Source organism: Psittacula echo (genome assembly GCF_963264785.1).
Source record: "Psittacula echo genome assembly, chromosome: 1".
NCBI classification, from domain to species: domain Eukaryota; kingdom Metazoa; phylum Chordata; class Aves; order Psittaciformes; family Psittacidae; genus Psittacula; species Psittacula echo.
The window spans coordinates 85,909,288-85,979,955 of NC_137735.1; the positions used below are offsets into that span (position 1 = coordinate 85,909,288).

At 42.5% G+C, this 70,668-nt stretch overlaps 4 protein-coding genes across 6 annotated transcripts in view; 2 read left to right on the plus strand and 2 right to left on the minus strand.

Annotated features, from left to right (window-relative positions):
- Positions 1–438: 438 nt before the first annotated feature.
- LOC308231570 (putative RNA-binding protein Luc7-like 2) lies at positions 439–37,911 on the plus strand. 3 transcript variants are annotated; one of them, XM_080637162.1, is made up of 12 exons: positions 4,106–4,469; positions 12,679–12,749; positions 13,915–14,020; positions 14,447–14,541; positions 22,813–22,911; positions 23,767–23,877; positions 24,528–24,671; positions 26,048–26,224; positions 28,848–28,939; positions 29,803–29,832; positions 30,689–30,883; positions 36,973–37,911. In XM_080637162.1, exons 5-12 carry the CDS (start codon positions 22,816–22,818, stop codon positions 37,163–37,165), a joined length of 1,038 nt encoding a protein of 345 aa, XP_080493288.1. In that variant the 5' UTR covers positions 4,106–4,469; positions 12,679–12,749; positions 13,915–14,020; positions 14,447–14,541; positions 22,813–22,815; the 3' UTR covers positions 37,166–37,911. The 3 variants fall into 3 exon arrangements, with proteins under 3 accessions (XP_080493289.1, XP_080493288.1, XP_080493287.1); XM_080637163.1 differs by lacking the exons at positions 4,106–4,469; positions 12,679–12,749; positions 13,915–14,020 and adding exons at positions 439–699; positions 815–935; XM_080637161.1 differs by lacking the exons at positions 12,679–12,749; positions 13,915–14,020.
- Positions 37,912–46,335: 8,424 nt separating this feature from the next.
- Positions 46,336–50,332, minus strand: LOC308231466 (cytoglobin-1-like; the record flags this gene model as incomplete). The annotated part of the gene is made up of 3 exons (XM_080636940.1): positions 46,336–46,789; positions 48,018–48,249; positions 50,238–50,332. The coding sequence occupies 3 exons, from the start codon at positions 50,330–50,332 to the stop codon at positions 46,661–46,663; spliced, it is 456 nt and encodes a 151-aa protein (XP_080493066.1). The 3' UTR covers positions 46,336–46,660.
- A 5,356-nt stretch (positions 50,333–55,688) lies between these two features.
- On the minus strand, positions 55,689–61,241 carry LOC308230188 (heat shock 70 kDa protein 12B-like; the record flags this gene model as incomplete). Its single annotated transcript, XM_080634761.1, has 4 exons — positions 55,689–57,035; positions 57,999–58,170; positions 58,529–58,753; positions 60,960–61,241. 4 exons carry the CDS (start codon positions 61,239–61,241, stop codon positions 55,990–55,992), a joined length of 1,725 nt encoding a protein of 574 aa, XP_080490887.1. The 3' UTR covers positions 55,689–55,989.
- A 256-nt stretch (positions 61,242–61,497) lies between these two features.
- Positions 61,498–70,668, plus strand: part of LOC308233055 (uncharacterized protein) — a gene marked incomplete at its 3' end in the record, with an annotated part of 12,050 nt that continues 2,879 nt past the window's right edge. The window contains exons 1-8 of the mRNA XM_080639608.1: positions 61,498–61,675; positions 65,996–66,109; positions 66,546–66,608; positions 67,638–67,724; positions 68,643–68,726; positions 69,199–69,376; positions 70,013–70,117; positions 70,656–70,668. The exon at positions 70,656–70,668 is cut by the window's right edge and continues 68 nt beyond it. Of these exons, the coding sequence (XP_080495734.1) occupies positions 61,581–61,675; positions 65,996–66,109; positions 66,546–66,608; positions 67,638–67,724; positions 68,643–68,726; positions 69,199–69,376; positions 70,013–70,117; positions 70,656–70,668 (739 nt within the window). The 5' untranslated portion in view covers positions 61,498–61,580. The remainder of the gene's footprint in view (positions 61,676–65,995; positions 66,110–66,545; positions 66,609–67,637; positions 67,725–68,642; positions 68,727–69,198; positions 69,377–70,012; positions 70,118–70,655) is intronic.

Consider the following 70,668-nt stretch of genomic DNA (forward strand, 5'->3'; position numbering starts at 1 on the left):
GGGGTGGACTGTTTTTTTTTCTTGCACCCAGGGGACAGCAGAGCCCGGCGGCCGTTCTGGAGCGTTACAGCCGCGTTCACTTTCCAGAGACCCAGAGGGTCTGCGTTTTCTGGGATCACTGAGCGCCCCCCTTGGGCTGTATCGCGCTGTACCGAGAGACCTGGGACACACACGTGGGCTGCGCGGGGGAGGGAGGAGGCCGGAGCCAACTCACTCTCCCGCAGCGGGACGGGCCCCTCCGCTGGTCCCACTGACCCCGCTCGGGACCGGCAAGCGGCCCGAAGGCGCCGCTCCCAAACCAACGGCCCGGCGCGAGAGAGAAGGACCGAGCGCACGAGCCTTGGCGCGGCCTCGCCTCGACACTCGACCTTCGCCACTTGACCTCCGCCGAGCGCAGAGGGCTGGAGGAGGCGATCGCCCGCCTCGGCACTCGACAGCCCGCCCTGGCCGCAGGCGCGAGCGTGGAGTCCGCGCGCCCGCGCGCCTTCGGCCGCTTTCCTTATTGGCTGCCGCACGGAGGCGGCGGCGCTCGATTGGCCGTCGGGGGGAGAGGTGCGCAAGATGGCGGCGCTGGGCTCTCCGCTGCGGACCTTGCGCGGGCTCCTTCGCGAGCTCCGCCACGCCAGCGGAAGGGCGGGCCGCCCCTATCGCGACACACCCGCCTACCAGCATATCGTTGCGGCCTTCCGCGCCAACCTGGTACTCACGGGGGGGGGGTTGTTCCCCTCACCCATCCCTTCCTGTCTCTCTCTCCCGGGGAGATGAGACGGGGCGGGGTGTGAAGTCCCCGGGGCTTCATGGCTCCTCTCTGCAGGTGACCAGCGAGAAGCTGTGCCGGGCCCAGCAGGAGCTGCACTTCCAGGCTGCCACCTACCTCTGTCTGCTCCGCAGCGTCCGGGAGCACGAGGCCCTCCACCAGGAGTACCACGGCCGGGGCGAGCGCTCGCCTGAGGAGGTCGCCGGCCTGGTGGGCTTCAGGTTGCCTCAGCAGCCGGGAGGGAAAGGCTGAGGTGACTCTGTTGAGTTACCTGTTTATTCCCGAATAAAGGTCTTATCATCATCGAAACTGGCTGGGGTTTTCTGGCTTGTGCTTTCTGTCAGTTCTGGGTTGCAGGTGTGGTGTGATGTGAGAGGCAGCTGTCATGGAATGAGAGAAGGACTGTGGTGAGAAAAGGTAACAGCCTTTGCTGACAAACTGCTTAAGGAGGTGCAAGGGTTGTTAGTTCCCCCTTCAAAACTGTAGGTGAGAGAACTGGCCTATTTTACTGTAGGTCTACCAGCACACTCTGTACATAGGGAATTTTCTACTCTCCCAAACCCGAAGGTGCCTTCTTGGGAACATCACTGGATCCTGGTGAGTGCAGCAGCAGCACAAACCTCTTTTTTCATCTTGAAGATTACTTTTTCCATGGTGGTGAGCTGGTGGCAACAATTCAAAAAGCCAAATACTACTTCATGCATTACAGGTTTCCCAGTGTCTCTGAGCAGTTGGCTCTGAGACTGTAGGCTTCTTATGCTGTTCTCACACACTGAATCTCACTAAAGTGAGCTGATTACTGCTAATGACACTAGATACACCAAACTGCCATTTTCTTGTCTTGCAATCTGGAACAGCAAGTTTCTTTTAGAAAGAAATACTGGCTTGCATTGTTGCTGCTTTCCTCTAAGAAAAGGGTTGGATTATATGCAAAATACATAAGAAATCTCTAATAATCATAGAAGCACAGAATGGTTTGGATTGGAAGGGACCTTAAAGATCATCCAGTTCCAACACCCTGCCATGGGCAGGAACACCTGCCACTAGAGCAGGTTGCTCAAAGCCCCATCCAGCCCAGCCTTAAACACTGCCAGGGTTGGGGCAGCCACGGCTTCTCTCCGCAACCTGTGCCAGCGCCTCACCAGTAAAGAAGTTCTTCCTCATGCCTAATGTAGAACTGCCTCTGTCAGTTTAAAGCAATTCGCCCTTGTCCTGTCCCTACCTACCCTTGTAAGAAGTCCCTCTCCAGATTTCTTGTAGGCCATTTTAGGTACTGGAAGCCGCTGTAAGGTCTCCCTGGAGCCTTCAGTTCTCTGGGCAGAACCACCACAACTCTCTCAGCCTCAGACCATTTTGTTAGCCATCATCTGGACTCACCTGAGCAGGCCCATGTCTTTACTATGTTGAGCAACTTATAATGGCTAAAAATATGAGGCTGCTTTATGTGGGGCAGGAACTATAAGCAAAGCTAACAAAAAAGTGTTTGTTTTGTTGTTTTTTACTACCTAGGAAAACAAGCTATTCTGGCAGAAAAGCACTGCAAATAAGATGACTTCATCTAAATCTATGTATTTTCCTTACTCTGTATTTAAAACTCAGAGATAGTTTAATACCAAAGTATTAGGTATTAGTATTAGGCACAACAGATACTTAAAACTGGGGAGACTCAAGTAAAGTACAGAGATGTGAACTTTAAGGTTCTCTAGATCAGGTTTGCAGTTCTTGCCATGTCTCATTGGCTAAAACTTCTGGGTGTCCTTTTGACAAGTTTTGATATCCTAGGTGGGAAAGTACCAACTGATTTGCAGCGGTAGATGAAAATCAGGGGAGGTCACTATACCCTGAGAATGGCTGCAAAGTATTTGTTGTTCCCAGTTATTTAATGCAGCTGCTTCATTCTGCAGTTTACTTTCCAGGTGGACTGAAGGTTTGCTGCATCCAAAGGCTGGCTGTGGTGTACTGTTGTGGAAGTAAAATAAATTGTCTCATTGAAACCAGTTCTGGAAGAAAAGCTGAAATTTGGACAGAAATAGATGCTCTTTAAGGAGTACCTAAAGCTAAGGTTGTACAGTGTGATTACAAATAATAGAGAAAGTTTTTAAATTTTCTTCAAACATGCTAAGGTGCTAAATAAAGAAAATTTTAACCAGTACTGGTACCTCTTCCAGTTACATCCCCTTCAATCCAAAGTAATGTAATGACTAACAAAAGTAAATTTACATGTTAAAAGAAAACCCAAAGCCGGGCCATGCTCTGAGGAGCCGAGGAGCACCGGGTAGGAAACCTTTTCCTGAACGTGCTACAGAAGATTCCTATCTGAGCGTTTCATCTTCTCTGCAAGCCCTCGTGAAACCCAGATTAAGCGCGGCGGGAGTTTTAATGGCTTTATACGTTGTGTTTTCTCAAATATACCGTCAAAGTTGAGCACGAGTCTGGTCGGGGCCGATGACAACTGATCCTTGTGACGGTCATTGAGAACTTTTGGGCGCTAGATGGCAACACGGTGGTTAAGAAAGGGAGAGCTGCAAACGCAGGTGTTAGGATAGATAAAAAAATACAGAAATAGTCATTTTGAGACTGGATCTCGGTGCTCTGTACGCCGAATTAGCTGCAACAACCATCAGTACCGTCAGTGATGAGGGAGGTTCTCTAAAAAGCGAGTGTTACAGCAGCTTTTCTCAGCAGTCCCACCATCGCTGCACTGACAGAAGGACGAAGCCGTCAAAATGGAGCTGAGTGTCAGTTCAAGAAAGGAATTGTCCTTGGGCAGCCTATTCCGTCAGCGCTAGCTCCGGCGTACGTACCCGTCCGAGCAGTCGCGGGTCTAAACTCGCTCCCGTCACCCGGTGAGCGTCCTATCGATGAGAGGGGATGAGAGATCGGGGCTGGGCTGCGAGCGACGCCCGTTACCCGACCAGACCCCCCCTCCGGCTTTGCGTTAATTTCAGCCTAGCCACCTGCTCTGGCACGTCAGAACCGACCCTCGGCAAACGTCCGGTTCGGTCTCCTCTCACAGAGGATGAAAACTCGGGTCGGGCCCACCGGTGCTGGGCAATGCCCGGCTCCCACTCCCCGGGAGCGGGAAGAGAACCCCCATTGCCCCGCCTCGCCCCACCGCCGCTGACCCGCGGACGTCACAGTGGTTACGCGGGACCTCCCTGCCAATCCACTCGCCCCAGGAATCCAGCCCGGCGAAAGGCTTGGCGGCCCAATCAGGGGCCTCGCCGCGCAGTGCGTCACGGGCCGAAAACCGCACGCCGTGGCCAATCAGCGGGCGCCAAGACCCGTCCGCGCTGACGTCGCGGAGCGGCTGAGGTGGGGGGGCTCGAGGGCGCGTGCGCGCGGGTTTCCGTTGCCGCTGGCGCGCGCGCGTGGCAGGCGTGAGGGGAAGAAGGAGGAAAGGAGGGGAGAGGGGAGGCGGCGGCACCAAGGCACGCGGGATCGGTTTCCTGCTTCGTCTCCCACCGGCAGCGAAAGGCAAAGGCAGCTGCCGCTTTCCCCCTTCCCCCGCCCGCGGCGCCGGGGGAGCGGCTCCGCCCGGGCCCGCCAGTGACGCGGGTGGGAGGGCTGAGCGCCGCGCCGGGCCTCAGGCCTTGTAGGCCGCTGTCGGCGTGACTCGGCCGGGCCGGGCCGGCCCCCCGCGCGCTCAAGATGTCGGCGCAGGCCCAGATGCGCGCCATGCTGGATCAGCTCATGGGCACGTCCCGGGACGGTAAGTGCCCCCAGGCCGGGGATGGGGCGGGGGAGAGGGAGACGGGGTGGAGCCGCCGAAGCCCCTGAGGTCACGGTGGTACCGGGCAGGTCGGCCGGCCGTTCTTTCACCGTGATTGGTAGGCCCGGGGCCCGCTCCCCGCCCGCCTTCCGCCGCGGGGCGGGGCCTGCTGAAGGCCGTAGGTCAGCGGCGGAGTGGGTGCCTTCGGTGCTGCCGCCCCCGGGGTCTGGGGGAGTCAGACGTCGCCTCCCCCGCTCCGAGCTGCCAGCGCCAGCCGGGAGGCCGCGCTGCCGTTTCGGCTGCGGTTTAAGCTCGGATCTCCTCGGTGCCCAGGCCTCGCGGTGAAAGCGCGCTGCTAAAGGTGCGCGCGCTGAGCTTTCCCGCGCAGCTTTCGCTGAGGGAGACAGCAGTTTGCTAGGTTGAGGTTATGGGGGAACAAACCAGAATCCCCCCTCCAAACCAGCACTCGCTTTAGTAGAGCAGGATTTGGGGATGGGTTTTTTTGGTGGTGGTACAGTTTTGTGTAAAGTCTGACCCAAACCATCATTTCAGTTAGCAGGTGGGTATGGCTGTCGCTTTCTGAAAGAGAGTGTAGTTAACGCAAGTGTACTAAGTCTTTTAAAAACAAACGAGACCCAAACAGCTAATTAAAAGCTTAGCGTTTAGAGGCAGTAATCCCAAGAGGGACATACTACATGCACAATCAGATTTGGGATCGCTGGGGTCACATAGTGAACTGAAGATTATCGCTGTGTAAAGCTTCTCAGAATTTTTGTCAGGGTGTGTGGCAATTGACATTAGAGTTTGAACTGGAAGTCGCCCATAAATCCGAATAGCTTGAAGGCTGCTAAAAAAGAGCGGTTCCCGTTATGCTGTGTAGTGTTTTACGTATAAACAAGGGAATACTGCACCCGAGGATAGACAGCAATTGGAGATTATTCAAATGCTCTGCACGTTGTACTCGCTCTTGCAGATGTGTTACATGTTTGTTGAGCCTTTGTGCTTAATTAATGGTTACCTGTTTTCCCATGCACCAAATAGAATGTATGAGCTACATATTGTATGGCTGTATCTTGTATGGTGCCAGTCATCTGTTGGTAGTGGGGTAATGTGATCTGACAGCTTTTTTTGTTTTTTTATAATCTAGTATTTTAAATAAATGTAACTAGTTTTCACTTACCTGGTGTATCATTAATGCCTTCTGCTGAGTGCCTGTAGTTGTTTTTAAACAAGGGCATGATAATCTCATTGGAAAACTATTGTTCTTCCAAGATTGCCTTCCCAAGCAAGGCTGGTTAGTGAGTAGTCATCCTGCAGGACCTGATTTAGGGTGTTTTAGACTTGCCCCAGAAGATTTTTGAATGCTTCCTGTTGTGGCTGCATGTGTCCAAGTGCTTGGCAAAGTAACCATACACATGAAACTCAAGTCTTCCCAGTGCTGGCACCTAGATTGCTGTTTCAGAGCTATGTAAGACAACACAGAAAGCTTGGGGGTGTGTGTGTGTGCTGTGTGACTGTTTACATTTATGAATGTGTTTTCTGTTCATTGGTATGATTTACCTGTGATAGTTGCTTAAAAATGCTGAGTGACTAAGATCTAAACCGAGAAAAGCCATTTCAGGCTATATTTCCTTTAGCTTTATGAAAAAGCAGTTATTTTATTGACAGCTGTATTCCCCCACCCCACTTGCCCTGTAATTCCCAAACCACATCTGCTGAACTGTTTAAAATCTGACTAGTTAGAGAAGCAGCATTTAAATGAAATGGGCAGAATGGGGAAGGATAAGGAGGAAAGACTGTTTGCAAAACAGGCTTCCATTATTGGATTAAGTGAGGAACTAAAGATCTCAGTGTAACACAATTCTAGGTTTTGGTTTTGTTTTAAATTCAGTGGAGTATTATTTAAACCAAAGTATGCACAGGGATTGAAAGTCATCCTTTTTCTGCAGAGCTGCTACTTACTAAATTCAAGGCCAGGCTCAAGGTCATTGAAATATTGCTAACCTTGAGAGTAGTGGGGTTTGGAATCATGTGGGGTTTTATGTTCCTGTCACCTTTGACAAATACTCTGTTTCTAGTAATATGCAAATTGCAGATTTTCATTAGAACATGCAATTTTTTCACTTCTTTGTAGAGGGTAGGTTTCACTTCACTACTGGTCCCCATTGCCTTTGGTTGATGTTTGTGGCTTATGTTGTTCAGAATTACCAAAGCGCTTTTTAATTTCTTAACCTAATTTTATGCTTTACAATTCAGGGAGTTTTGTTTTGGCTGTTGTGAGTTTTGGGGGTTGTTTTTTCCTTTTGTTTTTGTTGGTTCGTTGTTCTGTTTTGTTGAAGAGACTAAAATGCAAGTTTGAAATTCTTCCTTACATGAGAAGAGACAGATCAAATATTTAATCTATTCAGTGGGTATAGAATGAACTCAGTTCAAAGCCAATGGTAGTGGCTTGATATGTAGTCTATATTACTTTTTAGCTTATAGTATCATTTGTAGAAAAAGAGAATGTGCTCTTTGGAAAATGTTCCACAATCGGATGCTCAAACGTGGTTTTAGGAGGTGAGCTGTAGGCTGTAACTTGTGAAAGTTTGCACACTCATTGTAACTGGTGTCCCAGGGGCCAGAATGGAGAAGGTTGGAGGATGTAGCTATTAAATGTTTTTGTGGATTTGCTGTTAAGCTCTGAGAACACCTAGAAAGCACAGTTCTGTATTGGTCAAATTGATTCAGAAAATACCCACTGAGCTGTAAGAATATTTCTGAAAAATAAACGGTGCTGCTAAGGAGCCTTCTCATTTCAAACAGAGTTGTCCAATGTGTGGCTGTCTTACAACTAGGTATATTGCTCCAGGCCTGCTCCTTGCCCTTCCCCTGTTGTTGCAGGCAGGGAGATCTGAGAGCTGTGTGACTTTGGCAACCCGCTTCCTCTCTTGTCTGAATTTTGGCAGTGGGATAATGCGCTTGTCGTCACACAGCGTCACTCAATGTGTGATGAACTTCTGCCTGCTACCTGCCAGGATGGGAGGTTCAGGCAGTGCTGTGCTTGCCTTTGCTCATGTGACAGACAGCTGACAGACAAGTGAAACAGAAGGGACTTGGCAGATGCTCTTCAGGAGTTTCCAATGAGTTGTAAGTTGTTAGGCTTCACAGAATTACAGAATGGTTTGGGTTGGAAAGGACTTTAAAATCATCCAGTTCCAACCCCCTGTGATGGGCAGGGACACCTCACAAGAGACTGTGTTGCCCAAGGCTCTGTCCAACCTGGCCTTGAACACTGCCAGGGTGGAGCATTTACCACTTCTGTGATACTTGATCTGTGGTATCTAAAAAGAAATTGTATTTTTAATACAATGAAACCATTCTGTAAATGGCATGTATGGTTCTCTTACACACCTGGAAAAGCACATTATTTAAAAACAGGTGTGTTTTAAAATTCCTTATATACCTAACTTTAACTTCTCTTGCACACTTTTCTGATAAGAAGTGGAAAACTGGATTGGAGGATTGGATGTGGACCATGCCAAAACTTTTTTTTTTTTTTTTTACAGTGGCTTAGATTTTGATGTTAGTAAAATCTGGACTAATTTAATATAGTCATGACTGCAGGTTAAAACAAAATTTTCTCGGAAGTATGTCCTTCTCTACTGATGTGCTGAGAACCTGGCATACTTAACTAGAGAGGCTTAAATGTAAGCTACTAAACACATAGCGTGGGTTTCCCAAATACTGAGAAATAGAGTGCTGAAGACCAGGTGCTAATCTTATGAGGTTACATAAGAATGTGTTTGTTATATTATTTTTTTTACTGCTGGCAGTTACACTAAAGGACTTTTTGTTACTTATGTCAATAATTAAAAGGTTAGTTCAAGTTGAATTTATTCTTGATGACCAGAGCTGCAGGAACTTGTCACTCAGAAGTATTAGAGATAAGCTGATAGAAAAGTGTGGTGTGGTTTTTTTTGGTGGGTTTTTTTGTTGTGTTTGTTTGTTTTTTTTTTAGTACTATTTTTCAACTGTAAAATTAATTGAACTTTTTTTTAAATAATATTTAGGCAAACCCTTTTTTTGCAATCCATATCCTCTAGAAAACAAAAGTGACCCTTATGAATGGGATCATAATTGTTTTATATAAATCGATTAATTTACAAATGGAGTGAAATGGTAACTATATTAGTACCCCTGGAATTTTATTTCTTTCTTTTTTTCTTCCAGAATATAACTGAATTGAGCAAAGATTGCCCGGTTTTCTTTAAAAGGCCTGATTGTAGAAATCCCATTTTGTCTTAGATCAGCTTATATTGCTCAACTGGTTTTTTTTCTGCCAGGTCAGTAATCTGCTCACCTTGCAAAGTGCTAGAGTTGATGTGAGGAATTGTTTAGAAGCAGAGGGTGGAGCAGCATCATTACTTCTGACTGTAGTGCAGACACAGAGCAAATCTGAATGGCCCTGGAACCACATCTTGAAACTGCTGGACTTCACTCTTGCAAAGAAACGTGGTGGTGGTTTTGGTTTTTGTTTTTAATAATTGCCAATACATCAAAATTAGGTTATAGTCTAGAAATACAAAACAAGTTACTTAAATTATTCTTAAGAGAAAAGTAAATTTGTGCATGCTTCTGAGGCTTACAAGTGGTCATGAAAATGTTCTCCCAAGCATCCTAACAAATTCTATTTTATATAATTATCAGAAAAATTTTTAGATGTATAGAACCTATATGTATGAAGTGCCAATTAGCAACTCTTTTGCTTCATCTGCTAGGTTTTTGACTGAACTGCTCACTGTGCTTGGAGTCTTTAACTCAGTTCTAGGTCACTTTCTTCTGGCATTGAAACTTAAAATATCCTTTTTGCATCTATTCACATCTTAATCAGTTTTTTCTGTTTTACACTAGCCACTTCAGTTACCCTTAGTAATTGGTTACTAATGTGTGACTTTTCTGTCCAACTTGTTTGGGAAGAGTTGAAGTGACACCCCTGTGCTTATCTTAGCCATCCGGCATTTGGTGACACACTTTTTATGGTAACAGAGGTGCAATCTATGAGTTGTAACCCATTTTTTAATCATTTCCATATGGGAAATGTGTGTATATAAGGATGGCTGGTGTGTTGATGTTGGTATTATCAGGCTGCATAGATGTTGTTTTCCACTTTGCTTTATACTCTATAAAGGTGGAAGGTAGTATGTGCTTTTGAAGTTTCAGTATCTTCTTGTCAGTTACAGGAGGACTGATAGCCTCAGGCGGAGAGCCAGGTTAGGGAGCCAAGAGCCTTCTCTGAGAGCTCTCCTTTAAAGTAAGGATCAGGAGCAGAGGAAAGGCAGAAAAAAGTATCTTTTATACACAGATATTTCCAAAACCCACCTAAAATGTTGAATTGATATCAACTCAGAAGTCTGAAAGTAGTAGCAACACATGAACTTTGTTAAAAGTCTTCATTTGTCCGTCAAGAGTGACCAGAAGGCTTTAAGAGCAACGATCATGTTTGGTGAATTGTGTGTATTTGCTGGCTTCATTATAAAGTTCTGGAACTTTATCCTTTAAAAATTAGGGACTTGAGGAATTTTTGTGCTCTGGATATGGGACACCATACGAAATGGCATTTGTGAAGAAGCAAATGGACTACTTCACATTCATACCTCATAGAAAAAGATTCCCATGTTGGTTCCACTTGTAAGGTATTAGCTGAAAATGGTTTCATTATATTTTGAATTTGCAAATACTAATTTAGTCATAGAGTAAACCAGAAGCAATTTGCTTAGTAATAAATTATTATAAAGGTGTTACGGCGAAGATGTATCCAGGGTTAGTGACAAGAACATCACAACTAACTGCCTGTTAAGTGTGTAGCAGGAGCAGGATCTTCTGTGACCACATAAGCCTCAGTTAAATAATGATGCTAAATACTTGCTATACAGGGCTTACTTTGCTGATGAAATTTGATATGAAGTCTTTAACCTGATATTCCACCCAGTAAGTAGCTCTCTGTGAGTGAAGCTTTCAGAATCCCCTGCCAGTGTGATGGGACTCATGCCTCAAAACACCTGAGTGGAAAGCTACCCTGTTTTGGTTGATGTAGCTTAATGCAGGAGGTCAGAAGCATGAAAATGCACATCATTATCTTTGTATGGATTGCACCACTAGTTTGCGATTAGAGGTTATAGTTAGATTAAAAAGGGTAACTTTCACCAACGCATTGGGATTGTTGTTGATAGTGTGTTATTAGGATAAATCAGAATAGTAAGAGATGCTGGATAAAGTAAATCATTGTTATAAGCATGTTATAATGCTAGGGATTGTTGATACATAAGTGTTTGTTCCTCTCATTTGTCATTAAAATAATACTGAACAAGAATGACATTGTGGAGGCTGTTAATAGGTTAGACTTAAGAGTTCAAAGTGAATTGGATAGTACAAGCACACATTGTGATCTTAACCTCCGGGTGTTCCTTAATCAGCAGTCTGCATTCATCTGGAATATTGATGTTGATTTTGTAGTCAACATATTTAATACGAATGTCCTTTAGAAAGTTTATGTTACTGCCATCATCTCTTTAATATTTGTGTCTCTAGTTTGCAATTTCCTTATTGTTACAAAATATATGAGATGTGCAAGTGTAGAAATTTCCTTGATGTTTGGCTTAGTTTCTGGAATTGTTTCAATTCTTTTTCAAAGTTTTCCATTCATCTGGAAAGCAGTCTCTCACAGAAATGTGGTTTGGGGCAGGTACATAAAGTAAAACTAAAGCTGCTCCTTCTTGAAGAAAATAAAATTTATTTTTTCGGTATCATAAATTTTATCAATTATATGAATTTTTTTTTTTTTTTTTAATGGAGAAAATGTAATTGGAAACACAGGGATGGCTGCAGCAGTAGATGCTGACTCCTGTAATGCCCTGCTAAATTATTTTGATTTCTTTAATGAGCATGAGTCCTAAAGACCAAGTAGTTGAATACTCTGCTGTTCTTCAGAGGCAGGGTTAAATAGTTGCTATTCTGAGCTAATTTAATTATTTACCTATAAAAATAGGACTTGTAATAAGGTCTGAAATATCGGTGATAGTGTCCCCTTTTTAAACATTTCAGGATACTTCTAAAATTTAGATGACTGCAGCTTCTTTGTACATATGTATTATTTTCTTCTTACATAATATATAATGATTTTTTTTTTTTTTTAATATTGTTTAGCATTCACTTGACCATACAAAGAGTACATCAACCTATGTACAGTTTGACAAAGAAGTACTGTCTTGGTTATCTGACATACAGCTGAAGTCCTTGGCTTAAAACCACTTCTGTTCACATTGTTTTAATTGCTAAAAGGTATCTGCAAAAGCCTCTTTTGCTATAGGCTGAATGTCGTTTGTATAGTTGATCCATAGATTTTCGTCAGCCCTCCCTCCTCAGCAACCCATGCATACCACAGGTCGTCATCTATTCAAGATGATTCATTTGCGGGTCAGCAGCAGAATGCATCTTCTGTCTTTGCCAGCAGGTCTACACTGTTCAGGGATATTGAAGCTCACAAAATTCATGAAGAAATAAAGGCATTTTCAGACTCAGGAATGAGCTGCCAGAGGCACACAAAATTCAGTCATAATATATGACGCCTTTTAAAAATAAACCTTTTCTACTGAGACAACAAAGATTAGAAAGAAATGCAAATGTGTGAGACTGCTTTTCATAGGAAGGAAAAGGTGAATATCTCACTAAAGGCATAGTGCAGAAAGAATAGATGTTTAAAATGTAAGTGTGGAATGTGATCTTAAGGCTGTCATCGATGGTTTGCTGCTACTTCCCCTCTCCATGTTGCCTTAGTTTAGTCATTGTGATTATCATGTTAGCCACTTAGATTTATAAAGACTGTATTGCAGCAGTAGTGTCAGTTCCTAGTTGTGGTAGGGGTATGGAAAAAGCTAAGTCTAGGTGTTGAGGTAACATCTGGGAAAATACTACTTGCCAACTTTTCCTCAGGAACAAGGAGTCTTTCAGCAGTTATCTGGTCTTGGTAACTCCTTGGCTCCTGAGAGCTTAATGGTGTTGGGCCATTGGCTGTATTCTTTCAAATACTTTTCTTCATTTTGTTCATGTGTCTTTATATGGAAGAATCTTTACAGTCAACGTGTATTTCTAGATGCTGTGTTAAAATTGCTGGCAGAGTCTATTATTCTATACAAACTGAACAATCTGGCCCCTTGTTTTATTTATAAAGGTTCAATGTATCTTTGCCTGCCTACATCAATCTGCAAGGGAGTGTCAGAAAGGCCCCGCATTCGCCGAGCCGTGAGTTATCAATAACTTTTCAGATGTGTTAATGAATGTGGAACAAACGCAGTTATGTGTTTTAAAAAAAATATGGATCCACCTCCTAAAAACCAACGAGACAAAAGGCAAAACTCTACTGCAGTAGCAGGCATGATTATAAAGGGATTGGTCTGAATATTTTTGTGGTATAACTAAGCCACAACATTGCCCTCTAGAAAACCTATTGTTGAACTGCTTCGAAGCTGTCTTTAGTGTGTGTGTGTTACAGGTTTTAACTGTTGTATCCCGCAGGCAAATTATGTATGTGGTGTCCTTGGAAACTTTACTTTGCTTAATAATATGAAACTTGTCCAATCTGAAAATGGTACGTATTAGCATCCTATGCATAGAACTGATATTTAAAAATCTGATTACATAAGAAGAAAGACTTGACTAATAAGATAGGTTTTTTTTTTTTAATTCCCCTCTGTTGTAGTTACCTCAGTAATGAATTTGGCTTCTTGAATTAATAGATTCAAAATTCTCAGTATTTGAGGTCATGAAGCCATAAAAAAACCCCCAACTTTAACGCAAAATGTATCTACAGTCTTTAAAGTACTTGATGAAATGGAAAAGGCTGCTATCCGAACTCATTCTATGTCTTTGGGGTTTTTTTTCCCCAGCAGCCCTTCTTGCTTCAGTAATTCACCAGTAGGTTTTCAGTGATTAGAGATCTTAACAAGTTGTTATGTTTTTAAAAATAATAAAAAGATACATCCTGGAACAGATTAAGGTGTTCTATCATGCCTGTGTCTTAACAACAAGAGTGCTATAGCAGTGATCTCTTTTAAATCTCAAATAGTGACAATTATGCTATGACTTGAAGGAAAACATATTCCTACCCTCATCCCCAGAATACCAGCTAGTTATTGTGTTCTGAAGACTTCAGGTCTTGCTCCAAGATGGGATTATTTAAACTTGCACTTGGACCTCAGTCTGTGGACAGGTTGATGCTTCTGCTGATGCAGGAACTACAACCTGCCATTATGAAGATACAACTGAGATGTTCCCAGCCCAACAAACACCATGTAAAAAAGAAAGAAAGAAAAAAAAGAAAAAGGCTTACAATATGGAGATATGCAAACATGTGTAAAATAATTTTGCATATATAGGGTATGCTCATATGTTTGACGGTTTTTTTCAGGTTTGTAAGCATGTAAAATAATTCTTCCGCCAGCTCTTTATGCTACTCCCGTCAGAAGTAAGAGGGTGCATTGCATCCAAGAGCAAAATCATAAAATGAGTATCAGGTGGGATTTGATGAAGACTCAATGTGTATCTTGTGTTTATGAGGTTTCTTTTATATGCTAATTGTTGCATAAATATACACCGCTATTTCATGCAAAATCTGAGTTGAACGTTATATAGCTCATTTAACAAATGCTGTTATAGCGAAGTGTTTTTAAGCTAATACTGTGTGTCTGGTTTCAAGCACTTTTCACACTCCATTTTTGAAGGGGAAGTGTGAGAGGACTTTAAAACAGCATTATAGAGCATTAAAACGCACATTTGTGGTTTTGGTGTTATTTGGCAAAGAAGCATACAGTGTTTTAAGTTCAGTTTCCATAGACCTTCCATATGTGACAGGGCAGTGTTAACGCTTTGCATGTAATCTACAGAACATGTCTGGCTCCCCCAGATTTCTAACCTGGAATATGTTGATTTCTATATTGCAGGTGACACAACCCGTCAGCGAATTAAATTCAATGATGACAGAGTGTGCAAGAGCCACCTTCTCAACTGCTGCCCTCATGATGTGCTGTCTGGAACTGTATGTAGCTAAATCTTGTGGGTTTTTTAGTCAAGAATGGAGAAATTGATTTATACTTGTTCTTTGTAATATCTATTTTAATTTCATTGTTTTCAGAAAGTATGTAGTGCTCTCTGGTGGTTCAGAGGAACTTTTACAAACAACTAATTTATGGGTTATGAAGTTGATTTTTGGAAGCTTCCTGTTCTACATGTCAGTTATTATTTATGAATTCAACATTGTTTGCTATAACTAAAAAAAAATCAAAATAATGTTACCTACATGAATTTTGCAATAACTAAGTGATTTTAAGCTGGTACAGCTGCAACTGGTATAAGAAAGGAAATATAATTTATGCATAAATTCTGAATTTACTTTCTTAAAACTTGATGTTGTAGTGAGATGGTATTCTACACAAATACTTGTATAGGGAAGAGAGGTGATATTTCTTTCTTCAGAAATATTCTAGTGAAAACAGTTGAAAGTTCAGATAATTGAATTTCTAGAAGCTGAGGTATATTTAACATGACAGTGACACGTACAATATCCAGTTACTGTGCCATTTTCACAAATTCTAAGGGAACTTAAAAATCTCCATTTATGCCATATTAGTAACTTGTTTGACTTGCAGTTTTGTGTACTCTGTAGTAGAGGTTCCTGTGCCTGAGCACAGCAAACAAGGGGCTTCGACACATGCCACTAAAGTTGTCAGTATGTCTGTGCTTTACCTTGCTTATTCCTTGTGAAAGGCAGGTGAGTTACAGTGCATTGATTATGTAACCTGGTATTCTGTGATACTAGAATATCTAACTGTAGGGAGATGAATATGATTATTTGCAGAGTCTCAGGTGCCTGACAATCTTAATGCTGCACTTCGGCAGCTTTGCTTATTCATGTTGGCGTGTTTTCTTACCCTGTGGCAGTACTGGAAAACCTGTATTAAGAATTATTTGAAGCATCCTTGGTTCTCTGTGCTGTTATCATTCCAAACGGCTAAGGGGACTGGAGCCCTTAACAAAGTATGGAATTAAATTCATTTGCAAAACGGAAAACTGAAATACGTAGACATAACTGATTAACTTGTCAACTGGCATCTTAATATGTTTTCCAAGTAGCCGTGGTTTTAAATTGCCCTAGCATTCTTCATTGATCAGAGGGCTTCAAACATGCATGCACACACTAATTTTGTTCGCTTTAGTAATTTTGGTACTTGTACTGACAGATCAATAGTTACAGTCCATTCTTCCTTCTTCTTATGAGTCCCTGCAAAAGTAGGCACAACTGTAATTGCTAAGAAGTACGGGAAGAGGTGGCAAAATAGTAGAACTGAACTAGGGAACTTAGCATTTGTCATATTAAAAAAGGCAATAGCATAGAAAAGGTCCACTTGCTGAGCTTCTGCATAAGTCTTGCAGCTTCCTGAGCTTTTTTTCCTATCCTTAAAGACTCCTTTTCCTTTTTCTTTTTTATCACAAAGTTCTTTCATACCACAAAAATCAAATGTCTTGAAGTTACTGTGCATTTGGCATATACTGTTTGGGCACTGGCTCAGACGCATAAGTCAGTGGTTTTAAGAGTTTGCTCATTCATTTTAGGTTCTAAATTTTATAATGAGAAATTAATAAGACTCTGTACACCCTGGCTACTGGGACACAGTAATTTACCACTTAAAGTTAGCAATTCTCTTTTCTTTTTTTCTGTCTCAAAGGGTTAACACTCACTTTAGGGTTTTTGTTTGTTTTTTTTTTTTTTTTAAATCCTTAATAGTTGCTAATGATCAGGCCTGTGGGGTTTTTGTTGTTGGTTTGGTTTGTGGTTTTTTTGTCCTTCCCCAGACCATGGTTCTTGAGTTATTTTTTATCAGCGTTACAAAAACATTTGCTTATATTTATTTATGTTATAAGATTAGGACTGAAGCAGCATGCATAGAAGTCGAGTGACTCCTCTGTAATGGTGTCAATCTCTTCAGCAGCATTTTTTGGACGTAAGCTCTGTGCTATCTTCAGCAGGTTTTACAAGATGTATAAGAATGTGTTTTCTGTATCATTGTACGTTTCTGAATTAATAGTTGGGTACTAATGAAAATGGGAAGATTTAAAGCAAATACACTTAATAAGGTTAGAAGTAGTAATGTCTTGAATATTTATAGTATCTTTGAAGCTATGTTTGAAGAGCCCAAGCAGTTCTGTAGCAATCTGGCTTTCTTATTAGCTTGATTTTGCTTCCCTGTTGAAAAAATTTCATGAATACTGTTTGTGGTCTTGCAAACCCATGGTTGAGAAACTCCTTTCAGCTCAGTGGATTAACTTTATGTTTGTATTTATGTGTATTTGTTGAGGAGCATTGCTTCTTGCATTTTGTTTATACAGACCTCAAAGTATGGTATGCTCAGTCCTGCAGTTAAGAGTATCCTTAGGAACTCATGAACTCATTGCACTCAATTCATCAGGACTCCTGCTGACTAAAACCATATTGATTGAGACCTTGGTTTAGCAATATACTTTAATACGTGATTAACTTTAAGCTTATTAAGGGTGGAATTCAGCTCCAGATGGACATCTAAATTTAGGTTTCATCTGAAGCAGCTAGTTGTTGAAGCTTGCACTGGAGTTAGAAGGGATGTAGGCAGTGGAGCCTAGAGAAAGATTCATTTCACTTGCTGCTGGGTATCCCTCTCAAGGTGGGCTGAATCTGTTTAGGCTCACTGACTATACTGTTGAAATCTCCTTTTACTGTGAAAGAGAAGTTCAGTTAGTTCACACATTTGCAGATAGGTGTTAGCAAGGTGTTTTAATCTGGATTCGATTTCTTTGCCAGTAGTCCCATTGACTCGGGAACTATTTGTATGCTTAAACCTTAGGTGTGCCAGTGTGATCATTTGCTATAGTGTTGTAAAAAAGCATTCTTTTGGAAGTCACCAGCTTTTCAGTTCAGGACTGCTTTGATTGTGAGAACTCCCTTAGCTTTGCAAATCAAATTAAATTAGTCTTGCATAAACTACCTCAATTTGTAGCCCAGTGGTGTTGAATTGTAAAGTGCTCATGTCTGCCTCTTGAAAATGTAATCTTGATTTCTTTAGTTAGTGCCAGGAAAGTAAACTGATTGTGCCATGTTCCATCTAATGGGTTTAATTTATCTAGATTTATCAATGGTAATGGATTATATAATCAGGCTATGAGTCCAAGTACTATGTAAATACTGAAACATTTTAAAATAAGAGTGCTGCTAGCTTTGTCTTTCAGTGAAGATCTAGTCTAAGGAATTAAGTATTTCAAAGTGAGTATGGTTAAAGGGAGAAATGTCTTAATTATATTTCTGAAGATACCTGGAATTTTCAGTGATTGCTAAGGACTTCAGTAACTTAATAATTTCTGCCTCTTTTTAGCTCAGCATTTATTTCCTGCTAGTGAAGTCAAACTTAAGAAAAGTTAACCCTGCTAGTGGAGCCAGAGGACTTAAATCATGCACTATTACATCATTCTAAAGGCTCCCCTTCTGAACATGTGTTGCCTACAAGGACAAGCTTTATCACAAGTCTAGAAATCTGTTAAAGAAAATGGTTAGTGCAGATGAAAAGTGAGTTCCATAATAAGGAAGATCTCAGCAAGGAGTCTGTCTGCAGCTTCTTTTTATCAGTGGCAAGGGTGTTCCCATACAGACCCCAATAGTTGCCTTGACAATTGGATAAAGGGAGAGAGATCCAGTTCCTTCAATACAAATTTTTCAGTAATGTCAGATTTTCAAAAGCAGACAAACAAACAAACAAAATCCTTCTCTTGCTGAATATGAACTGCTTTGGTATGGATATCCTTATAGCTAGAAAGAATTTTCTGTGTAAATACTGCCCAGAATATCTTCGTTCAAGACCTGTCAAAAATGCATGCTGGTTTTAGAAGCATTGGTAATATGTGCTACTATGTCACACTTGGCTCAATGTCAGTCCTCTGTGTTTTAATTTAAGTAGCTTTGGCTTTTCCGTGCTCTTTTTGCACTCCATATAGAGTACATTCACTAATCTGATCTCTGATGTCAAAGCAATGCATAGTTGTTGCAAAAGTGCCAGAATGGGAATTTTGCTGTAGATAGCTGAAGATCTGAAAAGAAAGCTTTCTTAATTTGATGTTCCAGAAACAGCATCACATCAGAGTTTAGTCTCTGATTCAGTTATTAGTGTCAGCTACTCATAAGTGTGCATCTGTTTTTTCAGAAAACTCTTCAGATTCTCTGTTGCCCAAGTCCTTGGCCAGCTCTTCCTTGTCTGGTCATATTTAACTCATGTGATCTCTCCTCTTTTCTTTTTTTTCTTTTCTTCTTTCTTTATTTTTCTGGTACCTGATTTGATTGAAGCAGAGCTATGCATCTTTTTTTTTTTTTAACTAAATGTATGTAATCAATAGTTCTGTATTAATGCCAAAGGCATTTTATCCATTTTGTGGATGGAATGAGAAAAATGATCACTAAATCATTTCAATATGAGGTTGTTTGGCATGAAAGACCAGTTGTCTAAACTTCATCTCTGGGAAATCAAGTCACTTTAATTGCCCATCTAACACTGACAGGAAAAAAAAACATTACAGAAAATGGTTAGCAAGCTGTTAATGCATAGAGCTGAACAATAGCAAAAGGACTCCTGATACTGTGCTTTGTGTGCTAGGCAATTTTCTAGACTAATCTTCTGCAATAGCTTTCACTTGTAAGAAGGATCCTCTAAATACATAGGCTTTTTTCCTGGTTTTAATATTCGGTAAAAGTGCAGTAACTACAAAAAGCCCAAAGCATGGCTTCACATATCAATAAACTTTAGTTATGTCTAGCCTGAGGACTCGGGTGTTCTCATCTTTCTTTATTTGCTTTACTCATCAGGACTCCTGTAAATCACTTCAGAGTAAGTCTGTCTGAAAGTCAGTGTATCAACAGTGGAAGCCAGTGCATGTGCATTCTTCTTCATTAGTAGCTCAGTGTGAACATTAGCCTCCCTCATAACCATCTTCTGTTTCAAATGTGATTGATCTTTAAATGGCTGACTACACATTTGTTCTTTGCCTCTGGGGGAGTGTGTGTCTTGGGACCAAATCGCAAGGTGGACATGGAAAATTAAAATAATAATAGAATAGGTAGGGTTGGAAAGGACCGTAAAATCATCTAGGTCCAGTCCCCCTCTTCTGTCCATTTCTATCCACTCTCCCTCTACTTCGCAGCTAGCCATATGAGCCAAATTATAACGCTAACTGCTCTGTGGTTAAGGTCATTAGCAATCCTGATCTAGCATATACTTTTGACAGTAATGAATCATCCCCAGGATGAATTATCTGCCTGATATTGCGTAACTTATACCAGCAGATGTGCTTTTTACCCTGGTGTTGCATAGTACATGCAAACTGTTTTGAGAGTTTTACATTTATGGTTATTTGGTTTTTAAATGTCTCTGTACATTGGGGTTTGCTAATAGAACTTTAAGAAAGACAGTAGTAATGTAAGACTAGTACAGGCTGTGTTAAGGAGCAGTTCCAACAACAATATAATTTCTTTAGCAGCAAAGCAAATGAGAAAGAATCCTTTTCTCTTGTACTTGTTTGTGCTTGCTTCCTGTCTGTTATGCCACATATTTGTAAGGCTGCACTGTTGAAGAGCGGAAGGAGAGTCAAAATTTCCTGTCTTCTGATTGGGACATCTGACAAATCTTCCATAACACCCCTTTCATTCCCCCAAATTGCTACTAATATTACGGAAGTTAGTCAAGAGTTTCTGAAGTAGCATCTTGGTACTGGAAGAGATCCTAGCTGCTGAAGTCCACTGCTACATTTCTCCCTTACACATTATCAGCACATTGTTTGTGTGGCTATCTGACAAGTTGGACAAAGGTACACTGCTGAGAAATTGCCCCTGGTTTTGGTTTGCTAAGATAACATTTTACTTGGTCACTACCCAGCCTGTATTGAACTGCACAGGCAGATGTGCCTGCACGGGGTAGCACAGTGCAGTGAGAAAGGGAGGGCAGAAAACTTTTCAGTAGTAATGCTGGCTCAGAGTAATTACCATCCTTTCAGGCTATGGAGCTACAAATCCCAGTAAAAAGAAAAGAAATCGGAAAATTCGCTGTCTTGAGGGCAAATCCAACCCAAACAGAGGGAAAACCAGCATAATATATATGTAAAGTGGATGGTGTGCCGTGGTAGTGTCATGTGAATTCTGTTCTTTTTAAAGTATGATGGAAGATTATTTCATGCATTTATTCAAAGTATATGTAGATTGCATACTAAACTAGGGTTTTTCTGATGCTACAGTGGATGTGTTTCAGGCTTTTTGGCATTGTATTTACATCTATAAAGTATGTTGCTAGCCTTACCTATGCATTTAGAACTGGAGTGGGTCACTTAAAGCAGGATTGACCTTGAGTTTTATGGTTTAACCTTAAATATCAGTGCAAGTGATGAGCCAGCATAAAGACAAACTTTTCACAATTTTAAGAGGATTTTTAAGTGTCTAATTTTCAGATAATTTAAAAATGTTCTTTCGCATTGCTATCCTAGCTTGAAATACTTTCCTGAAGGAATGGTGCTATTTAAATAATGTCAGCATCTAATGACTTGGAAATAGACATGCGTAATACATTGCTCAGCTTCAAGGGTTTTGTGGATTTGCATTAGTTAACAAAATTGCTGAAGTCCTGTGTAGTTGCAAGAGGAAAAGCTGATTTTTTTTCTTTAGCATTGCAGTCAGATGTTCTCTATTGCAATCAAATGTTTTTTCCGGAAAACAGATTTATGGTGGCTGAAGAGTATTTAAATAACTGCAGTTTATCAAAAGCTTTCAAGTTCAAAACTCTGTATTTTATTTTTGTCTCTAACATTTGAAATAAATCAACAGCTTCCATGAAAGTTACTTTAATGGATTTGTTGGAACATCTAACTGATGATTTGAGAATTTGAAAGCAATTAATCAGATTTTTTACTGTATTCATGAGGCTTGAATTTCTATTTAAATGCATTTTTTTTCTTCTTTTTTAATGCACAAATAGGTGCCTTATTGGCTCAAATCCAAATTTCTCGCAAGAGTTTAACGCTTATTTTTTTTATTTACAAAACTCACAAAACAAGTTATTAATTATTTCAGTTGGTTCTAAAACAGTTATTAAACTACAACAGTAACAGCTTTTTCTGTCAGAGTTCAGCTCTCATTATGTGCTTTCAGTGTTAAGAAAGGATTAATTTTTCTTAATATTAAGTGAGCAGTGCCAAGAGCAGACTTAACTGAAACTGTGCTGATTTTAAGTGACTCAAATAATTATTACTTCCAGTGATTATCCATCAGCTGGTGCTTTTGCAGGGAAGGATGCATTGGTTTTGTTCAATTTCTTTTATATTTGGATTTTGTTGGTTGGGTTTTTATATGTGTATGTGTGTTCATTTTGGTTTTGGGTTTGTTTGGGTATTTTTGTCATGTGAACAGTGCTCTGTCTTGATCGCCAAACAAACTTTCAGGGAACAGTTTGCATTAGAATTACTTATGCTGAGTGGTATACAAATTTCAATTTCAAACAGTATTTCTTACCTAATGAGATTCTGGGCAATCTTCTCAGCGGCATTATATGCAAGATTAGGGATGTGGTCTACTTACTTCAAGTTCATGCTTCCTTTCTGCCCTTCCTAGAGTGGTTTTAGATTACAAATAAAATACCTGTATATCTATACTTTTTCTTCCCTCATTCTTGAACATAGTCCGACACTCAGCTCAACTTCAGTCATCTGCAAAATGTTTTGCTGGGATTTGATTTTGGCTGTCTTGTTTGAAATGCTTCAAGAATGGTTTTTAAGTAGCACTTAACAGTGGGGCTGTGGTTATAGCTATTTCAGGTGATGAATATAATTGGAACACATATTAGAGAGTGTGCAGACGGTTCAGATCAAGCATTTCACCATTTAATTGCCAGTTAATTGCAGGGAACTTGGTTCTCCTAGGCTGTTTTAATTCAGTACAGGATGTCAGTCACTGTACTTCAGTCACTGTTTTGAACTTCCAGTAAAACAATGTTTTTTGCAGGACGTTAATGGTACTTTTAATGCAGATAGCTGTCTCGATAAGCTGTTGATTCTGTCTGCTTTTATTATTTTCTGATTCATGTATGTTGTTTCAAGATCTGGTATTGTCCTAAAGCTTCATTAGCCTGTCCTTTCATTCCCGCTGGGGAGATGATTTGCTTTAGAGTATTTGACTGTTAAAGAAAATAATGTTAACTTAATTCCTTGTATAACTTTTCAGAAGTGTTGCAGCTTTCCCTCTGTCTCTTTTCAGAGAATGGACCTTGGAGAATGTCTGAAGGTGCATGATCTGGCATTAAGGGCAGACTATGAAATAGCTTCCAAAGATCAAGATTTCTTCTTTGAGCTTGATGTATGTATTTTGTCATAATGGTGAAGAGACAGTTTAACTTGTGTATCTAGGTAGATAAACTGAGCCACAAAAATTAAGTTTTGGTGCATACAAAAGTAATTAATAGAAAGGCAGAAAAACCATTGGCTCAATTACATAAAAGATACATGTCTCTTCATGATTGTATGCCAGGATTTATTAATATTGGCAGTCATCTCTGGGTAGAACTGTTAAAAGTCTTCCACAGAGCAAATAATCATAGACCTGGATGCTGACTTAGTGTTATTAAGTAGCAAATAAATGCTAAGGCTGCACATGCTTTGAAGAGAGCCTTAAATCCTAAGCTTACTGAAGAAAGTAATTTTGTTTTGGGGTTAACAAATCATATGCTGTGTCTCAGTGTACCGTAGTTTGAGTAATGTAGTTTTGAACTCCCAACTAGGAAGTTAGTCTTCATTTGGACAAAAAGGTTTGGGGTTTTTGTTTGAAGGGATGGTGTTAATATGCTTAATAGCTTAAAACCCTACTGAAGAAAAGTTACATTGCATGTATTGGTTGGGTGAGATGAACCTGAATACCCTTAGAAGAATTTTAATGTATGGTTAGAAATGCTCTTTTCTTTTTAGAGAAGGCTTAAGACAGATTCACTTCAGAATGTCTGCAAATACTTACAACTATGATTGTAGTGTAGACTAGGATCTTTAAAATGTTGCATATTTCTATATGCAATTAGTCACCATAAACTGATAGATGGTTTTACAAAGTTTCACTAATAAAAGCTTATTAAAGTTAAGTCTTAATAAATCTGAAGTGTTACGGCTAATGAAATACTCATGTTCTTGACAGCATTGACCAGTGTTCTTGTTGATGTTTTAGGCAATGGACCACCTGCAGTCATTTATTGCAGACTGTGACAGGAGAACAGAAGTGGCTAAGAAAAGACTAGCAGAAACACAAGAAGAGATCAGCGCTGAAGTTGCAGCTAAAGTAAGCATGTAAAACTAGTTACTGAAGTCTCTTTGAAGATCTGTTTTTCGAGGAGCCAACTTAAGGCTTTGTCAAGCTATCAAACCTGAGAATTCATACTGAGGAGGGGGTAAAAATAAGTTTTCTTTATCCTTCTCAAAACTGCCTTTAAAGCACAGAGAGGGTAACACAGGGAAGAGACCTCTCTGATATTTTTGTGCTTGGGAAACTTGACTATCCATTATACCATGCAATATAAATGTTAGTAATTCTTAACATTTTTTGATCAAAACATGAAGTAAACAATTTGATGGGCTTTTCTCTAGATCTGCTGGGGAAAAAAATAACTTTTATATGTTTTCTGCACATACGCACATGCTAGAGATGAATGGTAGTGCAAATACTAGTTTGTGAGACTCATACAGACAAGAGTGTGAATTACTTGGAAGTCTGAACAAAATTCTGCTCTTGAGTTGGTACCTAAACTTTAACTCAGCCTTTCTCAGTATGGTTTTACATGAGGCAACTTCTGTTTCACTTTTACCTGGAGAAGTTATCTCTGCATGCTTCTTTTAATTCTGTAATTTTTGCACATAATAACTCATAATAGTTCAGATTGTTTTCCATAATGAAAAGCATTTCCAGTGTTAAGCCTTTATGTCTCTTTCAAGGCTGAAAGAGTTCACGAATTGAATGAAGAAATTGGGAAACTGCTGGCCAGAGTAGAACAGCTTGGAGCTGATGGCAATGTGGAAGAATCTCAAAAAGTAATGGATGAAGTGGAGAAGGCTCGGGTAAAGAAGAGAGAAGCAGAAGTAAGTTGATTGTGTAAGGCTTCAGGGACGGAAAGGATAGGGTCAAGATTAAAATGGTTGGCATCTGTGTAATGCAAGATGTCTTATCTGCTTTCACTTAATTGCTTCATGTAAAAGTAAAGAATTTGCTTTGTTGGAACCCTGTAAAGTTTCTATTTTAAAAGTCACTCCTATACTATTAAAATTATACCCTCTTTGATGACTGATGCTTTTATCCTAGTTTAGCTGTATTGGCGAGTTGTATCTATGGACACTAGAATTGTGTCTGTGTTTGTTGGACTGACTTACCTCATTCAGTCTCACAGCTCTTGCTGTGGCACCCCTGTTGTACCTCATGGTATGCTGATGTGGCTCATACTAGAAAGCTTCAATGAAGTAAACTTTGGCTTTATTAAAACATAGTTAATCAATGGCTTGTGTATCAGGCAAATAAAAACGGTCCTTGTTGTAATGTTCAGGTGGCAGAACTCATCCAGAGCATTGCATATGGTGTTTCACCAAGATATTTAAGTCTGTAGAAACAAACACTTGCAGCTGTTCTAGTGATACCAGAGGGATTACAAGCAGTCTTGTTTGTTACCTTAGTATCTGTAGATAAATTTTGCTCAGATAACTTGTTTAATTAGTGTCTAAACAGGTAGATTTCTCAGGGAAACCACTACTGTTTTAAACTGGGTTCAAAATTAAAACTAATATTTTCATAATATGTTAACACAGTAATTCTACTGTTAATGTGTATTCATAGTTGCATACAAAAAAGTTGTTAATTCTTCTAAGTAATATGGTCTTAAATAAACATGATAATCGCCTCACTTTATTTAATTTGCAAAACCAATTGCTGCTTTTAAATATGTCCAGTCTTCAAAATAAGGAGCCTGCCTTGTATTATAGAATCATAGAATCGTTTGAGCTGGAAAGAGCCTTAAGAATCTAGTTCCAACCCCTTGCCATGGGCAGGGACACCTCACACTAGACCATGTCACCCAAGGCTCTCTCCAGTCTGGCCTTGAACACTGCCAGGGATAGAGCATTTACCACTTCTTTGGGCAGCCTGTTCCAATACCTCACCATCCTCACAGTAAAGAACTTCCTTACATCTAACCTGAACTTCCCTGTTTAAACCCATCACCCCTTGTCCTGTTGCTACAGTCCCTGATGAAGCATCCCTCCCCAGCACCCTTGTAGGCCCCCTTCAGATCTTAATGAGACAGTTGATTTATGAATAGTGTGAAGTAACTAAAGGGTATGCTGGTGTACATTGAATTTGGTTATCAATTTGTAGTATATCTTTGGTAAAGTGTTATCTTTGTATATCTGTGCATTGAGAATTAACTGTTAGCAAATTATTTTGTTGGTTGGTTGGTTGTTTTCTCCAGGAAGTATACAGGAATTCTATGCCTGCCTCTAGCTTTCAGCAGCAGAAGCTACGTGTTTGTGAAGTGTGTTCAGCTTATCTTGGTCTTCATGACAATGATCGGCGACTTGCTGACCACTTTGGAGGAAAACTTCATTTAGGATTTATTGAAATAAGAGAGAAGCTTGAGGAACTGAGGGTAAGTCATTCTTCCCTTTTTGTGTGTATATGTGTGTGCTACTACTTAATTATTTGCCAGGCAACCTTAATGGAGTATTTCTTTCTGGGTATTTTAATTTCTTCCCGTATTACTTTAAAATTTGGATTTCATTAGTCTACAAGACACTAAACATTCTAATTAAATATCACTTACCTGGTTAATTTGGGATGATGACCTGTTTTGTACTGAGGCATATTAAAACACACGTTCAAAGTAATGCATCTGTGGAACAGAACGTGCAATTGTACTTGTAAAATGGATTGCAGTATTTTGAATTACAGTGACACTGAAACATATTTAGCAGTCATAGGAGATAGCCAAATGAATTTTACTTTTAGCCTGTTGATTGTTTAAAAGTAATACAGAGGCTTCTGAAACTACAAGAGCATGTAGTGGGCCTGTGTGGTATTTTATTAATTAGGATAGAATATTAATAGGCGTGGTGTTGAAATCCTCATTTTTGGTGCTGCTACTACATAAGGAGGATGATAACACATGGGGAAGTTTCTAAAATAAAAAGATCTACAGAAATGCTTGAAGCTCAAACAATCTGCTGTATGGTGAAAGACTAAAACTCAATTTGTTTGTTATTCAGACAAAGATTAGGAGGTTACTTTTATTCTACAGGTACCAACCCTATAGAATGCCTCCTCCCCCCCACTCCTGGAGGGATGGGGAGGAGAATCGAAGGAATGTAACTCCCACAGGTTGAGATAAGAACAGTCCAGTAACTGAGGTACAACACAAACCACTGCTGCTACCACCAATAATAATAATGATAAGGGAAATAACAAGGGAAGAGAATACAACCGCTCACCACTCGTCAACTGATCCCCAGCCCGACCCAGGCAGTGATCTTTCTTTACCCCTGAACCATAAGGGAGAAGGAGGATTAGGGCAATAAGATACTTTATGTTTATCACTGATAGCAGTAACTGAGTAATTGACCACTGAGTGTCCATTACACTTTTATTGCTGTGGCTCATTCTTGTAAAACAACATGTCAGAAGGTACTCATAATTAAAAAAACTAAAGAAGATTTCTCTTTTTTTTTTTTTTTTTAAAGTAATTTTTGAAGGCTTTTAAGCTTAACTGACCATAGGTGAAATAAATAAGCTCCAACAACTCAAGGCAGTAGCTATCCACAGTCAGAATACAAAAATATGTATATCTTGAAGTCAGGCAATTAAAATTATTGTTATGGGGAGGTTGCATGCTCTCTATAGCTTGATGATTTGAAATCCAGTTGGAATATTATCCTAATCTTGATCTTGACCAGAAATTGTGTGCTGGAAGAAAGATTTACTGGAATTATTGTCTGGACTTTTTGGTATTCAAGGAGATGGATTTGGACACAGATGTCATTTATAATCTTACTATGAAAGTTGAATTCAAGGCTCAATTAAGCATTTAACTGTAGAAATCACTAAGGACAATAGCTACATGAATTGAAGTCCTAAAAGCAGAAAATTACGCTACTGAGTTTGAGTAAATTGGCTTGGTTTATATTTCATAATATTCCAGCTGTCTTGCATGAATACTGTGTGACTTATCCTTTGGAAAGCCCAACTCTTTCTCCTGACTACATTGGCAATTTATGCTCCTAAAAATAGCTGCTGTAACTTAAACCTTAGATGCCTGGAATAGATCGTGTGTGCTTCCTTTCATCCCTCCATGAAGTTACGCAAAGAGTCACTTAAGCAAGAAACCTTGCTTGTAGTTATATTACTGATGTTGTACAAGGAAGAATAGGTAGAATTTGACATAAAGGTTTGATACAACTGATTATTTACATCATTTGGGAAGGGAAAGTGCATGTATAATTATTTCACATTCCCAAAACATCAATAAAATAATCTTTTTAAGTACTTAACTAACAAAAAAAGAAGACAATAACTATTCCCTCCTTCCTCAGAGCTCTCCTCAGAGATCTAATCAAGATGCTGCTGGGGCAATTCCACATCTCAGAAAGAAGGTCTTTACAAAGAGTTGAATTTCTTGCATCATGTCCAGAAGGCGGCAAGACTTGGGTTTGGTCAGATCTCCAGTTGTGAGTTCCACATCTGAGGGCCCTCTACTGAGCGTGCCTTGTCCCCAGTAGTAGTGAGTTCAACCTGGGGTCTATCAGTGGAAGCATCCTGTCTCACGTACACAATATAGAAACAAATAGCCTCAAAATGATGTATTGGTCCAACCAAGTTCTTAGAGACTAAGGATTCTTTTGTCACAGCATAGCTGAAGGAATTAAAACCATTAACTCTCACAGTTCTGATTCCTTTCTGCCTTTCCCCAGTGGCCAAAATACGACGTGAGAGTTTCCATGCTAATCCTGTTAAAGGCATGATTTACTGCTCTGAATTCCCCTTTGTGGAAAACTTCGTATAACTACGTATTTCAGGTCTTTGTGTCACACCCATCTGCAATAACTTCTGGATTTTGGAGAAAAAAAAATATACTGAGGAAGAGAGGGAATAATTAAACAAGGGAAAGGGAATATACATGAGGAAAAGAACTGAGTATTAACTGTCTAGGTTGTTTTTATAGCACATTCATGTGAAAAATTTTGAATCTCAACTTAATGAATATATTCTTCTCCTTTTAGAGAATTGTGGCTGATAAACAGGAGAAACGAAATCAGGAACGTCTGAAACGTAGAGAGGAGAGGGAAAGAGAAGAAAGGGAGAAGCTAAGGAGGTAGGGATCTATTTTAATTGCATATACATAATGACCTATTTAACTTCAGTGGGAAAAAAGGTGTAGTTCATAACACATTTGTGAATCTGCAGAACCACAATAATCTGCATTCCTTGGAAACTTAAAAGGGTCAAGAGTGAATTTCATGTCAAACTCTTAAAACATAAATTGTTTTCATAGAAACCTTTTTTTTTCTATGGATAGAAATGTCTACATATTTGAACAAATGGCCTTTAACTGAGATAATTTTCAGGTGTGTAGCTTGTTTTGAGACCTGACAGATGCAAGCTTACACGCATGTGAGTTTCAAACATCTGGTAGATGTTAGATATTTTCTTTATAGATGTTAAAAAATTTTCCTTACTTCAAATAGTTGAATGTATGAATGAGGAAAGTAATTCCCTGTTCTTCCATGAAATGATTGCCTCTAGGCTAAAGTGGAATGGAATTTGAACTGCAGTTCTCCTGACATGTTATCTTCAGAGGATAACAATGTAAACTTTTGAGATCTGTGGCAGCCAGATAATACGTGTCTGATAAGAAATAAGGGAGTATTGACTTGAACTTTTTCTGTGTCTTTTCTGTGGGAGGGATGGCAATAAAAAGCAGATTAGATATTCTTTTGGGTTTGCAGTATAGTGGTCTCAAAAAAAAATAAAAACAAACAAACACAAAACAGTTGTCAGAGGAATGTGTTTCCTGGTAAACATGTTGCATAGGTATTAACATCAAATAAAAAGCCTTTAATTGCTAGTAAAATAAGAAATACAGTAATAGGTCAATAATCTGGTTTATTATTACTGAATTGTAGTTTAATAAGATTCTGTAAGAAAAAGTTATATACTGTTTTCTATTTATTTCAGGTCCAGATCCCACAGCAAGCATACCAAAAGGTAAACAAATCTGCAGACAAGGAATACCACCAGTGAAGCCAGCCTTTTAGAAGCCAGAACGTTTTGTCTAGCACTGATAAAGATGTCCACCTTTACAGACAAACTATTCTGTTATGTAGTCATCTCCCTATGTGTTTATACAGTATTTATCACCATGCTACTTCTATTTTGTGGCTACTACAATGCAACTTACTGTCCAGAATTACATTTAGAACACAGAGTTGCTCTTTCTGCAAAACAGAACCTTCTAGTTTAATACCTTTTGGTGAAAACCCATATCCTAAGCACCAGGCTACTCCATCAATAGTAGGAGTTTTCTTCTTAACCTACACAGACAAAGGTACCCAGGAGGTATTACTATAAAGTAATAAAAAAAAAGGGGGGGGGGGGGAAGGAAGGGGTAGGTAATGGTGCGTAGAGCCTTCTAGAATAGTTTTATTGCAGTAGCTATGGGGAATGATATATAGTCGTGTTTTCTCAGAACATTGTAATAGATAGGTTCTGGCAGATTGCTGTCACTGCATCACGAAGTTCTACAACTTCGCATGATAAAGACAAGATTTTAAGATTTTTAAAAAGTAGGTTTTTTCCATATTTTTAATCCATTTCAGAAGCCTGAATTGGCTATGCTATAACCATACATACAGTCATGACTTAACTGTAAAATTGCCTGCATTAGTCACAGTGAAGGATTGCTTTCCCCTTTCTGCCTGTGTTAGGACAATGCGGTAGCTCTGAACACCACAGACCATTATCTGTATAGATTTGCTTATGCATACAGTGCATAATATTCATAGTAGACTGATAGAGTAGCCAGGTGAATGCAGTGCCTGGTCTAAGTCCTTTCTGTTTCTAGATCTAGGTCCCGAGATCGCCGCAGACATCGCTCTCGCTCAGCCTCCCGGGAACGAAAGCGAAGAACTCGCTCCAAATCCCGGGAGAAACGCCACCATCACAGGTCTCGCTCTACCAGCCGCAGCCGGAGTCGCAGCCATCATAGGAGCAGGCATAGTTCTAGGGAGAGAAGCCGAGAACGCAGCTCCAAAAAGAGGTAAATATTTACCTAGAAATACATGGCTTTTGCTAGATGCGTGATGTGAATTTTAACACTAAGTTTACATTTCCCACTTGGTAATTTAAACACATTTTAAGACTGTCTCAGATTGTATTGTCTTGAATGTGTTTCACTGTAAGTCCTTCACTTATGCATTTAGCATATTTATGATTTTACATACCATAGTGTTTTGGGTTTTAATTAAAATAATAGGGTTAGGTATTATTTCTGTCTTGGACAAGTGACATTAGGTATTGGTGTCAATACTACCAGCTTACTAGAGCATAGAAAGTGAAACAACTGATCTCCATTTGAACCCAGGGATATCAGCAGTCCTCTTGCTGTCATACATTTGGTTTTTCCCTTGGGCTCTTGTTCCCAGCACTGGAGCCCATCTGTGTGTACTGTGCCAGATAAGTTTAGATATGCCTGAAAATAAACTTGTTGCATTGCATCTGAAGATGTTGCTTTGCAAAGAAAGTGGTTCAGCCCCTCACGGAAGGATTACTGCAGAGAGCAGTCTGGAGCTGTTGCTTTTGAATGACTCGATTGCTGTTTGCTCCTGAGGGTTTGCTGGCTTATTTTAGATAAATGAGATAAGCACAATTTAGGAGAGTGCTGGAATTGCACAACGTCACATCTGGTAGGGAGGCCTGCTCATAACCAGGGCTCCTTTCTTCTGTAGGTCAGCCACTGTGGCATAGGTCTGAGAGCAATACAGCAGATGTAGTGCCCAGTCTTAAAACCCCTGCAGTCTCTCAACTTGCAAGAAGAGAAAAGATGTGGTTTTGAAATGGATGCACGTGCAGGGTTTGCAGTTGAAATTATCTTAGGAGTCAGATCACCAAGGATGAAGAAATATGTGTTGAATGTGTTCAAGTATCTCATGGGCTCTTTCCCCTAAAAATGAGCTGCTTTTTTCTTCCTGGAGTATGTAGGTGGCTGTAGGCCCATTGTGCTCTCTAAGAGAACATAGAAAACAGGGTTAATGCAAGTCTTTTATTTCCTTCACTTTGTTGCAGATGAATAAAACTTAAATGTCCAGTATTCTAATTGATATAATCAGTAGTGTCTGGTATTTAAAATTCTTCAAGGTATTTTTTAGTCTTGTCAGCATTTTAGACTCGGCAGTTTCCATCTTGATTGTAGCCTGTCGTAGTTATCCTAAAGAACCTGGTCTTCAAGGCATTCACAATGGCAGATAAGCAAATCTTCAAACTTGTAGTTTTTCAGCCTTAAAATAAACACTTTCATTTGAATCAACACACTTGTTAACTTGGATGAACCAACATATAGAGCATATGCTGAAATTGCCTTTAATTCTTCAACTTTGAAGTCCGCCTTGCAAGGCTCAATTTCAGTCCTTTGAAGAAAACTGTAGTTATTGATTGTTCCAGGATTTTCATTGTAGTTGTTCAAACTCTCCAATATGATGTGCATAATACAAGTGATACATTGTCTTCTGTATGTTAGCAGAGAAATATGTGAGAACCAGGAAATGGTGTGGACCATTGGTGCTATCCATGTAACCGTAAACCTGTCAGTCTCAGCTACCAAAGTTGAATTGAAAAGCACGGGGTGATCTGAAGATAAAGTCAGTGTCTTTTTTCAAGATAATATCAAAGGATAAGCCCTTTAAGTCTTGTTTTGTGTGAATGAGTATTAAAAAAAATACAGTGTACCTTAGGGCACAAGATTTCAGCCTTATCATACTCAGTACTGGAAATACTTCTCCTGATGTCAGTTCCTGCCCTGAAAGAATGAGACACACATTGTGTTACTGTTAACTTGAGGGAAAAAAAATAATGATGCCATCATTAGCAGCTCACGGAATATTAGAATGGTTTGGGTTGGAAGGGACCTTAAAGATCACCTAGTTCCAATCCCCCTGCCATGGGCAGAGACACCTTCCGTTAGACAAGGCTGAACTCTCCCTGTTGAACTTCATGAGGTTCCTTTCAGAACATTTCCTCAGCATGTTGAGGTCTCTCTGGGTGGCAGCATGACCCTCTGGTGTATCCCTTCAGTAAGAAGTTCTCTTGTAAACATCCTTTTTTGTTTGGCAGTTGAAAAAATGAATAGAGCTGTGTTTTTTGCAGAAAACCCACAAACCTTCAGCAGCTCAAATGACTAAAATAGGAAAATCCTTGGAACAGGGTGTATTTCTCTGAGGTCAAACAACATTTTTGCCCTTATAGTATAGATATTGTGTTTTCAAGTGTCTGAAGAATTTGTAGAGCTATGATCTTGCTGCACTGAGACCAGGATAGCTATTGAACTTGCAGCAAGGCTGGATACCTCTTTTTTTTTGAGGTGCCCTTCTAGCCATTAGAGCTACTTTTCACATGAATGTGGGAGACGTCCTTCTTTTGAATACTGTACCACTGTTGATGCCAGAATCCAAAATAAACCTGAACTAGCAGGCTCAAATGTATTATACTTCCTTGCCTCCTAAGAACCCTTTTCCTAGTCCAGGGGAGTACTTGTTGCCAAGTCTGGGGATTTTTGTGATGTTTTTGGTGGTGGTGGTGGGGTGTGTGTGTGTGTTTGTTTGTTTGTTTGTTTTGAGGAATTTCTTAAAATACTGATTTGAAATACTTTTATTCAAGCCTGTCTCTTTAAGCTCAAAACATTGAGTTGTCCAAGGAATTCTGGCTAAGCATGCTCTGGAAAATAAAAAAATACTCCGTCAAGTTAACTTCTTCAGGAAGGAGTCATAGTCTTTTTGTTTTGAATAACCAAATTGGGATCTGGGGAACATGGTGCTTTTGCCAAGCTCTTGCAGAAGAGCTGAGTGTGGCACCAGAAGCAGCAGGAAGACAGCTGAAAGCCGCAGCAGTGGCAGCCCATGGTGCCACTAATTGTAGGGCCTGAAGAGAAATGTGGCATTTTGGTTGCTATGTGGGAAGTGTTGCATCATTTTATGTTAACGAGAAGTCTTCAGTGTGATTTTTGGACTTGGTTAAAGTACCATAAAATACAGTTATTGTAGGCTGCTGAATCCTGCTGTAAAAGCTACTTATATGTCTGGGATTTTTTCCCATTTTGATTGCATCTATTACGGCTTTAACATGTAAGTATACTAGGCAGTTAGACTCCTTACTGGGGAAACTCTTGATGTGTTTCTCCTGGAAGTCATTTTCCCATTTTGTTCTGTGTAACAACATTATCACAGGCAAACATTAGCTGACTATTACTCTTTGCAGCAAACCATGCAGTTTCTTCTGTTTTTCTTGTCCACTCTTCTTCAGAAAGTATTTTTTAGAGTCTCACATAAAATGAAAAGCTGCCACCTCTCAGACACTACTTCATTCTGAAAGGAAAGGGATGTTTATTGTGTGCTACATCTGAGGAGATACTACAAATACATAAATTTGTCTAACAGACACGTTTTCTTTAATCTGTATCATCATTTGCCTTATAAACAGGTGGATTGGTTTAAATCTTAATGTCTGGGACCTCATTTCAAATTTGTCAGTATAAAGAGTGGACCTCCACACTCTGTGGCACAACTGAATGTGCACAAACCATCCGACAGTAATAGCAGTTTGTCTAAGATAATGGGTACCCATCTGGTAATAACAGAAACATGCCTAAGGTCATAGGAATCCTAGGTCTACCTACGCTTGGATTGCTGGCTGATCAAGAGCTGGTCAAAGTAAAGTCTTGCTTTTCCTTGCTGTTAACTGTAAGTCCCAAATAACTAAAATGAAACATCATATTTGAAGTCAGATGTTGAGATGTATACTCAATTATAAGATCAGTAATGAATCATGGCAGCAGACCTGAATGTGGGTAAATTGAGAGATGGTCATGTCCATATGTTTGAGCCCGCTTATTCATGTCATGAGGGTTAATACACTCCCAGACAGACATTGTATGGATGAAGAGTACCTGAAGTCATAGGATGGGGCTACATTTTACCTGGCTTTAGATGTCTGAGTCAGATGTAAATCTTGTGGGTCTCACTACAGACTCATCTGACATAATTTTATGTCTATTTTAAAATGAGACAAATCATGCCCCGAAGTGTCTGTTTCTTCTGTAGACTATTAAGGAAATCTGGCTGTTCAGCTTAAGATGTCTTCATTGCAACCATTTAAAGCTGATGAGATAGATCCCACTCAGCATTTAGACAATTCTTTAAATATCTTTCAGATCCCAGTTGACAGCAGAATATTCTAGCCCTATCCTATTTCTTTGTTGTAGCAGGTTGTTTTTGCTTTTGGTTTGTAAGTTGTTGGGGTTTTTTGCTATTTTTGTTTGTTTGGTTGTTTTTATTTGGTTTTTTGGGGGTTTTCAGGTTCTCAGGCTGCCCTGGAATTTTTTTCCAAAGCTACTTACAGTTTTTTGTCATCAGACCCAATGCAGGCATCCACAGAAAGTGTCTTGGAACCAGTATAATGTAACACAGTTCATAGTTGGTGAATGTGACAGCATGGATGCTGCCCACATATCTGGTGAAGAGTTTGGTTTTTGCTGAAGGAATTCACTTGATCAGTTGGGAAGTAATGCTTTCCAGGCATTCTAGGTAATAAAAGTGTAGTAGAAGTTCTCATTCTAAAGGTTATGCCTTGCCCTTGAGAAAGGAAGGAATGGTATTTTAATTCTAAGTCTTCTGGCAATAATACTGCTTGCTAAAGCAGTTGTATAAAATTTCATATCACAGTGGTGTGATTCATGAAAGCCAGTCTTCCTTCTTGTCAGCTAATTAGAGGCTTGCCTGTATAGAGATGGGATGGCTGGCTGAATACATCTTATATTCCTTCAGAAATGTGTTGAATGAAAAGCTAAAGCTGTGCATGGCGTCATGTCCTATCTATCTGCGTATTCCAGGATTAATTACTAGAGTTAGCTTGAGTTGTCCAGTTTGGAAGCATTGTTACTTCTGCAGGAGACTTGCAGCACCAAATACTTGTGAAACAGCTGTGCTAACTCCAGTATTAACTTCTTATGTAGCTTCACTTCTTATTTGTTGTCCAGTTTGTGGAACAGGAGTAATACCCATGGATCTGAGTGTTTGCGAATACTAAGTCTTGCAAAATCCTGTATTGTAGGGAAAGTAATCTTTCCAGCTGAGGAATTAAAATGTAGCTTCTTTGTAAGCTCATAAAAGGGAATTAGCGCAAGAGTCTTTTGCAGACTTTAGTTTTGAAGCTTTGAGGTGATGACAGTAACTTGTAAGTGGAGAGAGTACAGTCTTACTGTGCAGTACTCCGGCTTTTTTGAGTAAGAAATTAGTGGCTGCTTTATGGCATGTTGTTAAGATATTTTTTTTTCTGTAGAAGTATGTATTAGAATCTTACATGATTGCTGTACATTTTAACATTTAACATTTTAAGAAAATGAAAACATTGTTTTTGCACAAGAGGCTTAGATGCACTCTCTGGGGGAATATAGAGGAGGAAGTGTAATCCAGGGTTTTTTCCAGTACAGGTAGCCAATTTAGTTTAAAACTACGTGGATTGCTTAACAGCCCATTTCTGGCTCCATTGTAAAGGTTTTGTAAATTGCAATTATCAGAGTAAAATATCTAAAAACAGCACCACCCCTCATTGCAAAATCACACAATGGATAATTCTTCAAACAAAACTTAATTGTAGCACAGATTCCAGATTTGTGTTATATTTGCCATGTAGTAGCCTCATTCCAGAATTATGCGAGTTAAATTCTCTCTTGTTTTTAATTGAACTCCCATTTTTAAACACATTGAAGTTTGTAATTTATATATCTGAAATAAGCTGAATTCCTCTAAAGCTGGAGACTACAGATGAGAAATTTCAGTTCGACTTCTGTTAATGCAAACTTGAGGTTGGAGGTTGAAAATCAGAGATTTAGTGAAGCACATCGACCTTAATCTGAGCACTCTAATAAATGTAAATTCTGCCTCTAACAATATTTGTCTTTTGAAATTGGAAGTTGGAAGGGGAAAAGAGTAGGATGATTTCTGATGTCTTCCCATACATTTCTCTTCACATAAACCTGAGGTTGGGTTGGATAAAGAAGGAAAATAAAAACTCAAAATCCTGTTTGATAGCTTACAACTTGTGACTCACTTGAACTCTCAAATTTACTGCACCTTTCAGATCCTCAAAGGAGAGATCTTCCAGAGACAAAGAACGTTCAAGAGACCGTGATAGAACATCACGTGATAAAGATAGAAGCTCAAGAGAGAGGTCACCGCGCGATTTCAAGGACAAGAAGCGTTCCTACGAAAGTGCTAACGGCCGATCGGAAGACCCAAGGAGCTCTGAGGAGCGTGAAGCAGGGGAGATATAACTGGCTGTATATTCACCTGATCTCTAGCTTCCTATGGAGTTGCATACTATGGTTTAGTTTACAGTTGTTCAAAGGGACACCAGTGAGCAGTTCCAGACACTGATCCAACTAGGGTAGATGTACAGTATATAAAAGTGGTTATAACCAAGTCAGAATTAAACCCCATCAACTAATGATGCCTAAAGCTGGGTCCTGGACTTCCACCAAGTTGTAAAACTTTTCTGAAAGATTTCTGTTTATTCAGGACAACAGTTTTATGTACCAAGATGCAGATCTCAATGTTTTTAATCTCCTTTCCAATACAAGTTAGTGAACAAATTATGTTGTACTACTTGCCTTGGGTGCTTTTGAACCTTTATAAATTCTCCAATTCTGCTCCAGTCAAAACAGCAGCATTGAAAAGTTGTATTTTGGGGGATTTTTTTGTTTGTTTGTTTGCTTTTTTTGTAAGTGGGTGGGTGGATGGATATTAACTTTTACTCTAAGGTTGTGTTCCCAGTGATTTTGTTTTGTTTTTTGTTTGGGAACCTAGGAGTTGATTACAGTGGGAGCATTTAGACAGGAATGTGTGCTGGAGAAAGCGGAAATGTCTTTTTACAGTGCCTATTTAGACTTGGAAATTGAACAGCTGTTGCATTACATCCTTTTTTTTTTTTTTATTTCTACTTAAATTTTGAAATCAAAGCCAGTCCCATATCTGTACCATTTGATTGGTATGTGTTCAATATATTTGTTTTTTTCCATAAGGACTCTTCCTGCTTTTTCTTGTGGACTACATCCTTAATTGTATTAAACACACAAAAACCCCAGCAACAACAAACAGAATCTAAGAACAAAAAAAAAAAAAAGGAAACAGTATTGTCCAATAACTTAACAAGGATATACAGGTCTCTTAAGGTGATTACTCTGCAGTTCAGCAGGGGGCTCAAACAAGATGATCTTTGAGATCTTTCCAACCCAAACAATTCTATGATTCTATGAAACTAACATAATTTTTAACATACAGATGTGCTCTAGGAGAAGCAGTCTTTCTTAGGATGGTTAGGTTTGTAATCAGATATTCAAAGGCAAAAACACGTATGTGGAATCATAATTATCATGGCACAACCATTAACTCCTTAATTACTTTCTTTTCAAAAAGTTGTATTTCATTTAGGTGCAAGCTGCCTTTATGTAGAATCACAGAATGGTTTGGGTTGGAAGGAACCTTAAAGATTGTCCAGTTCCCTGCCACAGGCAGGGACACCTTCCACTAGAGCAGATTGCTCGAAGCACTGTTCAACCTGGCCTTGAACACCACCAGGGATGGGGCAGCCACGGCTTCTTTGGGCAACCTGTGCCAGTGCCTCACCACCCTCACAGGGAAGAATTTCTTCCTTGCATCTAATCTGAATCTCCCCTCTGTCAGTTTAAAGCCATCACCCTGTTGTCCTGTCACTACATACCCTTGTATGTGAAAACTCAAGAAATCTCCAGATTTCTTGGGAGGACCCCTTCAGGTACAGGAAGACTCCTACAAGGTCCCTCATGAGCTTTTCTTCAGGCTGAACAAGCCCAACTCTCTCGGCCTGTCTTCATAGGAGAGGTGCTTCAGCCCTATGAGCATCTTTGTGGCTCTCCTTAGGACTCACTTAAGAAGGCCTTTGTCCCTCTTGTGTTGGGGAGCTGAACACAGTACTTCAGGTGGGGTCTCAGGAGGGTGGAGTAGTGGCATAGAATCCCCTCCTGCAACCTCCTCGTCAGCCCAGGACAGGGTTGGTTTTCTGGGCTGCAGGCACACACTGATGGATGATGTTGACCTTCTCATCAGCCAACACCCCCAAGTCCTCCTGAGGGCTGTTCTCAATCTAGTCTCCGCCTAGCCCCTATTTGGGATTGGGGTTGTCCTGACCCACATGCAGTACTTCGCAGTTGGCCTTGTTGAACCATGAGGTTTGCATGGGCCCACCTCTCAAGCCTGTCGAGGTCCCTCTGAATGGCATCCTTCCCTCCAATGTACCAACACAGCTTGGTTCCATCAGCAAATTTGCTGACAGTGCACTTAATCCCACTGTCCATGTTGCTGATAAAACATAAAGGGGTTGCTTTTGATTCTGTTGGATTGAACATGCTTTGGGGCCAACAAATTATTCAGATATGTTCTTTTTACACACAGAATTTAGAAATTTGTAAATTCTCCTTGAGATAGCACCACTGACATGTACTCTTCTGTATCCCTAGTCCAAGTGCCTCTGTAGGCCTGCTAATCATGGGTGTATAATACCACTATAAATACACTATGTGCATTTTAACTCTGTCTTCTGTAGTGCCTTCAGTATGACCAGAGCACATGGGAGCTAATTCTAACACAATAGTAGATAATTCAGCAGTATTTTGGCTGTCAGGGAAATGTGGAAGAGGACCTTTGTACTCTGCAAGGGCTTGTATCCAGCATGGCACATAAACTCCACTTTGAATTCAGGTAATTTTAAGCTTCTAAAGAAATGCCATAATGAACATGAGTTTCCATCCTGGAAATGTTTTACAATTTCCTGTGAGGCCCAGCTGTGTGATGAATGTAAGTTACCAGTGTTCATCCCCTTGGTATGACCACTCTGTTTAAGTGCTTGATAACATTTATGGCCACACCTTTGTTAATGGAATTCTAGTGTTGTGGCAAAAGGTGAACAGTCATTTCTAGATACATCTTGCACAGCAGAATTGCCGATGAGTGGATTGCTAACTCCATTGTAATTCTTTTCTGGAATAAAAATACTCCTATTCCAGAAATACTAAGGGCCTGTCTCCCCCTGCAGCCAGCAACTGGAAGTTTTGTGTTGTAAAAGATGGAGGAGGGGATGGTGACAGAATTTGTATGCTGTGACAAAACACTTACTAGCAAATTCTGGGTAATAATGCCATTGATTTTTACAAATGGCTTTTAAATTTAATTATGAAAGGGTGATTGGATTTGGGCTTTCCATTATTTATAGGTTTTTGTGGGATGTTGAGTTTCATAGTTTCCCAGTACCACACTCAAGCAGCGAGAAGGTACATCTTACCTCTGGTTTCCTGATAAGATAATCTGAATTACATGTGGAAATATAGGACTGGGGTGCAGTTAGGGAGAGAACTGAATAAAGCAAGTGATGAAACACACTTCTGATGCAAGAGATGTGGAACATATCTGAGAGGAAGACTGCTTTATTGATTGTGCCTAAGTAAGTAAGGATCTTCCACCCTTCCAGCAGAACTTTAATTTCCAGGAGGTGAAAACTGAGGTATTCATCACCTGTGTATTTCCTGCTGAAGACCTGAAGGATGGATGGTATTGACTGACATTAGTTTGCATGATCAAAATTATTATGGAAGGGATCTGGAGGAAATATCTATCCATCTCTGCTGCCTCATGTAAGAACTTTGACACTAATCAAATAGTTTGGGCTTCTTCACTTGTGATTTTTAATTTCTCAGTCTTCAGAAAGCGGTTCAGCAACTGTTAAGCCTGACTTCTGGTCTAGAACCAGAAATACAGTGGTGAGATCATTCAGAAGATCAAGCCGCTCAACCCACTAACGCACATTGAATACATCCTTACAGGCACAGATGTACTAGCTGCATGTCATGCTGTGTGTCATCTGACCACACTATAGTTACCACTTCCCACCCTGAGCTTGGTTGACCAGCTTTTCTCCTTTTAGGTGCCGGTTCAGTCATTGATTCTTAGGAGACTGAGAGAGCCAGAGGCGGCCTGCTAGACCCACGTGAAATCTGTGGGAGTGCTGCTGCGCCATAATCTGTGTGTTGATCCCCACCACTGCTAGTTCTTTAGTAAGAGACTTCGCAGGTCTGCAGGTCCTTGAGAGGTCCTGAGATCAGACAGTGCTCAAGGCCATTCCTGTTCGAGGAGAATACCTTATCTCTCCTGCAAGAAGGTTTACTGCAGCCTGGGAAGGGGATGGAGCTCCTAAGGGAAACCTAAGGATGCCATAGCTGAGTACCTCTTTGAAATTTTGCTGACAGTTGTAGCTCCATAGCAATCTTCATTAGACTGCAGGTGTGCCAACTGAGCAAAAAGAGTAGATTTGTTCATTTAACACCGCTCCCAGTTTATTATTCTCCATATCCCGTATTTCATGTGCCACCTTCCTTGGTATAGTTGTCTCTTGTTCAGGAAACAGTAGAGGTTAGTTTCTCCCGATGCAGTCAGTCACTTATAAAAAGTATTGACGTGGTCTTCATTCAGTCCTGTATGGTTCTTGCTGTTTGTTTCGGTTTGGGTTTTGTTTTGTTTTTTTCTTCTTTGATCACTTTTTTTTTTTTCCCTACTGGCTTCTTAATAAATTCTTGCACCATTACTGCTGATGCAATTCCTTAATTCTTTTCAGTAAGACTTGAGGCCTATTGTTCACTGCAGCCTGCAAATCTGGGAAGCAGCAGACTGCTAGGCAGTTGTATCAGCAGCTGGAAATACAAGGGAAGAGAGCAAGCAGTGTTTGTTTCTAGCCTAGGCTCTCCTCTTTATCCCTGCTTTCCCTTCTGTGGGCACATGATGGATGGTCAGCAGGCAATTAGAAAATTCTCTCATGACCTATCTCTCCTGGCCCTGGCTTTTCACCTGCTGTTGCTCAGGAAACGGCAGTCTCACATCACTTCCCCAGGCTCTTGGTGGTGCAGAGCACTGCAGGACAGCAGTGTCCTGGGAAATGCACATTGGAGAGTCAGGATTAGCAAGCAGCACAGAGAAGGTCAAAAAGAGCCTGGCAGACAGCAGGAACCACCATGGCTGTACAGCCCTTTTCCTGGTGAAATGATCAGACAGACGCTGGCTGTAATAAAGTATTGATGGCGATGCTCAGCTAAGGGCACAAAGCTGACGAATCATTCCTGGTGCTGGCCCAGAGCTGCAAAGGTGTCAACTTTCACAGCACTGGCCATCAGGCGGCGCCAGCACCAAAGACGTGCTCGAGCCTCTGTGTATCCATTACTAGAAGGTGGTGCATCAAATGGCTGTAACTTCACTAATTGCTGCCATTTTCCTGAGCATTAACAGGTTTCCAGCAAAGCAACAGGAGTAAAGAACTGTTGATTTCCAGCAAGGTAGGGCAAGTGCTGCTTTGGTGGAGGATGGGGACCATAATTCAGATGTCAGCTGAAATTCTGCCCCTGCTTGTAACCCTGTGCAAAGCTCTTCTGGTGGCCCATGCTAAAGCGTGATGATCAGCCTGCTCTGCCTGGTGGCAACGGTCAGTGGTTGCCAGGTGTCCTTGGTGGACAGTCTGGGGAGGCTGGATGGAGATCAGCACCACCGTCACCAGCAGGATGTCCCTGATTTGTCTCCTCCCATGTGGTTGTGCAGGGGCGAAGATGAACCACCATGTTGCTGCCTGCGAGAGGGACACCACAGCAGTGCTTCCTGCTGGGGAAGTGCTTCCAGGGACATCAGAAGCAGAAGCCTGAGCTCTCCAGAACATACAAAGTATTCTTGCAGTACAACAGGACTGCCATTTCTACTGCCCACTGGGTAAGCAAACGAGTCGGTCTGGGGTGCTGCTGGCTCACACCAGGAGAAAAAAATGACTCCTGTGTGTCTTAGGCTTGTTTGATACTGACCATGTGCAATCTGCCCGGTATAACCATGCTCTGAACTAGCTCAAACCCTCCTGACTTCATAAGCCAGCAGTTCTCTGATATGGCATATAAGGTTAACTGAGCCTCAGTGGTATTATAGATATTCATCATCTCAGTATTAGCTTTAGAAAACCTAAAGGGAAAAACAAAAAAGGCATCTTCTTTAACATCCCCTTTCCCTAAAACAGGATGTTGTCAGGAGAGAAAAAAGATAATTTTGCAGTGTTGAAAACTGAGAAGGTTAGAGTAGGTCTGGGGGCTTTTTTGGTTTGGTTTGCACCATGTGTCATACCTGTGCTTTTATGAGACTCCTGAGAGCCACATCTGATGAATGAGCATTTGAGTTCAGTGGCTGTCCTGTTCTTTCAGGAACCACTGGCTCCTAGTGCTGATTCAGATGTCACAATTCATTTGTCATATCTCAGAATGATCATCCGCAGGCAGCAATCCTTTCTCATCACTCACTGTACCATTACAAGCCTTGTGGTACCTTCTGTTTAACCAGGAAGGTGAACTGAGAGTCTAACGGGGCTCCCTTGCTCCTCTCCAGCTCTAACAGAAGTGACCACCCTGGCACTGAGCAGGTGCTAGGAACATCACTGCTCCCGCATGTTCCGATCTGGGCTGTAACCTCACCACCTTCTACTTGTCACTAGGTGTTTTAAACAGCATCTAAAAGCCCCTACTCTTTCAGTGTAAAGCAACACCTCTGAGGGATGTATCTATAACTACACCCACAGCTTTACAGCAGAGGAGCTCAAGCAGCCCTTCACTTCAACCACCAATAGCACAAATGGCCTTTCAGGAGGAAGAGTGGTTGCAAGGCAGGGTTTTCCTCTGGGCCCTGCTAGAAGGATTTCCTACGTGCTTCCCCAAATCTTCTGCAAGGTCTCTAGTACCCTCTTGGGGCAGCTCTGGGATATCTGAGACAACCTCTTCTCCCTTGCTCACCTCTAAGCCTCTCTATTGTCCATGCTCCAGGGAGAGGCAGGAAGGCCACTTGGGTCAGACTGTAGCAGGATTACTACACTTCAGTGCCCTGACAGCTAGGTTAACTACTTCTGTAAAACACTCCCTGTTATTTCAAATTACCTTGGGATGTTCATAGGCCTTGTCTCAGAGTGATTTAGTGATGCTGTTGCACACCACTGGACTTTTGAATTTTATCCCAACATTGATTTGTATCTGCATAGGGATGCCTTGCAAATGCAGCTTCCTCTGGGTAAGCTTCTGCTTTGTCACCACAGCAACTGAACTTTGTCAAGTTAAATTTCTCTCTCATCTCTTTTTCTGTGATCCTTTATTTATTCTCTATTCCTTGTTCTTTCCCAAAGCTGCCCCCACTGGAAGGTCTGAGTTCACTCAATGAAGTCAATGAACTGTACTTAAGCACATATGTGTTTTTACAGTGTTTAGGTAATACTTTGCATCAGGAAAGCGTTTGACCTCTGCAATTTCAAGTTTTGCTTGTGGGAATGCTTTTTTTCTTCAGCAACATTACTGACAAGGCACTTTCTTTTTAATAGCTGAGCAGATAAACTTCCTGTATGAGAGAATGAATTTCCTCTCACTCCTCTTCCCTTTTCTCAGTGTTTCCCATGTGTCTGCATTGCTCTGGTTTAGGTCAGACACAAAGACTCCACAAAACTTACCTGACTTAACCTATCACAGGCACTTGTCATACGACTCGTGCCATGTCACAGATCTGTTGTTTTACCCAGACCTTCCTCATGTCCCACAGGCTGTAAGAAAAAACCGTGAAGCTTGGTGTGAGGGCTTTGGTCCCACTCAGTGGTGGTGCACCACAGGAAATCTCTTCCTTCTCCCTTTAGGTATGATGTTTCCCTTAGGTTTCTCTTCACAGGATCAGTTATCCCTAAGAACACATACAGTGTGTATAGCACCATGTATTTACTAGTTCAGTAAGTAGTGTGTTTGGTTTGCCTCCCCAGTACATGAATGTTGCTGTTTTCCAGAGGCACGTTGAAGTACGAGGAAAGTCAGACAGGACTGGACAGTGAAAAGTGGGAACTTGGCTCAGGTATCCTCAATCTAAATATGTCATCTAACCTATGCTCTGTTGGGAAAGCTTCCTGCTGTCCTTTGAGATCTCAGATAAGCAACAACAGCAACAAAAAGGGCCACATACTCCTAAACCACTCACATCACACAATTTTGTCATGTTTAAAAAGGCTTTGTAAATGGCTTTAAAAAATAACTCTCTCGCTACTTAAGCCTGAGTTTGGTTTGTGTCACATGCTTTACTTTTGCTACACCTCTCTTCATCACAGGAGCAGGGAACACAAGAGTCTTAAAGCATCAGATGGTGTTGTCAGGCCCCTGTCAGCCCAGGGTGCCTATGGCTGCAGTGACGAGCACATCATTGCAGCTAACCATCGTTACAGCAAATAGTGCTCTTAGTGTACATTAAAGCAAGTAAATGAAAAGGGGAAATTATTTTAAGCTTTACAGAGTGTTGACTGCCTGTACTCCCTCAAAGGGATTTAAGATTAGAAATATTTTTTTACAAGTTTTGTTCTTTTCTGGCAATACTTGGCAATGCACACAATATGCTTCCCTTTCTCCCAAGCTGACTAAAATAGCAAGTCAAATAAAGCAGCCTGCCCTATCCTCTCAATCCAGCAAGAGTTCATCTTCCGGACTTTGGGATTTCAGCATTCTTTGCCAAACAAATGGGATGGGTGAGGAAAACTACACATCAAAAGGAGAGTTCTGCATTTTTAGCTGTTGACAAAATTGTTTTGTGGTCAATGAAAGACTTCACTCACAACCACCAAAGGAGCTGGATTACTACAAGTGTGATGGTGCCTGGATGGGAGCTTGAGCTGGTTTTGGTAATCTCCTCGCCCCACACCACCAGTAACCACACACTGTAACCAGCTACCACTGCTGTACATCACAGTGCTATAAATAAGAGGATGCATCTGCTTTTTCTGTGTTTATTGCATTACACTGAAGCAAAACAACATGTGGTTATTTGCAGTTATTAGCTGATTACTTCCCCATGTCTAAGGAATACAAGGAGACACAATTAAATACTTTGGGACCCAGTTACTGCAGAAGGGAGGCTCAGGCCTTGTGACAGGAAAGGATGAGGGCAGCTAGTAAGCCTGACATTATCGCCCTTTCCTGGGCATGTGGCCAGAGCAATTTGCTGATAGTAGCACAGTGAAATCCATGTGCAGGAGATGTTCATCCCTGCCCCAAGTGACCCAGTGGTGGCCACATTCAGTGTTGTCACCCTTTGTGCTGCAAGCTGCTCAGAGGAACCTCTCCAAGGTTGTGAAACTCCTCTAGCTCATGGAGGATGAGACTTTCCCTGTGTCTTTCTCAGGCAATAGTCTTTCCCATGCATCAAACCCTCCACTGTTGTGGTTTACACACAAAACAACACTCATGCCTCTTAAACAGTGACTTCTAAGAAGTCCCTGAAGATGCTTTCAAAATGATTTCCTGCTCATTGTTCATGAGGATGGAGAAGTGGTAGCTGAGATAAAGAGCTGCCGGTGCATCTCTGGGCTGGTGCTGCTGGAAGGAGCAAGTCTTTCTCTTACAGATATCAAGCCTAAAGTCATCAATGTAAAGTGTAGTCTTCAAACACAGTGGCCAGAGGAACCCACCTGAAGCAGCGAAGCTGCAAAGTACATCAGGATTTGTTGTTTGGCTTTGATGTATCTGCAGGTTTGATTTAGCTGTAGAAACTCAGTTTGCTAAGGCAATTACTGACACTGATATCTACATTACATAAGCCATTTTCCTGCCTTTTTTTTTTTTTACTTTTTCATTTTCCAACTGTGGCTGGAGGCCCAAAAGCAGCAAATCAGTGCTGGCAAGACGTTTGAAGAGCCTGGAAGTTGCATGTCCTCACCAGCCTGCCTCTTTGTAGACGTTGTTGAGGTGAGTGCAGATTTCATTGGTCACCTTCTCAAAGGAAGCTTTGCAGTCTCCACCAAATTTCTCCTCCATCAGTTGCAAGATAATGTCACAGATAACCTAAACAAGGAGGAAGGAAGAACCAACCAGTGTCAACTTTCCTCCACGTTAGGGGCATAAGAACAAAATATGTATTCTTAGTTGTGATTCTTGGAGAGTGAAAAGGGGTACAAGAACAATTCAGCAGTATATTGCATACAAAGATTATAACAGGTCATGGAAAAATACATATAGAATTCACCAAAAAATGCAGTTACTACTGCTTTTCTTTTAACTATCCTGTATCTAGTTAATGTTGATTGCACCCATCACTTAAAGACAGCAGGACTGTACAGGACAAGGCCGGTTCACTTTGTACATCCACTGCAGTCCTTCTGACAGTGGATTGTCCCAAATGTTTAGAGGCCACAGGGAGCCCCATGTTGCACACCTATGGAATACATTGCTTGGGGAGGTGAGTTCCTTCCTAATCTTTTTTCAAATTGCAATCTAGCACTCTAGCAATGAGGGTTTGCTTTCATAGTCACTAGGTAGATGATGTACTTTGAAATGTCAACTCCTTTTCCATGCAGCATTTATTGTTTTGTGTGCATCTTTACCCTGAAAAAGTATTTTTGGGATCTCTGCTGGCAGAAATCCTCACTTATTCTCCCACTTACTGAAAACTGGGCCCGCTGCATTGGAAACCACCTTCCTGGTGCCTGAGTGACCTTTGCCAGAAGGTGCCTCGTTTTGCATTTTGTGCTGTGTGAGGCAGACAAAACAGTTATAAATGCACTCTGCTATAGTGGCATTAGGTGGACTTGGGAAACTAATTTGACCCTGTGTTTATTATCTGTGTTTGTTTAGTGGTGGCAATTCTGTTGGTGTTGGTGCTCAATAATGGTTTAGGTTGTCCTAGCAAAGCTCAGTTCCTGCTACTAGAAAGAAATAGACTTCAAGGACTCAAGTCCAGTGTTAAGCTCCTTTTCTATATCTTGTTATTAAATGACAAGTGTGTGATTCCTGTTGCACTGAGAAAACCCACTACAACTCGTGGGCAGCCTCTGCAGCTCCCACCTGAGCAGACCTGCCTGCATCACATCACATAGCCTCCTTCCCAACAGATGCCAGATCTCTCACTCCTGCTATTGTCCACCATCAACCATCTCACCTTCCACCTCTCCAGTCTCTGAAGCATATACGTATTTTTATATACAAAGCCTGTTTTCCTCAGTTCTACCACTCAAAGCGGAAGACATCCTCCCAGTCACAATTACAATTCCTGGGAAGAGGGCTGCTGGCTCACCCTAAAGTTTTTGGGGTCAATCTTCAGCTGGGTGGCATGTTTCTTGCCGAGTGGGTTCACTATCCCAAGAAAAGCCTCAGAGTTGTCCAGGTGTTGCACCATGTCATTGATGGCAGTGAAAACCCTCTTGCCGTGCCCTCTGATCTGATCTGACTGTTTCATCTCTTCAGCAGAGTCCATGCCTTTGAAGTGTGAGAAGTAGGACTTGGTGTCTGGATGCTCGGTAAACATCCTGTTGAGAAATGAGAGACATCCTAATTTGTGGACCAAGGCATCAACATAGATATTGCTTCACATTACAGGCCTTGTCTTATGCATTTATTGTACTTTTTCCTTCTCTTTATTAGAAGGGGCATCTCTTTCCCTTGCATGTCTTGGCTCCTCTTTACCCTTCCCATCTGTGCATGGCCCCTATGCCCACTGCAGCCTGTCTCACTTCCTCCCAGGGCACTTCTTTTTGTTCACTCCACCTTAAAACCTACCTATCCTGAGTTTATTTACTGCTTCTGAAGTAAACATCTCTTCACTGTTGACTCAGTGTTAGGCTGAGATAAAATGCACAGAGAACTAAGACGACAATATTCACATCAGGTGAGTGTGACAGGGCAGTATTCCCGAAGATGTGCTGAACAACAGATACGTCCACTGTGCTCTCGGTGGGTGTTTTCATGGAGAACTCCTACTATTGGTTTTGTTAATTATCCCCTTCCAAGAGCCTATCCCAAAGCTTACTTACTGCCTGTGATGGATTGCTGTTTGAGTACCAAGTACTGCTCATTTGGTTTATTCAAAAGTAACGCAATTCAATGCCACTTGTAAAAGAATTGTCTTTTATAATACATCAATTACAGTCACCTTGGTCAAGCTCTTAAAAAAGCAGTTTACTCAGCTGGGTAAACCAGTTATCCGCCTGACACAGCAATAGCAAATTCTAGATTACATTTCACAGAGTCACAGAATGGTTGGGCTTGAAGGTCATCTGGCACAACCTTACTGCTCAAGCCGGTTGCCCAGGACCATGTCCAGACAGCTTTTGAATATCTCCATGGATGGAGACTCTACAACCTCTCTGGGCAACCTGTGCTACTGCTCAATTGCCTTCACAGTGAAAAGGTGTTTCCTGATGTTCAGAAAGAACCTCCCATGTTCCAGTTTGTTCCCATTGCCTCTGGTCTTGTCACTGAGTGCCACTGAGAGGATCCTTCTTTGTACCTCCCTTCAAGTTTATATATACATTGATAAGGTCCCCCTCAGCCTTCTCTTCTCCAAGCTGAACAGTCCCAGGTTGCTCAGCCTCTCCTCAAAGGAAACAGGCTCCAGCCCCTTCATCATCTCCATGGCCCTTCATTGTATGTCCAGTACATCTCTTGCACTGGGGAGCACAGAACTTTTCTATAGGCAAGGCTGGGGCTATAGGACACTAAGTCAAAACCTTCTAGAGTAAATTACCCTGGGGAGCAAAGCCACTGGATGCTACTAGCATTTTATAGTGCATTTCTGACCCTAACTGTCCTTAGTTGTGTAGATTGCAGAAGGAAAGAGCAGCACATGACAGTTTCTGAGGCTGATCCAGCCACAAGGTGTGATATACAAGAAAGGCAGAGGTAAAGGTGTGATAAACAGAAAAGTATTGAGTTGCTCGGTGAATATGGAAGTGTTGCAAGTCCCAGCTGAGAGAGGAATATGTGAAAGGTGAATGGAAGAAACTCATGTGTTATAGAAACCAGAGAGGAAATCACAGTGAAACCAGAGAGGAAAGCCGATAGGAAGAGCACAATATATTGGAACAGCTGGGCTTTCGACTGGAAAGGCTGAAGGAAAATCAGAATAGAAATAGTGGGGACATGCAAGTTAAAAAGGAAAAAAAAAAAGTGATTAAAACAGTTTAGAGGTAAAGAGAAAGAGCAAAATAGGGCCCATATTGTGTTCCCATTCTCTTTCATACCACACTTTCTCTTCTTTACCTTAAATAAGTGGTGTAAATAATTTGTTCTTGTCTCTTCTTCCTTTCCCACCTCCTTCTCCCTTTCCTTTTACTTTGCATGGATCTCTCCTCTTCCCCATTTCCTACCTAAGGTGGGATAAACCACAGCAAATCCAAATGTTCCCAGCAAGGGCTGCATGAAAGCCATCAGGACATGCTCCTAGGTGGTAGCTCCATCCTTCTTGCCATTCCTTTTTCAACTCTCTGGGGTAGCAACAAGATGGCTCTTTCCTTACCTGACCAGCACAGTTGTCCCATTGTCCTCAGCATCCACATATATCTTCTCCCAGGCACCGCGGGCACTTTGCACCTCTGCTTCAGAGAATGACATTGTGGAGGAGATGTTGGCAACACAGGGCACAGCAGGAGGGAGAAGGGCAGGGAGGTCCTGGCAGGGCGGTTCTGCTCGAATTCTCTCCTCAGGGCTCTCTAAATACTGCCCCAGGGATTTAAGAGGTCTTGAATGAATTCTTTGTCTCGGTTTCCCTCGGTCACATTTCTGCAGGCTTTAGGGCTGCCTAATCACTTTTAATCAGGAAAGAAACCAGCCACATGAGGAGGGAGGACAAGCACTCTCACCGTGGTGTCAGGTGCCAGAGCAAAGATTCCACTGTCTGACGAGAAAAGGGGAAAATGGGAGTTTTCAGTGGGGAAGAAAAAGACCAGCTCTCCTCCCCTCTCACCCTGCTGAGGCCAGTGCTTGCCTTCTCTTTCTTGAGGGCAATCCTTGCCCAAGCACTGGTTTTTCTGGTTTGCTCCCAAGAGGGCTGCTGTGCTGCAGGTACCATGGTGCCCGGCTGTACCCTCTTCCCATCACTTCTTGGCCCTTCACTCCAAAGATCCCACTTGTAGGTCCAGCAACTCTTTCAAGTCCTGCTTTCACGCTACACTCACTACCTTCCCCATAGCCCTCTGGTTTAGCACGAGCTCATCCTGAAGCTGCTCCTGACCTCAGTCCTGTGCAGTTGGGAGGCATCACCAGCCCAAACCAGCAGTGCTGCCGGGATGGTGATGGCAGCATGGGCACAGCATTCATGGCTGCAGTGCCCTGGAAAGCCACCTCATTTTAACACAGGAGGTAAGTGATGAAGGACAGCCAGGCCAGAAGCACAGGCATTTCACTACCCTCATCCTCTCAGCTTGCAGCTGGGATCACTGTCCTACCCCTAAGCCCTACTTGCTCAGGAGTGAGAAAGAGATAAGGGGCAGGAGAAAGGCCAGTGTGGAGCTGCAGATGGTGCCTGTGGGCCCATTATCCTCACGGTCACTTAGAACTGGAGGAAAACAAAATCGTGGATTATCCACACAGCACCAGGGCTTAACCTCTGGCAGGAATGTTCTGATTAAGTCCAGGCCACGCACATGAAAGAAGGGCTAAGGGGCTTGAGGAATTGCTGCTGCTGCTGGGTGCTGAGCGCAGACAAAACCTTGTATTGTTTGGGATGGTTTGGAGGAGGGAAAGAGCCCACACAACAGTGAAATGTGCAGCACTGTGAGCAAAACCAACTCAATACCTGGGGCAGAAGGAAAGTGGTGGTTGCTTGGAGGGTTTGTGTCCCACCACTGCCAAGGAGTGCCTAAAAGGACTTAACTAAAATTCCCCTCCCTTCCCGCCCTTTCCATTTTCACCACAGCAAACAAAGAGTGGTCTGATAGAAAGCTGCACAGCCTTCTGCTTTCTCATCCCCAAATCCTCAGAAAAATGTCCCAGATCCCAGGAAAACCCGTGAGGGAAGGGGGGCTGCCTCTTTGAAGGCAAACACAAACTGGGGAAGTGCCATAGGCTGAGCCCAGCCACCAGCACAGGGATTCAGAGGAAGGAGCAAGGATGACACTGCAGGCTCCCAGACCTTGGAAGTCAAAACCCACTGGAATGAACTCGGTGGGGAAAGCACCAAGTTTTTGGCCAAGAGCAGAGTGCACATCAGGTGCTTGTCATGAGTGGCCTGGGAGAGAGCAAGCTCCCGAAAAATGAGCACCCACTTTACTCAAAGGGAAAGGGGCTCAAGCAGGTCCAGAGCACGGAAGCAGAGCTGGCTGTTCTTTTGGATGTGAGCATGTACAACCGCGCTTGCCACTTTTCCTCTCTCTGTAGGTGCAGACCCTGGTGCACCCTGCCTTGCTGTGGACAGTTCTCAGTGGGAGAAGCTGGAGCGCTGTGGTGAGCCCAACTCTCTGGCCTGAGCTGTGGCAGCAATGCACATTGCTCAAGGATGAATCTTCCCTCTTAGCTTTTTCAGTCTTTTCCTCTTCATCTCTCTTGTTCACCCTTCAGTTCTTTCTCCTTTGTTTCTTGTTTGCAGCAGTTCACAAGCAAACCTCAGCTTCCCTAGGGGATTTCTCTGCTCTCCCAACCTTGTCTGAGACCTTGCACTACAAAGGTGCTCATTCACTCCATAGAGCATCAGACATCCTGTTGTGGGTCAAAAAATACCCAGTGTGAGTTGGGAAATTTCAAGCAAAGTAAAGTATTGACAACTAAGAAACCAACCTCCACACAGACACCTCTCTTCACTCTGTCCTAGTTCCTGTGGCACAGGTTACACCCAGGCCCTTTGGCAAGACCACGGGCAGTGCAGGAACTGGGGGCTGGTGCACTGGGATCCTTGTGCTTTCGCTGCTCCTTGTGTTCTACTCAACTGCTCCAGCATGGACTCTTCCACCAGTCACTGCCCCTTTGGGTGCTGCACCTGCCCTGGCCTTGTCTCTTCTTTTCCAGCATTCACTGCCCTTTCTTAAACATGTTTCCACAGAGACACCATAGACTCGTCATTGTTGGCCCAGTTGTGGGGTGCAATGGGTCAATTTTGTCCAGTGCCAAGCCAGCTGTGAGCAGCACAGAGCAGTCCCTGACCTTCTCCTGCACAAACAAAACCAACAATGATGTCCTCAAGCATGTCACCATGCTCTCTGTGACATGCTTTTCTATTCTTTCTTTCACCTGCTGGTGTTACTTTCACTGTTTTGGAAAATTATCTTCTATTTTCCTGCTGCGTGATTTGCTGAGCCCTTGTGAGATGAACACAGTAATGCCTCATAAAGCTTTGGTGTCAATAACAGGGTTATACACATCTACACTACACCTTAGGGGTCTCTAGAGATTGAAGCAAAAAAGCTCCACAAGCCTTTTTCTTTTAGCCTTGGAATGGAATAGCTGTGAAGAATGTGCTGTTTAATCATAAAGTCTCACATTGCTGCCGATACCATTGCACCCCAGGGGGAGAGGGTGTCTGCCTGGTTTATTTCTTTTTCTTCTCCCATGGTTTCTTTTGTTCAATATCCCAAAGGAAGTGAATGCTCTTAAGTGTGATTTCTGCTGAACAGGGAGAAATATTTTCTAAGAGAGTGCTGGGCAGCACTGCAAGCACAGTTTTGGCCGTGGACGGATGGGATGCTCCTCAGCAGGCAGGGTCAGGCTGGGGTGTGGAGGGGTGACGCAGAGTGTGCTGCAAAATCCCAGGCAGGGAGCACGGCCACAGTATTTTGGGTTTCGTGCGGCAGCCAAGCTTTTCCTGGCTCTGCGCCCAGCCAGGAAAGCAGCGGATGTGCCTTCACAGCAGTGCAGGGAAATGACGGTGGTTCTGCGAAGTGGGGCTTGTTCCATTTTGATTTCTAAGAAACCATGTGCTTTAGGTTCCAGCGACAGAAAGAGGTGATGGCATCCTCTCCCCGCCCAGCCATTCAGGATCCGGCAGTGCTGACTGACTGCAGAGCTTGTTGATGCCCCACTCACAGGCACTGCAAAACTGCCCGTGATTTCTTCTCCGTGAAAGTTCATTAAGTTTAACGTTTAATATAAATAAACCTGTTGTCTATTTGTTTTGCAACAGGGCTTAATTCCCAGCTCAGCAGACATGCCTGTTGTAGAGGATGGCTGGAAGGGGGCTGGCAGCTATATTCTTATTTTCCCAGCACCCCCTGTACCATCAGGCAGAGGTTAGAGCCCCCCAGAGCAGGCAGTGCCAGCTTTATTGGATGCTTAGCTTGAGATGCTGACATTCAGCACTGCTTTTTCAGAGATGACAAACACCAGCGTCTGCTCCATGCTCATTATCTGAGGTTAGCAACATTACAAGCTCATCAGAACAAGCAAAATTAGGAGCTGTAATCACAGCTGTTGCTGTCAATGTCTGAATGCCAAAGCCACAGGCACATGGGTGGGAAAGACCTGGGGCTGACTCAAGCAGCTTTCCCAGCTGCCACCAGGCCATACTTCCCTCTCCTGTTCAGAAAGCAGTGGCAGGCTCTGGTGGAGCTGTGTTGAAATCTGCACTGCTGAAACTACCAAGTCCAAAGATCAAGGAAAAAGCAGGCGTTCCCATCTTCTTAGGACCTAGTCACCCAGAACGGCCCTCACACAGTTTAAGAGCAGCACGATCTGACATGATAGAAACTTACACAGGTTTCTGTTGAGAATACTTTTATTTTGCACATGGTTTTAAATGTGAAAACAAAGGTGATGTATTCAAAATAGTCCAGCTTTTGTACATCATGGGGCATAGCATATATATGGATTAATTCTCTGAATGCTGCTATAGTGATTGACAGCATTAAATAACATGGCTAGCTGTGATTCTAACACAGCCATTACAGCTAATAAAGATGACAGCAATGAGGTTTCATGTAGCTTACCCAGCTAACCAAGTATTTGCATTAGGACAGTCTGATGCTGAGCTACACCCTTAGAGAAGGGGGAAAAATACAAGAAGACCCCAAGTGAGGCAACAGTAGTCACCACATCCCATCATCAGACCGATGCCCAGCCGGTCTCCAAGCAATAGCTACTTCGGAGAAACTCAGCCCGGTTTTATTGCTGAGCGTGGATTTACAGGGTACAGAACATGGCCTGGGTCAGCTGGGGTTAGCTGTGCTGGCTGTGTTCCTCTCCCAGCCCTTTGCTCCCCAGCCCCCCACCTCAAACCTCCTTGCTGCAGGAGTAGAGCAAGAAACAGAGACGGCCTTGCCACTGTGCAAGCACTGTTCAGCTATTGCTAAAAAGTTGGTGTGACATCAAAACCGTTTTTGTCACAAATCGCACAGCAACATAAGGGTGGCTGTGACAAAAGCTAACTCCACCCCAGCCAGAGCCAGTACAATGCAGGACGACATCGTTTTCTTGGATAAATTTGGGCTCACACGGTTCACGCTATGCTGAACTTGGGCACAGGAGCTGTAGGCAGGAGGCAAAGAAATGAGCTTTTACGAACATGGAAATTACCAAGCCCAAGTCAGAGAGGTAGAGGGTACCCAGAGCCCGATACAGGAGCTCAGGCAGCAGCATAAGCACTGTTCATATCTGTAATGTTACCACCTGTCATTTGTATCTAGTCAGTCAGTTAGTAAGATCAAACTACCCAATGGTTTAATGGAAACAACACTCCCACAGGTTTTGGAAACAAGCTCCCAGACTACATTGAGTTACTGCACTACACAGCACCCTTGATTGAGACATGAGCACGTGAATTACACACAATCTATGTAAAGTGATGTCCTGAAGAGAACTGAAATCCATTTGGTGTCACCATTGGCAGAGTTAAACCTGGACTCCAGATGAAGAGACCTGATATCAGAGGAAGAAAGAATGTAGAAGACATCAGGCTAAAAGAAATACTTATAGTCTGGTATATCTGGAAGTTAAGACACCTGTCCAGAAGCTTTGTATCAAACACAAGTAGAGTATAGATGATTATATTGGTGGTATGGACTATTCAGTGATGCAACAGGGCTAAGATAGAAGGGCAAGAGATAAAGCAGCAGATAATCCTGCTGTCAGATACAAGAGAAGGAGATGTATTAGCCTGAAAGGGTGGTTGGTGAATAATAGAAGGAGCCATAGAATCATAGAGAATCAGACTAGCAAATTGTTAATCTGTGCAAGCAGAAGGCTGGATGATGAACTTTATGGTCCATTTGAATTGTCTATTGTTGGGTTATTGTCTCTCACTGAAGCCTTGAGTTATTGTCCTTTCTGCTTGAGGTACTGAGAATTTACACTGATAAAAAATCAATTGTAATTGTCCGTCTTTGTTTGGAAGTAATGTCAGTACATGTGGCTTTAAATTCAGTAAGCCCAAATTTAACATCCAGCTTCAGCTGGCGCTTCCTCCCGAGCTTTGTGTCTGGCATAGGCACTGTACAGGAGCCAAGGAATTCCATCCCTTCCTCATCTACATACTGAGCATCCTGCTTTTCTGTACAATAGAAAGAAAACTTTGCTTGTGTTTGATCTGCTTCTACTGGATGGAAATCATACTGGGCATCTTCATTTATATTCACTGACTCATCAATTCCAACCAATTTCTTGAAGAGATCTGTACAATAGATATAGCCATCCTTTTCTGAGATCCTTTTTTTACTGTGGTCATGGATAGCAGCATCGAATTCCCGAGCTACTGCTATGCCATATGTCTGAGCACTGACTCTTGAGGCAACTATGCATGGGTTGACTCCAAATAAAACAGCCCCTTTTACAATGGCCGCTTGGGCATCCAAAGGACAAAGGATATGATACCCCTCACTAAAGGCCTTACTGATCTCATCTCTCAAGATGATGCTAGATGAAAAGCCTCCTACAAGCAAAATGTACTGGACCTTGGCCATCTCAGGCTTGTCAAGAATTACCCTCAAAGTATGAATGATATTTCTGATACTGTAATTAAAAAAGGTCTTCATTTTCTCATACGTAACCATGAATACCCCATCACACCACACAACTCCATTGTGCTTTTTGAAGAAGTGGGAGATGTTCTTCTTGCGCTCTGCCAGTTTGGTCAAGTTGTAATAGCAGCGTATGTAGACATCCTCTCTGCTAGCAGAGCATTTCTGTAGACCAAAGTTGTACATCATATGTTGTAATTCGGTAGGGTATTTCTCTTCATATTCATTCCATACGCCATCATCAAATATTTCCTTGAGGAAATCAATGAAGTTTTCATCCACTCTGTTGCCTCCCCATCCACCTCCAGATGCCTTGTGTAATTCCTTCAGGTAATGGTTTTCTTGGACCTCATGCACCGTGATGTCTATTGTGCCACCTACACACACACACACACACAAACACAAACGAACTTAGGTGTTTTCTTTAAAGTACACGAGGTCCTTCCTTACTTTCCACTGAATATAATCTTACCTTCTGGACTTCTGGTTCACAAAGGTGCTTTTCTGTCACTTTCTTTTCTTGTCCTCACTCCTCCACTAGTGCTTGCACACCTCTAGATTTCCTAAATTTATGCACTTCTCTTTACAAGCCTGCTCTCTCAGGGTTCCTACAGTAATTGCCGATGAGTTGCTCCCTGCACAAATTCATCTCCTTTCTGCTCACAAAAGAAGACCGGCCTCCTCACACAGATAGTCGACTCCTAAGTTTTGATATAAAAGTTCTAAATTCAGATGAGCAGCAGTGCTGATTCTCTCAGAAACTTGTGGGCCCCTGGAAAGACTTTTCAGTGTTTGTTCACAACCACCAGACTGCTCTTGGCAGGAAATTCCTGTCACAGCCCAAAAAATCTCACATAGGAAACTAGAGAATTTACTAAGAGGTGCTTCACCAAATATTCTCAATGATTTATTCTGCGGGGCCCGCTAAGCTATCTCTTTGCTCCGTTCACTGAGTGCTGCAGATGCTCCTACAGAGGAAGCTGTGAGTTCAGGCAATAAAAGAGAGCATGTGGGTATGCATTGGTGCCTGACACTGAGACATGGTGCAGACTCATCCGGCTCTTGCTCTGACTGTCCGGCCTGAAGTGCATGACAGAATGAGACACTCAGTGACTTCCATTTGCCATGGATCGCGCCTTTAGCAGTCCTCCCCTTTTTTCCCATTTTTCTGCCTAGCCATAGGATCTCATTAAGTGAGAAATAAAAATATAAAACCCCATGACAAGCACAGCAGTGAAGTCCAAGCTCTGGGACTGCACCGTAGACCTTTGGGGACAATGCGAAAGAGCCATGCTCCATGCCCAGCAAAGATGGCACCTGTTAAACAAGGAAAATTTTACCTCCACAGTCAACAACAATATACTGGATCCCAGGGGAGTCTTCGAACTTCTTCTTGTCACTGCTGGTTGTCATAAACCCTTCCCGTGGAAGCTGTTTGCACCACAGTGATGCAGCCTCTGACTCTAAGGCAATGATCAGCTTCTCAGAGATCATGTCAGAGATAAGTCCTGCCTAAAATCACAAGAGAGAGGTGTCAGTTCAAGGAAAGGTGGTGAGATCACCACTGCACAAATGCCACCTGCTAGGGAGGCCGTTGTTACCCCAGGAGCCCATGCTGGGGTGATAGTTCTTGCACTCATGATCTCTGTGAGGCTCATTTCTACATGGTGGTAGGGAGAAAGGGCAGAGCGATTGTCACTGCCAGTCTGGGACATCCTCTCCCACACCACTCCCAACATGGGAGATTTCTCTCCCTGATCAACTGAAATTTTAAATACAGGTTGGTTGAACGTTGAGAAGTTCCTCTGCCCCAATGGGCAAAGAAATCTCCAAAGATAATTCAGGGAGGTAGGATAACCCCTGCTTTTACCTCTTTTGCTGCCAGCCGCATGAACTGCCTGGCAGCAGCGCTCCATATGGCTGGGACAGTAATGACCCAGGTGATCTCCTCCTTGCTGTAGATGGTTTCGAAAGAAGCCTCTTGGATGGTGTTCAGGGCGTGTTCCTTCAGGTAGCGCAGGCTTTCAGAAAAGACCTTCAGGGCGGGAAGCATCTTTCCATTGCTGGCTTTCAGCCCCATGTCAGATGTGACTTTCTGCAAGAAAAGCCTTAGGGTCACCCATTGCAGTCTCAGGACGGACCTGTCCCCTTCACACCGAGCACTGAACAACATATGGCACAGAAAGATCGCCTGTCTCCAAATCTGAGTAAACTCCCAGCAATACCTTCAGTATTGTGGCTAACTGCAGTTTAATTGACACAGGTCAGCTACCAAACCGCTTATCCACAACATCTGTGATTCAGTAGGCAAAATACCAATGTGGTTGATAAGTCAGCTGTTTTCATAGGGCAAATTTTGTACAAACCCTGTAGATCCTCCTGAAGAGCCAGTGCAGAAAGGTGTACCATATACATTTCCCTCACTTTTGTATAGAGACTTCAGAGGTCTCTGGTTGTACCTACACTTCTGTGTATGGCGTTAACAAAATATATGCTGGACAAACATGTAGACAAATAATCCTCTGGTCTGACACAGTTTCTGTCTACTGTGTCCTCTTGGTTTATATGTACCCTTAGGTGTATCTGAAGCTTGAGGCAGGTGGCTGCCGTGAAAATTTTAGTCTCTCTCATGAGACCAAAACTCCCTCCATCAGTCTCTTGTTGCTTGCTCTGTCTAGAAAGAATGGGAATTGTTGCCTGTGTCCAAAGAAGTTTCAGGAGCCAGCCTTCACTGCATGCCTGCACTGCATGTGGATTTCTTTGTTTTGCTTCATCAGCCAGAAAGTTGGCTCTAAATCACAAGATTTATCAACTAGATAATCAGCTCCAGCAACCTGGGATCCTTTACAGCCAATGGAGAAAAACAGGCAAGTCCAGGTGCTACCCGTCTCAAATGAGACACAGCCAGGAAAGGTGAGGTGAATCCCGTTCTGTAAGTGCAGCCACTGTAGAGAAAAGGAATCTATATCTATTTTTACTTACAACTTCATTTTCTGTCACTGTTCCTGGCTCAGTTAGAAGCGGGTGATGTAAGGAAGCTTTCCACAGACACTTTCTGTGGAGATTCAGAAATAAATAGGTATGCATCTGGGGACCGGTGTTCCCCTTTGTTGTTGCTGAGCCCTTCTAGTGCTTTCCCAGAGAGGCTGTAGAATTTTCATCCTTGGAGATATTCAAAGGCTGGCCAGATGATAGTCCTGAGCAACCATCTCTAGGTGGCCCTGCTTGAGCAGGGGGATTGGAGAAGATGACCTCCAGAGGTCCTTTCCAACCTCAACCATTCTCTGATTCTGTAATGAAATTTCACTTAACCATTTGCTCCTTGGGTGCAGAGAAATGGGGTTGAAGTAAAATGTCTCTCCAGCCCCCTCCGTAAGTGAATGAGAACCCACGACTCCACAGGTGACACTGTGGCAGACAACATAATTCCCAGCTTTCCTGGGGAGGAAGTCTTCACAGAGGCATCCCACCCACTATGGCATCCAGTTCAACACTCATTGCTTAGCACTGGGGGATGCTAAAGAGCAAACACAAGACTTTATCTGGGGCTGTCCCAGGGGCTGTCCCTGTGCTGTGGGTTATTCCGAGCTTTGGGAAGCCCTGTGGTACCCTGGCTCACAGACAAGGAGGCCCTAAGGTAGCCTGAGCTCTGAACAAGCAAACCCGGAAGAAGCTGTGAACAATTTTGAACTGGCCAGAGCCTTCAGAGAGCAATGATACCCACTACTTGAAGTGGCTACCACACATGCTTGAAGGACAGCCAGCCACCCTTAAATCAGCTTCATCATACCATTTCAGGGGAAGGAGAGACAAGCTAGGAGGAGGTAGCTCCCTGCCTCGGTCCTTGACAGGGAACAAGTGAAGTTCCCTGTAATTCGAGTGAGGTGGGAAATTCCTATGGTGATCCTGAAATTGCCCATCTCACTCAAACTACAGGAAACTTCACTTGTTCCCTGTCAAGGACTGAGGCAGGGAGCCCCAGAAGGTGGCTAGTTTCTCTGCCAAGCTCTGGAGCAGGGCAGCTTTTTGATAGAAACAAATATTTGGCTTCACTGAAGTGTGTAGTTAGGTTTTATTATCTTTAGACAAAGAACAGCATCATAAAGGAAGGGCCCACGAAGCCTTTGTCTAATTAAGAAAATAAATAATTTCTTCAGTTCCCCAAAATACTCTTTGATATCTGTTCATTCATCCTCATCAGCCAGATTTACTCAGCCTTTTTTCCCCAATTTCTTTAAACCCCCTCCTCAATAAATCAATAGCTCTGACTCCCATTAGAAGTAACTGTTCCTGCCACCTACCGTGTTGTACAGCTTCATCTTGAAATTCTGGAAGAAGTACCAGTTGTCAGCTTCACTGGAGGGCAGGCTCTTGTACTTCATTACAGCATCATAGCCAAACTTCTTGAACTCCTTCTTCTGGTTGAACAAGATGCATGTGGGTGTCTTTGGGGTCTTGAACCCATACTCTGCTCCCCAGTATACCTGCCGGATTTGGTCTGCACCTGAAGCTAGGGAAAAACAGTACCCACTGAAGGATGTGCCAAAATCTATAGCAATGACAAAGACTGACTTGCTAGTCATGACTGATGGCAGTGCGGATGTGCGCAGCTCAGGGAGCTATAGAGAAACGAACTGATAGGACTGGGATGAAACCGAAACTGCCCTGTGTAACATTGGAGGGTGAAGCCTTCGTCCCCTGATTCTATTGGCTGGTGAGAGACGTAATACTAGAAACAATGCAAGGAAATGGTGCCTTTTCCCATAAAGAAGGAAGGGCTTGTTTCCGTTATTCAGAGCAGAAAAGTCCTGTTGTGAAAACAAGCAGCTGCCTGCCACTTGCAGTATACTCCTGCTCTGCTGGCAGCACAGTCCCCTGTGCTGCCACTCGTTTCAGCAAACATTTTTTGCTGCCATAAAGTCATGGACACCCATGATTCATACAACAGCAGAACAGAGGTATCTAAAGGACTGCATACGGATGCTGATCCTGGAGAGATGACTGCAGAAGGCAGCAGGTATGTTGCACGGAGAGTGTCTGTCTCTGGCTAAACTTATCACCTTTCACTGTAGTAGGTCTGAATGTTTCTACAAAGTCCCTTTGGGAGTTCCAGTGAAGGACTGCACATATTTGCTGACTAAAATATTTCAGTAAAAACTGTTTTCTATTTCTTATCCATCACAGGGATGGTTAATTTCCTCACATTCTGTTGAAGTTCAGCTTCAAAGGGTGAGGCGGATTTTAAATGGGTGTAAGAGCAAGCAAAATTGGAAAGAACAGTATAAATAGCGTAACAGATCTGCTCTTTGGGGACGCAGTTTCTGAGCTCACCAGTTTCGCAGGGAAACACTAACATAAATGCAAATCTTATACTGAATTGTTGAGCTTTAACAAAAAAGAAAAAAAAGTGTCCTCAGCGAAAGACTGGAAATGAACTGGAAAGGAATCAATCCGGGTAAACAAAAGCAAAAGCAGTTTCAGTAAAAGAGGAGAGGGGAGGTGCTAAAAGAGAAGGGCAGGACAGTCCCTTGCAGCAGCTGTACAGACTTGGATCAGCATAAACTGATGATGAAGCCTCTCACAGGCTTTCTCTGACATTGCCGGGTTGCAGGGAAGAGCTTGCTGTCTATACTCTGCCTACATCTGAGCTGCAGGAGCATCTCAGCCTGGGGTTGTCTCTGCAATAATAGTTGATGTTTGTTATCCTCCTTAGGGAACAGGACGCAGAGCAGCTGTAGAAATAAAAAAATACCTTTAGAACACAGCTTTGTTCTCCTCTGTTAAAGGGACCCCACACCCATGCATTGCAAAGTTGGCTTTAACAGAACAGCCACCCGCATTTGCTGTTCCTCACACTCTGCAGGTCTGGGTTGAGTTTGTTTCTCAGGAGTTATTCCTGTATATCACCCACTTCATCCAGCTCTAATGATTACTCAAACCCTCCATCTATTTTTGGTAAACCCTGGCCTGTGCAGTCCTCTGAACTGCCTCATCTAGGGGAGTGCTAGCACATTTGTGCGAAGACTGCATTCAGGTGTGTGCTGGGCCATCCTATGCCCTGAAGCCTCTGTCCTGGCTCTGGTCTATTTGATAGCATGGATGTAGCCATGAAGCCTCTGCTCATGGGGCTGTCATTTAAAAGGTACCTGTTCAAAGTATGTGATCTGGCTGGTTTTATAAGACACCAGTCCAGACAGTGATACATTGGAAAGGTTTATCTCGCAGGAGTAGAAGGATGCTGGGACAGGAATTGGCAGGGCTAGTTGGGAGGGCTTTAAACTAGATTTGAAGGGGGATGGGGTTGTAGCTGGGCTGGCACCAGTGGGGCAGCACTCTAGAACTGATGAGGACCGGGAGGCCTCCCATCCCCGTAGGGTGAAATCGGTGAGCTCAGCTCTCGCCCTGAAATGCCTGTACACCAATGCGTGCAGCATGGGGAATAAGCAGGAGAAGTTAGAAACCTGTGTTCGGTCAGTAGATTATGATCTGGTGGCAATTACAGAGACATGGTGGGACAGCTCACATGACTGGAATATAGTCATGGAGGGCTATGTCCTTTTCAGGAAAGACAGGCGAGCCAGGCGGGGTGGCGGAGTTGCTCTTTATGTGAGAGAGCAACTACAATGTACTGAGTACTGTCCTGGCACAGATGAGGAGCAGGCTGAGAGTCTGTGGGTGAGAATTAAGGGGCAGGCTGGCAGGGGCGATACTGTTGTGGGTGTCTGTTACAGGCCACCAGATCAGGGTGAGGAAGTTGATGAGGCCTTCTACAGGCAGCTGAGAGCGGCCTCAGAGACACAGGCCCTGGTCGTCGTGGGGGATTTTAACTTCCCTGATGTTTGCTGGAAAGACTACCCAGCCTGCCATCCACAGTCCAGGAGGTTCCTCCAGTGCATTGATGATAACTTTCTGATGCAAATGGTGGAGGAACCGACTAGGAGAGGAGCACTGCTGGATCTCATCCTCACTAACAAGGAGGGTCTAGTTGAAACAGTAAGGGTTGAGGGCTGCCTTGGTTGTAGTGACCATGAAATGGTGGAGTTTAGGATCTCGTGCGGCATGAACAGAATAGCAAGCAGAATTCCAACCCTGGACTTCAGCAGGGCAAACTTTGGCCTTTTCAAACAGTTGCTGGGGGAAATCCCATGGGCAAGGCTGTTCGAAGGTAAAGGGGCCCAAGATAGTTGGCTAGCATTCAAGGACTGCTTCTACCAAGCTCAAGATCAAAGCATCCCGACACGTAGGAAATCAAGGAAGGGAGCCAGGAGACCTGCGTGGTTAGACAAGGAACTGCTGGGTAAGCGCAAATGGAAGAGGAGAGTTTACAGATCATGGAAGGAGGGGCTGGCCACTTGGGAAGAATATAAGGCTGTTGTCAGAGGATGTAGGGAGGCAACTAGGAAAGCTAAGGCCTCCTTAGAATTAAACCTGGCGAGAGGGGTCAAGGACAACAGAAAGAGTTTTTTCAAATATATGGCAGGTAAAACCAACACCAGAGGTAATGTAGGCCCACTGATGAATGGGGTGGGTGCCCTGGTGACAGAAGATACAGAGATGGCAGAGTTGCTGAATGCCTTCTTTGTCTCTGTCTACTCTGCTGGAGGCTGTCCTGAGGAGCCCCATACCCCTGAAGACTTCCTCTGGGTCCTCAGGGTCCTCAGGGACCCAGAGGAAGTTGGGAAATTGGAGGAGTTTGCCTTAGTTAATGAGGCCTGGGTTAGGGAGCAATTAAGTAATCTGGACATCCATAAATCCATGGGTCCAGATGGGATGCACCCGCGGGTGCTGAGGGAACTGGCGGAAGTCATTGCTAGACCACTCTCCATCATCTTTACCAAGTCTTGGGAAACGGGAGAGGTGCCTGAGGACTGGAGGAAAGCAAATGTCACTCCAGTCTTCAAAAAGGGCAAGAAGGAGGACCCAGATAACTATAGACCGGTCAGTCTCACCTCCATCTCTGGGAAAGTGATGGAACACCTTATCCTTGGTGCCATCTCAAGGCATATCAAGGATAAGAGGGTCATTAGGGGCAGTCAACATGGCTTCAAGGGCAAGTCGTGCTTGACCAACCTCATAGCCTTTTATGAAGACATAACGAGGTGGTTGGATTATGGCAGAGCAGTGGATGTGGTCTACCTTGACTTCAGTAAAGCGTTTGACACAGTCTCCCACAGCATCCTCACAGCTAAACTGAGGAAGTGTGGACTGGATGGTCGGGTGGTGAGGTGGACTGCGAACTGGCTGAAGGACAGAAGCCAGAGAGTTGTGGTCAATGGGGCGGAGTCCAGTTGGAGGCCAGTATCTAGTGGGGTACCTCAGGGGTCAGTGCAGGGGCCAGTATTATTCAATATCTTCATCAATGACCTGGATGAGGGAATTGAGTGTACTATCAGCAAGTCTGCTGATGACACTAAGCTGGGAGGAGTGGTTGACACGCCAGAAGGCTGTGCTGCCATCCAGTGGGACCTGGACAGGCTGGAGAGTTGGGCAGGGAGAAACTTGATGACATATAACAAGGGAAAGTGTAGAGTGTTACATCTGGGTAGGAACAACCCCAGGTTCCAGTACAGGTTGGGGAATAACCTATTAGAGAGCAGTGAAGGGGAAAGGGACCTGAGGGTCCTGGTTGATAGGAGGATGACCATGAGCCAGCATTATGCCCTTGGGGCCAGGAAGGCCAATGGCATCCTGGGGTGTATTAGAAGGGGGGTGGTTAGTAGGTCGAGAGAGGTTCTCCTTCCTCTCTACTCTGCCCTGGTGAGACCACATCTGGAATATTGTGTCCAGTTCTGGGCCCCTCAGTTCAAGAAGGACAGGGAACTGCTGGAGAGAGTCCAATGCAGGGTGACAAAGATGATTTAAGGAGTGGAGCATCTCCCTTATGAGGAAAGACTGAGGGAGCTGGGTCTCTTTAGTTTGGAGAAGAGGAGACTGAGGGGTGACCTCATTAATGTTTATAAATATATAGAGGGTGAGTGTCATGAGGATGGAGCCAGGCTCTTCTCGGTGGCAACCAATGGTAGGATGAGGGGTAATGGGCTCAAACTGGAACACAAGAGGTTCCACTTAAATTTGAGAAGAAACTTCTTCTCAGTGAGGGTGACAGAACACTGGAACAGGCTGCCCAGGGGGGTTGTGGAGTCTCCTTCTCTGGAGACATTCAAAACCCGCCTGGACGCCTTCCTGTGTAACCTCATCTAGGTGTTCCTGCTGCGGCAGGGGGGATTGGTCTAGATGATCTTTTGAGGTCCCTTCCAATTCCTAATGTTCTGTGATTCTGTGATTCTGTGATCTTTTTTCCCCTCATTTGAAGAATTCCCTTTTCTTTTTGCATCAGACGAACATATGACACCTCATCGCAGCCATCAGCCTATAAAAACAGGATTGAAGCACTGGAGGCCTCACATCATGAAATTAATCGAAGGCTGATGTGGCTAGAAGAACAAGAAGCGTGAGTCCAGTGACCAGAAATTACAATGTTTAGCACGGCCCCTAATGATCAGCTTAGCTGGTGTATGTCAGGACAGGTTGGTCAGAAGATTACAAATAAGCCAGACCCAAGGAGGGCTCTGAGTAAGCAATAAATTTTTCAGAGCTATATAGGGAACCCAGAGACAATTTAGAGAAGCTGTTCAATCTGTACCATATAACATGCAGATTTTACACTTTCAGAGTATTTCATTTGCGCTATTGATACTGAATCACAAACCACCCACCTGGCAAAGGACAACCTAGAGAAATTTTGGTCTCTAGACTTTTTTCCTTATGGGTTGATCAGGAGTTGGAGGGAGGAGTGCTTGTGCATTTCTTAGGACTTTAATGGATAATTGCCTACTGATTGGATATGGTTTATTATTTCTTTCTTCCCCTGATGAACGGATGGACAGGAAGAAAATTGTTTGGTCTAACTCTGTTGAAACTCGACTGCAGTCACTGGAGAGCTACCATAGGTAACATGATTCTTTATATTAAAAATATAGATAAGAGAGAAAATCATAAATGTTTCTGCAACTGTCACTGAAACATACTCAAGCCTTGCTTATCACAGCTCTGTCCTGCAGGACAGCCAAATTTTCATTCTCCTGTTCAACTGCATTGTCATGGCCAGGAATGAGCTGCCTCTGAAACAGGTTTGTCTCGGGGTGCAGATTATGGTACCTGACCAGGGCACATGATATGAAAACATGTCATGTTGTTACATGAACTTCCATTTCCATGCAAACACTTCTCTGAATATGTAATGGCCTCCTTAACAACAGCAGCCCTCAATATATAGGCGTCCAGCCTAACATAGAATGAAGAATTGGTAAAAGCAGCTCTGAGGACAGTGAGTAGATGTGCAGAGACCCTCTTAATGAACTAGGCAAGCACTGAGGGAAGACATAGTGGCAGAAAAACTGGGAAGAAGGATAGAAATTGTTAATTAGGAGCAAAGAAAAGGAAATAGTAGCTTAATGGAAGGCTTCTTGGGGATTAAATGCAAACATAAATCATTCTCAGCGACCAAGGCCAGGAGGGAATAAACTTGAAATACTATAGCTGGTTGTCCACACCTTTCCTGGACAGTTTTGTGGAGAAGAGGCCTTCCTGTTGGGATTTCCATGAAGACAGCCTGTGGAATTTTAGTTTCTGATCACAGCTGAAGTATCTGTGGGGTCATGAAGGGTTTGCAGGTATGCAGTCATTGATAGCCTGATAATAAAGGAATACTCAGACTTTCTGAAGCCTTGGAGCTTTCTTCTGGAGTAGGTCAAGTTTGTGACTTGGTCTGATGTAAGGCAAAGGTTCTCAGACACTACACCCAGGCTCAAATGATGACCACACTCAGTCACTTGTGTCCCTGAGTTTGTTTGCCTAATTACAGAAGGTTGTCAGGAAACCAGTCTAGATGCAGATTACACCTGTCAAATTCAGGTCTTCGTTCTTGGTTTGTTCTCAGCTCTCGCTCCTTAACGTAGATTGTTTTCTTCCACCTCAAGGCAGGTTCCTGCACCTGTTAATTACAACATACGGAGGATTAGCAATGATTCTCATCCTTACCAGCAGGAACACAGGAACTATCAGGAGTGAGTATTGGTTTTGCTGAATTTCCTCTTCTCAGTGTTGTCCTTTCAGCTACAGCCAGTCATCTTCCTCCACTATCCATAATACTTCTACCACCTCCAAATGTAGACAAGCTCTGAACACAATATTTCTCTGTGCAGTAATAAAGGTTAATTTCATTAACACCAGAAACTTCACTGGATAATTCACAAGATCAGAATATTAATATAAGATGGTATTGCTCACTCTGAAAGGAAGAAAAAGAAACATGGAACAAGTGGTCTCCTTTATATTCGGGCTGCATCTACTTGTTCTGAGATCAATAATACAGAAGGCATAATCTCTAAAAACCTCTGGTGAATGATAAGTAGCAAAATATTTCTAGCACTCACACTTTTACAGTGTAAGTCTGCAGTAAACCTAGAGTCATCACATAGGGAGGACTTTTCTAAGCTCTAACAGTATCACCTAAATAGCAGGCATTGGAAACTGAAATGGGAGAATTTCACCCACTAGAGGAACCAACATTACCCAGACGTGTGGAGAAAAGAATCGAGGAGAACAGAACTATCTGGAGAGTTTGAGATGTTTGTTGGTAACATTTTGATGTTAAAGATGGAGAAAACAAGTAGAGGAAAGACAAGAATAGATTCTAACAAGTGGAGAATACTTGTGTTTTCTTCAAGCCTTCAACCTCTGAACCTCACAACCCCATTTCCTTTTCTTCTGATGTAAATATCTTTCCCTTGATTTGAGCATAAATCCTAGGTGGGAGCTTTCAGGGGTGGTTGTTAAGCTCTCCTGGAGTTTTTCCTGGGTGCTCTGTGCTTTCCCATCGCAGCTGTTTTTCTGGAATTCAGACTATTCAGTAGGAGCAAGTTCACAGTTGTCCCACTGTCCAAGCACAAATAAAGAGATCTCACAAAAGAAATCCGTTTCAGAGCATTTTCTGGAGAGGTCACCCAAAAAGACCTGGTGAAAGAGAATGAGAAGCTGAAAAAGGAGGTCGCAGAGCTAGAGAAAAGGTAAGGTATTTATTGAGATTTCTGATGCAATGTGCTTCTACACTGAAAAGCCACATACTTCTTGCTTCATCCAGTCCTTAGGGACTCTTTGTTTCTGACCAGATGCCCTAGACTCCTTCTTCCCAGATTTTCAACCTGCTGTCACCACTTTCTAACTGGAAGATGGCTTGGGTTGTTCTGGAAAAGGAAGGAGACGTTCCCAGGGTGAATTCTTAATAAAAGATATCAGCCTACAATGACAGAGTCAAAATGCCGCTTTTTGATCACATTCCACTGTGATCATGTAAAACTGAGCTAAGAAAGTACTGTTTCCCACATGAAAGGTGGTCGCTAGCTACATAATATAGTGGTGAAGCACATTGTAGAAAACACGGGATTCGTGAAATAAATTCATAACATGCTGTAAAATAATGATGCTTACTCATTGTTACTCTTGTCGTAGCTAAATTTTTTAATATCCTTCTTGCCCTAGAAACAAAGAGCTCTTGTCTAAAGTAATGGGCAGGCACAAGCAGTCTGAGAACATGAATGATGATTCGCGTCTATCTGTTGTGCTGGGCATGTATAATATGCTCAAGCTACATGACTGGGAAAAATTAAGGCAAAACATTACCGGTTTGACAAATAAAGATGGCAGCAGCATGATTAAGGTATGTTTATGTCCATTTTCTCAATCTGACTCTTATCAGATCAATATGGTGTAGCCAGTATAGCAGACTCTGAGTGTTCGTACTTTTGTATCAGACAGGGTTGAGGACTAAGCTTGTGTCTCTGATTTTCCAGTCCAGCAGGGCCTGTATAATGCTGTAGAGAGCAAACTGACAGTGACCTGCTTCTGCCTGGCCTTCAGAAGGGCATATTCAAATCCCAGTCACAGATCTCTCCCATGTTAAGCACAAATGAGAAAACACAGTTCAGTTTCCTTATGGGTAATGCATTAAGTACTAGATGGGAGACCTCATTCTGATGTCTGACCCACTTGCTCTGATGGTGGGGCTATCTGAAGGAAAATACCAAAATGGTATACCTTAAAGGATGAGATTGAGATGAGGTATTATTAGCATTGTTTGTGGTGATAAGGCCCCACAGATGCTGAAGAATGGGCTTCAATATGCTAACAGTTTGATGAAACAGTTTATTTACCAGGTATTGAAGACATGTTTCAACCAGTTAGTGGCCCTACAATTTACTTTACTGCAGATGTGGTTTCAGCACATGCTTTCCACACTACACTTCTCTTTTCACTGTGATTGCTGCTGTAATCAGCTGTTGTCTTTGCACTGCAGAAGCTGTTTGCTGCCTGTGAGACACATATTCAGAACACAATAGCTAAAATAAATGAAGTTATTGGCATTACACCTTTGGATGATGTTATGACCGACAGCGAACAGGTATTTTATGTTTCTGTATAACTACACCTAGGCAGTGGGATAAAAGGGTCATCTGCATACACCATTCATTTAGAACTTAGCTTCTGCTAGGGACACTTCTCAAAACATATCAGCAATGACAGCTGAGAGGGATGAGGGTATGGAAAGCTGAGCCCCAGCACCCTAAGTCTGAGAGCAGCAATGGATAAAACAGGTATTTCTCTTTAAGAGGTAAGCTATTCCTGCGAGGAGCAGGGAGTTGAACTCGATCCTTGTGGGTTCCTTTCTGGCTCAAGATCTTATGATTCTGTGTTCCACCATAGACATACACACGCTACATGTCTGAATTTTCCAGCTGGCCTAGGCACTTATATGAGTGCAGAAAGCATTTTCCAGCCATGTGTTGCTTTAATGGGACCTTCCTCCAAAGCTTGAAATGAATTACTTCTTCATTGCTGATTGGCACAATCTGAGAAACAAAGATTCCCAGTGCTCAAGGACTGCACTTCTGGCTATACCACATGCTAACAGTCTGCTTTGTGCTGTGCTTGCTTTGTAGGAGGTGATGCATG

What these genes read in the sequence shown, in the direction of transcription:
- LOC308231570 (XM_080637163.1), top strand. Translation starts at nt 562, where the DNA reads ATGGCGGCGCTGGGCTCTCCGCTGCGGACCTTGCGCGGGCTCCTTCGC. An exon ending in CCAGGAGTACCACGGCCGGG is followed by an intron (nt 936 to 14,446) that starts GCGAGCGCTCGC and finishes TCTATATTGCAG; the next exon opens with GTGACACAACCCGTCAGCGA. An exon ending in CACAGCAAGCATACCAAAAG is followed by an intron (nt 29,833 to 30,688) that starts GTAAACAAATCT and finishes TTCTGTTTCTAG; the next exon opens with ATCTAGGTCCCGAGATCGCC.